Source organism: Diadema antillarum, unplaced genomic scaffold (genome assembly GCF_040938485.1).
Source record: "Diadema antillarum isolate AM-2024a unplaced genomic scaffold, OU_Dant_1.0 seq00000377_RagTag, whole genome shotgun sequence".
Taxonomy (NCBI): domain Eukaryota; kingdom Metazoa; phylum Echinodermata; class Echinoidea; order Diadematoida; family Diadematidae; genus Diadema; species Diadema antillarum.
In genome coordinates this window covers 13,061-85,149 of record NW_027271376.1, presented here as the reverse complement: position 1 = coordinate 85,149, position 72,089 = coordinate 13,061, and the positions used below count along the sequence as shown (strand labels likewise).

The 72,089-nt window shown below is 38.0% G+C and overlaps 6 protein-coding genes across 6 annotated transcripts; 2 read left to right on the top strand and 4 right to left on the bottom strand.

Annotated features, from left to right (window-relative positions):
- The first annotated feature begins 2,483 nt into the window (after positions 1 to 2,483).
- Positions 2,484 to 8,559, top strand: LOC139731532 (sulfotransferase 1B1-like). Its single transcript, XM_071642415.1, has 6 exons — positions 2,484 to 2,637; positions 5,142 to 5,401; positions 6,755 to 6,875; positions 7,488 to 7,585; positions 7,982 to 8,156; positions 8,450 to 8,559. Exons 1-6 carry the CDS (start codon positions 2,484 to 2,486, stop codon positions 8,557 to 8,559), a joined length of 918 nt encoding a protein of 305 aa, XP_071498516.1.
- A 4,865-nt stretch (positions 8,560 to 13,424) lies between these two features.
- Positions 13,425 to 16,901, bottom strand: LOC139731518 (tRNA (adenine(58)-N(1))-methyltransferase catalytic subunit TRMT61A-like). Its single transcript, XM_071642401.1, has 5 exons — positions 16,535 to 16,901; positions 15,601 to 15,767; positions 14,842 to 14,947; positions 13,586 to 13,858; positions 13,425 to 13,537 (listed from the first exon to the last, which is right to left on the bottom strand). The coding sequence occupies exons 1-5, from the start codon at positions 16,863 to 16,865 to the stop codon at positions 13,425 to 13,427; spliced, it is 990 nt and encodes a 329-aa protein (XP_071498502.1). The 5' UTR covers positions 16,866 to 16,901.
- Positions 16,902 to 20,760: 3,859 nt separating this feature from the next.
- Positions 20,761 to 23,323, bottom strand: LOC139731531 (sphingomyelinase C-like). The gene is made up of 3 exons (XM_071642413.1): positions 23,302 to 23,323; positions 22,499 to 22,540; positions 20,761 to 21,986 (listed from the first exon to the last, which is right to left on the bottom strand). Exons 1-3 carry the CDS (start codon positions 23,321 to 23,323, stop codon positions 20,761 to 20,763), a joined length of 1,290 nt encoding a protein of 429 aa, XP_071498514.1.
- A 3,334-nt stretch (positions 23,324 to 26,657) lies between these two features.
- LOC139731530 (sphingomyelinase C-like) lies at positions 26,658 to 29,782 on the bottom strand. The gene is made up of 3 exons (XM_071642412.1): positions 29,701 to 29,782; positions 28,786 to 28,836; positions 26,658 to 27,913 (listed from the first exon to the last, which is right to left on the bottom strand). The coding sequence occupies exons 1-3, from the start codon at positions 29,780 to 29,782 to the stop codon at positions 26,658 to 26,660; spliced, it is 1,389 nt and encodes a 462-aa protein (XP_071498513.1).
- Positions 29,783 to 30,775: 993 nt separating this feature from the next.
- LOC139731543 (sphingomyelinase C-like) lies at positions 30,776 to 31,903 on the bottom strand. Its single transcript, XM_071642428.1, has one exon. The coding sequence runs from the start codon at positions 31,901 to 31,903 to the stop codon at positions 30,776 to 30,778; it is 1,128 nt and encodes a 375-aa protein (XP_071498529.1).
- A 3,390-nt stretch (positions 31,904 to 35,293) lies between these two features.
- Positions 35,294 to 58,121, top strand: LOC139731517 (spastin-like). The gene is made up of 3 exons (XM_071642400.1): positions 35,294 to 35,845; positions 43,707 to 43,790; positions 57,963 to 58,121. The coding sequence occupies exons 1-3, from the start codon at positions 35,386 to 35,388 to the stop codon at positions 58,061 to 58,063; spliced, it is 645 nt and encodes a 214-aa protein (XP_071498501.1). The 5' UTR covers positions 35,294 to 35,385; the 3' UTR covers positions 58,064 to 58,121.
- Positions 58,122 to 72,089: the final 13,968 nt, after the last annotated feature.

Genomic DNA, 72,089 nt, shown 5'->3' with positions numbered 1-72,089 from the left:
TTAGCTTTGCCTTTGACAAATTGTTTGTAAATACCAATGGTTTAGGACAAACGATATTTCTTTGGGTGATTTACAAGATGTTTTAGTTGCCTACTTTTCCCCAAAAGGAAGACTTACTCCAAGTATCAACGTTGCATGTACCTACATAGTCTCATGACCAAACTGCAGGTGAGTTTTTCCACGTTGAGTTCCTAGTAAAACAGTGCTTTTCCATTTCTCCACCACAAAGCTAAGTGTAGATTCCCCTTCAAGTATCTGGTGTGTTCGATTTATTTTGTTTGATGATTTGTTTATCATTTGACATCACAGCGTAACATTGCATTCTATACTGACGAATAAATAAACGATTTACCTTCAAAGGATGCAGTGTTTATGAGTATAATATTCAAATAAGTTTCAGTTTTCAGTGCAGTGACATTATTTCCAGCAAACAATATACATGATGGGGGCGGATCCAGGAATTCTGTAAGGGGGGGGGGCGCAACTAATATTTCTGGTGCCACTTCCGGGTTTCATTTCATTTTTTTCTTTTTATTTCTTTTGTTTTTAACGAAAAATAAAGGGGGCGCCGGGTGCGCCCTCCTCTGGATCCGCCACTGCATAATACAAATAGCAATGCAATCAATTTGAACATGCTGGGGTACATTTCTAGAAGTAGAGATTTGTGGGAAGAAGATCTTTCATTAGAAAGAGTACGTATTGTCAGTCTTATTGATATGACTTCATGCGTTTTGAAATGTGGTTTTATAAATGGAGACGTTGGAAGTCACACGAGTGTGACTGGTGTGACGTTTCTGAAAGGTGTATAGGACATGATTATACGACTAACGATATACAACATGATTATTATGACGTAAATGTCCACATTAAAACACCTGCTCCTTTCACGTTATACAATCTGATAGATACACTGCAGATGTATCAAGAATATCAGAATTTCAATTCGCGGTTGATTTACATAATATCGTAAGACGCAGTTGAGCAGTGCTTCTTCTTTAATTTTCTTAAAAGATGGGGAAAACTGCCAATCATGTGTCAATGACGCGGTGCATTGGGTAGTGAACATTGTGGCACTATAGGGAAAATAATTTTTACTTCTACCTTGGATGATGTTTCACATAATAACCTTTCTGACGGAGCAGATTGAAGTTATTGAGAAGATAGTTTGTTTCCGAAGAATATGTGAATGACGCTCACTCTGCAAAGACGTATAAGAGTCTTGTAATATACGAAATAGATCTTATACGATCATAGCTATTGACTGTTGTTTAGGACTCTGGCTTTAAAACAGACAATGCACGTGTAGTAAGATAGCAGTGATTACTCAGATGTTTATTACAAACTGACTTGTTAAATTTGTTCTGTAGGGATGTCACTGAGCAACTTGTGATGTCTGTGCTTTACAATGATCATGTTTTGTCAGTTTGGCCCCAGCTAAATCCCTCAAAACAAGAATGAAGTAAATAGTTCAAATGGAAACTCGTCTTGATTATAGGAATAACACTTTTTAAGTTTTAAACCTATCTACTGCTTCCCAAAATTACAAGTTCCTTCAGTATTCTCTTCTCAAAATCCCCGAAACAAATCTTCAATTTTATCTCACGCCATATATGTTGATTTATGCAAAGGGAATTAAGGGGATGGGGGCAATCATCTAAAGTATTTACTCAAGAATTTACAATGATTGACTGTTTGCACTGTCAGAGCTGAAACGTGTTCTGTGTTCTTTGAATGCAGGTCGCCTGTCTATATAGGCGCTAACTTTATGATGTAACGTTCATTCTGTACAGTATTTACTTCGTTCATGGAGAAGGCTTGTAAATGTATCCACACATTCAAGTTGATATTCATCAGTTTTGTGGAATCGCTGCTCCCAGTTTGACAAAGTACTCATCGCAGAGCAGCTGACAGCTAGGGAGGTTTGTTACTTGTTGATCTATCAGTTCGATGACTTTGCGTCGTGGTTGGTCCTCTTGTATATAGCCATTTTTTTTTCTGCAGACCATCCCAGCCGGTGTTAATGGTATAAGACAGACGGTTGATATAACTATGAAGCACGTAGTTTCACGCAATCCCTGTCGCTGTTGACAGAGAACGCTATTATTATATTCGCACCTACGTTTGACGATATTCAAAACATAATTGCTTCCGTCATTTACAGTTTTATAAAACGCCATGCATATTTCAGCATTTCGGCATGTGTAATCAGTATGACTGCAAGGGTGTAAGGGGTGTATGGATATAATGTAGGTGTATTTCGTTGTAGGTGTATTACATGTTTTTACCTGTAATGCTATTGATATACTGATATATTTCATGTGTGAGTCTGTGCGTAGATGTGAGTTATTCTACTGCATGTAAAGCAACAAATCATGGCGCTGTCTTAGTCAATCTTTTGATCGACAATTGAAATGTGTAAGTACTGTTTATCATTTTGTATGCCTATCGATTTAATTTTGCCATTTCTTTTCTCAGTTTATGCGATGGCTGACGTCAAGGAAGGTCCATCAACGTCCTACAGACACAACTACCAAGGAATCGTATATCCAAACATATGTCTAGATTCTAGCATCGAGGGCACAAAATCATTGGAAGTACGTCCTGACGATGTTTTCATTATCACTTTCCCAAAATCAGGTAAGGACGGTAATTTTTTTCCATTTTATCACGTGTACAGTTTAGGTCCCATACACCAGTTGATTATTTTTCTGAGGATAAAAACGGGATGTAAATAAATGTGTTTTGTTGTTCGGTATCAAAATAAACTGCCGTGATGTACATTAGCCCTGCAATTTGGCAACACAGATAATTATCTATCTGATGGGAACCAAACAGTATTTGATATAGGCTATTATAGCTCTGACGTTTCCGCTGCAGAAGTGGTTATCATGTCGCTCAGCTATATAGGTTTACCTTTCATGCTGTTAATAAACTAACAACATGTAAAAAAAAACCAAAAGACAAACAATGGTTTCCAGGTTGTTGTTGTTGTTGTTGGTTTTTTTTCCAAAGATTATTAGCTCCACAAAATGCACTCGTATAATTCAAGACCCATGTGATTTTTTTTTTATATTTATTCTTTACACAGTCAGGGAACGAGTTTTCATTAAAAAAAATCTTGTTAAAATGTGTTTTTTTTTTTCAGAGAAACAAACATTTCCTGTAGAGACAAAGATTTTTATGCCTCCGCCACGAAGTGGTGCCGGAGGCATTATGTTTTCGGGTTGTCCGTCCGTCCGTCCGTCCGTCCGTCCGTCCGTCCTTCCGTCCGTCCGTCCGTCCGTCCTTCCGTCCGTCCGTCCGTCCTTCCGTCCGTCCGTAATGAATTTTGTGGACAGGGTAACTACCAAAACCTTTTGAGGTATCCTAATGAAACTTGGCATGTATGTGTATTAGGGGGTGAAGTTGTGCCTATCAACTTTTGGGTGCACATGCTCAAGGTCAAAGGTCAAAAGGTCAAGGTCAAATGCTTAAAATTTTTCTATTTCCCCCATATCTATGCAATGCCAGAAGATATTTTCTTGAAACTTAGTGTATACATGTACTACCCAATTAAGATTCTCTGGTGAAAGTTTGGGGTCATGAGGTCAAAAGGTCAAAGGTCAAAAGGTCAAGTAAAATGTTAAAATTTTACTTTTTTCTCTGTATCTTGGAAATTGTTCAAGGTATCTTCATGGAACATAGTGTATATGCATCTACTGACTGGCAGTGGTTATCTAGGGAATTTAGGGTTCATGGGGTCAAAGGTCAGGGGTCAAAGGTCAAGGGCAATACTTCAAAATCTTACTATTTTCCTTATATTTATGCAATGCCAGCAGGATATTTTTTTTTTAAACTTGATGTATGCATGTCTAACCCAATAGAGATTCTCTGGGATTTTTTTTTTTTTGCCAAGAAGGTCAAAGGTCAAAGATCAAGTGAAAGTGCTGAACTTACTTTTTTCTCCATATCTCGGAAGTGGCTCAAGTTATCTTGAAACTTAGTACATGCTGAATTTATGTATGTTCTGCCTGACAGTGCTTCTCTTATAAATCAAAGGCCAGATGAAAATGATAACAATTTACTGTTCAATACAGAAATTGCGCTTTTTCTCCATACCTTGAAAATTACTCAGTGCATAAACTTATGAAATGGTCAAAGTCAAGTTAAAGTTCTTAAATCCCCAAATACATGCTCTCCTATTCATCCAATTAAACATAGGTCAAGGAAGGTAAACATTCAATACATTTGTGACAAACATGTCATTTTAATATTTTTCCAATTTTGTGAAAATGTAATCACACATTGTCCACCTGTACTATAGACCTATTAGGAGAATCATGCATTATGGCGGAGGCATACCAGTCGCCATAGCGACATTTCTAGTTTGTATGAATTAACTTCATTCCAATTTTATCTAAACGCGGTGATTAAGAGAACTTGGTCAGCCCGTAGTTGTTATTCTGCAACCATTGCATACAATATTACAGTACTCTTGAACACAGCACAATAACTCAAAGTTCAAGATAGAAAAGAAAATGATATAGAGAAAGGATGTATATAGAGAACACACATAGACAATAAAAAAGACAAAATACTGGTAAATCGTAGTTATCTATACCCCATGTCACGATCCACGCGTATAACATAGCGCTCACCAGCAATGACGAAATAAACGGCAGTGAATGGAGTGGTGATAGAACATAATAACGGCATGTGTCACACGGGATAATGAGTTGCCAGAAATGTAATTGACAAACACATAAAGTACAGTTTTAAATAAAATACAAATGAATTCTTTAATTTTTGCGTGAGTTTGCAAATTACTGAACTTTCCTAATCTTATATCGAACTTCAAAGAAAAAGGTGGGTCTTCAAATTTCAGACCAGAGGTTCTGATTGCATAATGAAGAGATGAAAAATTCCCTTCAATATATAGGTTAAAGAGACTCTTATCCAGACCCTCACGGGCTAGTTGAGGGAATTACTATGGGCACTTATCTACGGCGTTTGGATTTAAGAGAAGAATAATGGCACGAGCATTGACACAATTGAGAATTCCCCATCTTCAGAAAAAGCGATGGCTGCATGGTTCTTTTCCTTATTTGTAAATACGATGATTCGACAACGTACAACCTTTTTCCCATGTCTATCGTTTTCAGGAACCCACTGGATGTCGGAGATTGTCGGTCTCATACTCAGCAACGGCTACTCGGAGAAGGTCGACCGTTCGCTGCTATCCTCGGCCATTGAGATGATCGACATGGATGAGAAGCTACCGAAAACCAGAGAAGAAGAGGAACAAAATCCTCCAAAGTTGACGCCGTTCATCGACATCATTCGTAAAGCGCCCTCACCGAGAACTATCTTAAGCCATCTCAGACGGGATCGCTTTCCTCAAGATATGCTGAAGAAAGCCAAGGTTTATATATACATGTAGTCATTCATTGCCCTTTCACGAGAAAAATGGAAACTTGGCAGAATGAGGTCATTGACGCTGGAAATGTTCACCTTATCGGACGCTTTGTTTCACAAGTTTGTTTCTTTGTTTGTTCGTTTTCAAATAGATGTATATAGATTGCTTTCCAATAGACCCAAAGCTATTAAGAGCTTTATACCAGGGCTTTCGTAACATCAAGGACCTAATATACAAGGACATTCATCGTATCATTAAATTATTCATGCACCTGTACATCTCAAAAGCGCCACAAAGACATTTTTAATATGCTTCACTGCTTTGATCCACATGACCGTCACCGCCAGCAAGCCGGGAGAAGAACAAGACGAAGATTCGAGAAATCTAAAACTACATATATGCGCAGAACAAAATAACTCACAAAAATTAAGTAAAGTGAATGTGCAATTGTGGTGTATGTTAGGAAATCATGCGTCAAACAATTTCGCTTGGGAGAAGCAGGCAGTTTTTAAAAGAAAGCTAACATTCTGGCAGAAAGATAGTCATTTGAGATCTCAACATTTCCCTTTTCCGCAGCTTATTCCAGAGCAAAAGGGATGGTAATGGTAGAGAACAGGTATATCTTGCCATGAGGCAAAGTATTATGCGTGTGCGAAAATGTGCGAATCAGCAACTTACTCATCTTTTGACACAAAATTTGTCATGTTCTCAGGTTTTGCTGCTTCCCATCATCTGTATTTATTCAAAGAAATTTCCGTCTGAAAAAGGCACGTCAGCGAAACGAGACTGTAATGAGGGAAACGATTCTTTTGTTAGTGATGATACAATGCATGATCACACAATCGTTATTGTCCAGACACCTGAATGTACTCATCGAGATGCACATACATAATCGTGTGGCGGTGACGATCATTACATCAAAGAAAGACTGCCGTGAACAGTCCATGTATATTAGGTCCATGGTAACATCAAAACAGCTCGAGTTTATAAACATATTACGATATTTCTGATTTTCAAATGCAAAATGGATGTTCAGTAACCAACGGTTTTTGCTTTCTCGGGGTTTCACTTACGAGTATTTCTATGCCATTGAGGGAGATTACTTCTAAACTGATTATACATGTATATTCGCTTTTGTCAAGCGTATGAACGCAGTTTCTTTTCTTTAAAAAAAAAAAATATTTTGTTCACTATTTCATATCAGAAATGAAGAAGAAAGAAAGGTTCATCTCCTTGAACCAAGACTAAACCATTCTATATAATTTGCTACATCGGTATCACTATCGTCGCTTGTACAGCCACGGATTGGTAATGAATAAAGATGTATCAAATTGTTTCTTTTATGTTGTCATATCCTAGGTCATTTATGTTGCCAGAAACCCAAAAGATGTAACATCCTCCTGGTTCAACATGGTGACACTCAACAATAAATCTCTTCCGATAAGTTGGGAAGAAAATTTCCGCGTATTCCTTGAAGGAGGTAGGTGCATTTTCCTGGTGTATGAGGAGTTGGGATTATATGGTTAGGGCAGCGAAAACAATCTCGTGTGCTGATCTTCTCTACAAAACGCGGCTGTTACGCTAGGTTTTAGAAGAAAATGATTGAAATAGGACAATTAATGTACAAGGATCTGTCAAAGTTTGTGAGTTATGGCATTTTGGAAGTACACGGATACGTTTATTTTAGATTAAATCGCCTTTGTGCGTGCAACTGCTGGGCATGCGTAATTTACAAGTGATTGTAATTTTTTCGATAACGTCTTGACACCTGCAATCCCCTCCAACCCCCCCCCCCCCATCTCTCACTGTTATTGATACCTTTTTACGTATAATTCTATGTGATTATTGGTGAAGAGACGATAAAAGAGATTTCAAAAAGGATTTTCTAGACAGACGGTATCATAGTAACAACTTCCACCAATACAGTACATTGTATATCGTCATTTCTTGTTCCATCATATTCCTCACAGGGGCACTATACTACCCATGTTGAAATAATTGCAATCTGCCGCAAATCTTTAACTCGCAATATCAAGATTCAAGTAACTTCGCGATATATTCTTCGTTCACATCTTCCCCATTCTTGTGACAGGAATGGCGTGGGGTTCCTGGCCGGAACACGTTAAGGAATTCTGGGAGATTCGTGGCGAACAAAATCTACTGTTTTTGTTCTACGAGGACCTATTATCGGTATGAGAAATTGCATGTAGGCCTACTGTACGAATTGCTAACATTTGACTCAAACACTATGCTTTCTCTGTGAACTGCCCGTCACATTTTACACTGTATATATTTCTAGTTTTTTTTTTTATTATCAGTAAAGTAAATTGAATAATTCTGTTCGAATCATGAATCATTCAGAGATGTTTCAACCCTCACGTAAACAGTCAGTGTATAAAAACTATTTGGTGTCCCCACGAAATCTGCTATGGACTATCAGAAATGTAATATAACGTTTAAAATTGAAATCATTAAAACGTGTCCTCGTCGTAACTGCTCAGTCCCTTTAATCCACAATGATTAGAGCGCGCCTTTTGCTTACATGTCTTCTCTCTCGTTCTCTCATGTTAACATCCAAACAATCAGGATCCCATTAAACACATCAAACACATTGCGAGCCACATCGGACGCCCTCTGTCGGAAGAGTCTTTGCAACGCGTGGTCGAGAATAGTTCCATCCTGGCTATGAAGAAAACGTACCAGAGAGAATCTGAGAAAAATGGTGGACGTATGGCAACGCACCAGCAGTTTCTTTCCAAAGGTTTGCTTCAATTACTTATGTAACCATACAGTAGACACAATGCGTGAATTATAAAAAATGGTCTAGATTTAGACCATGGTTTTTTTCATCTGCCCCATTCGGGAAATCGTCTTGTGGTTTAAATTGAGAAATTCGTGGCCTAAATCTTTCTAAACCACCTTTGGGAAATAGGGCTAATGCGATTGTAGCAATTTTCAGACCTGTAAGTTTTTAGCTATATCATCATTTGAGCAGTTGAGTCAAAATAGCCTGCATGCATATCAATTCTCCATTGTGAATTGATTTTCTTACAGGTATTGCTGGGGCATGGAAAGAACGCTTCACTGTGGCTCAGAATGAAACATTTGACAGGTGGTATCAACAGCAGATGGCAGGAACAGATATTCCAGTCAAGTTTGAATAGATATTTTCTTACAGTTTATATCACTTTATTCCAAGATATGTGTGTCAGTCACATAGTCTAAATGAGAAATGGAATTTCACATTCTTGATTGGGGATTTTAAAAAAAATACCTCTATCATGTCAGAGGCTAGCATGATGTGTCAAAAACTCTTCAAACTACAAGGTCTGGGAAAGGGTCAGTTCAAGGAATGGCAAATGAAATTAGGACATTAAACTGCTAAAATCATGAATTCACACTTGCTGTGAGTAAAGTTCAAGACAAAATGCATATGTGATGACCACAACATACATGTGGTAATCTTAAAGGACAAGTCCACCTTCACATACATAAGGATTGAGAGAATGCAGCAATATTAGTAGAACACATCAGTGAAAGTTTGAGGAAAATTGGACAATTCCTTCAAAAGTTACAGTTGTACGAATATTCTAAGTATCTGCGCAGTCACTGCTGGAAGAGAAGACTACTACAGTGACTGATGTCATATGCGAACAACTATATAAGGAAAATAAAAAGAGAATTTCACAAAACTTTGTTTTTTCGATAAAGTGCACATTTCTTCAACTTGCTACTGACGTATGTTAAGGGTAATATTATTCCCCCTGCCTTCTGAAAGAGAGAAGTCGAGTGTTCTTTTGTTATGTGAGAAAAATGGAAATATGTTGAATTTTCTTATTCTTTCTTTTTTATCGTTGTACTCATGTGACATCACAAGCTACAATGTATAGTAATCTTTTCATCCAGCCGTGACTAAGCAGAAACTTCAAAAATTCATAACTTTTTAATGGATTGTCTGATTTTGCTCAAACTCTCATTGATGTGTTCTATTAATATTGCTGCATTCATTCAACCCACATGTCTATGAAGGTGAACTTGTCCTTTAAAGAGTATTGGTAGCCATATAATGATAATATAATAATAGTAACAATAATAATGATAATGATAATAATAATAACAAAAATTTCAATTTATAAGCTGCGAAACCCATGTACATATATTCTTTTGCACTGCAAAAATTTCTGATATGCTTGACAATAATGCACAGTTAGGCGAAAAACAAAATGTGTCTCAAGTCTCGATTTAAAAATGGCAACAGTTAAGGTTTTGTTGCTGTTTTTTACTTCTAATAGTAAGTCATTCCATAGTTTGGGAGCTGCACAGGCAAATGCTTGTTTATATACATGTACAGTGTATCTCACTATGAAATCTTGACTGTATGAAACCTTGAAATTTGCCATTTGTACAACTTTGGAATGTCATGTTCATAATAAAATTTGTAAGCACGCAAGTGTGTATTCATATATCACATCAGATGGGGTTAAGTTTTCATCCTCGACTTTGTATTCCAAATCATTTTCTTTCTTTCTTTTTAAATCTGTCAGCCTTCTGGCTTGTATTGCTCTGTATTTAATCAAACTTAGGTAAAGAGTTATCTGGTGATCATGACATGTGTGCAGTATAAAACTGGATCTGGGGACAGCCAATTATGAGTACATTGTAGCTGCAGCAGCCACTAGGCAGGTTGCAAAAACACCCTGTAGGGCTGTGTCTACATTAAATTCTGGAAATGCATTTTCAGTAATCACTGCAAGCATGCAAAGAATACAAAATGACAGCAATTCATATCATTTTTTAGCATAAGAAATGGACAAGCTATGTGAGTGAAAGTCAGTTTCTAAACTAGAAATGTTGCATGATTCTCCTAATAGGTCTAGATAGTACATGTGGACAATGTGTGATTACATTTTCACAAAATTGGCAAAAAATGACAAGTTTGTCACAAATGTGTTGAATGTTCACCTTCCTTGACCTAGGTTTAATTGGATGAATAGGAGAGCATGTATTTGGGGATTTAAGGACTTTAACTTGACTTTGACCCATTCATACATTTATGTATTGAGTAATTTTCAAGGTATGGAGAAAAAGTGCAATTTCTGTATTGAATAGTAAATTGTTACCATTTTCATCTGGCCTTTGACCCTAAAATTCATAAGATAATCACTTTCAGGTAGAACATGCATGAATATGTAGTAAGTTTCAAGATAACTTGAGCCACTTCCGAGATATGGAGGAAAAAGTTAGTTCAGCGCTTTCATTTGATCTTTGACCTTCGACCTTTGAGGCAAAAAAAGAAAAAGAAAAAGAACAAAAAACTTTCTAGAGAATTTCTATTAGGTTACACATGCATACACCAAGTGTAAAAAAAAATAATCCTGCTGGCATTGCACAAACATGAGAAAAATAGTAAAATTTTGAAGTGTTGCACTTGACCTTTGACCCTTGACCTTTGACCCCATAAACCCTACATTCTCTAGATAATCACTGCCAGTCAGTACATGTATATACTATGTTCCATGAAGATACCTTGAACAATTTTCCAAGGTACGGAGAAAAAAAAAAGTGTTAATATTTTTACTTGACCTTTTGACCTTTAAAGGACAAGTCCACCTTCATATACATAAGGATTGAGAGAATGCAGCAATATTAGTAGAACACATCAGTGAAAGTTTGAGGAAAATTGGACAATCCGTTCAAAAGTTACGAATATTTTAAGTATCTGCGCAGTCACTGCTGGAAGAGAAGACTACTACAGTGTATGATGTCACATGCGTACAACTATATAAGGAAAATAAAAAGAGAATTTCACAAAACTTTACTTTTTGAATAAACTGCACATTTCTTCGACTTACTACTGACGTATGTTAAGGGTAATATTATTCTCCCTGCCTTCTGAAAGAGAGAAGCATAGTGTTCTTTTGTTATGCGAGAAAAATAGAAATATGTTGAATTTTCTTTATTCTTTCTTTATATCGTTGTACTCATGTGACATCACAAGCTATAGTAGTCTTTTCATCCAGCCGTGACGGAGCAGAAACTTCAAAAATTCATAACTTTTTAACGAATTGTCCGATTTTGCTCAAACTCTCACTGATGTGTTCTACTAATATTGCTGCATTCACTCAACCCACATGTCTATGAAGGTGAACTTGTCCTTTAAAGGGCTAGTACAGTTTTGGTGGAGATGAGAATTGGGCTTTTAACTTTTTGCGAGATACCAAGAAAACACTTATGATAAACTACAGAACATACCATTTTGAGAGGAATTCAAAGTTTATTTGACGAAAATCGGGTTTGGAATAACTGAAACATCAAAAAAACAAAGTAAAACAAAGCGATCGTAATAAAGTGTGGGTCCCACACTTTATTAGAATCGCTCTTTTTTGATATCTCAGCCATTTCAAAGCCAATTTTCATCAAATAAACGTTGAATTCCTCATAGAACTACATGCTCTTTCACAATTTATAAGAGGTTTCTCATCATTTCACCAAAAAATGTTAGAAACCTGGAATTAGGTCTCAACTATAACTGTACGATCCCTTTAACCTTTGACCTCATGACCCAAACTTTCACCAGAGAATTTTAATTGGGTAATACACGTATACAATAAGTTTCAAGGAAATATCTTCAGGCATTGCATAGATATGGTGGAAATAGTGAAATTTTATGTATTTGACCTTGACCTTTTGACCTTGAGCATGTGCACCCAAAAGTTGATAGGCACAACTTCACCCTTAATACACATACATGCCAAGTTTCATTAGGATACCTCAACAGGTTTTGATAGTTACCTTGTCCACAAAATTCATTACAGACGGACGGAAGGACAGACGGACGGACAACCCGAAAACATAATGCCTCCGGCACCACTTCGTGGCGGAGGCATAAAAATGCCCTCTCCTCTCAAGTCATCATTTTGTGTGTACCAGTAGACTATTGAAACTTTTTATGTCATATTACAGACAAAATAAACACACACAACTTGGCCAGGACTGTGTTTGCACACAAAACAGATACACGTAGTTCAATAAGATTTTCCCCTAAACTTTGCAATCAAGAATAACATGATATTGGCTTCACTCACAACTGGAATACATTTTAGGTGTCTGACGTCCACTTGATCACTGGGAATCATAAAGACACAGAAAATGGAGAGAATGAAAGTGAGAGAAAAAGAAGAAAGTGAGGACATTGAGTATTACCGTGTATGACCATGAATGCATGAACAGTTTTCCCTGCACACTGTATGAATTGAAAAAAAAAAAAATGTCTTAGTATTGTTTAACAGGCTCTGACAAAGCCTAAAAATATCTCACATCCTGTGTTGGGCTTGCATACATATGTATGCTGCCTGAAGATCAAGGCATATACAATCGTGTACACTGTATGTATATTTCATTGTCCAGTTGTAGCTAAGGCACGCAGGACGTCTCACGTTTGACATAGATATCATGATTCTTATAGTGTCTTTGGCCTGACAGCACTCACTTACAAGAGAGTGATTGACTGCAAGACAACCGTCATCTCATCATCAGCCATGTAAAAAGATGTTTTGCCACTTTTGGGAGGATTGGACAGTGGGATGTACTGTCATGATTTGAATGAGAGGAGACCGAGTGTAGAAACTTTGATGCAGTTTAGCACAAAATCATACTAGCACCCACAGCAATACCTCACTGTCCATATTTCATCACAGGAATTACCAAAGTAGACTTGCATTAACAAGGCTTGTGGTGTTACTCCTTTATCTGTCCAAAAATATATCAATTTCTCAGTGTGTTTCAAGAACAAAAGTTAGTGTATATTACTGTAACACATAAGATCTTCTGTATGTCGATGAAACATTCTATGACCCAAGTTTCCAGTGAACAAAAATCACAATTTGCAGTTGAATTGAGCAACATGTTTGTAGCTGTGATTGAGTAGCAGAGGAACATGACTGAGCCATGTTGAGAGGTCATATCTGGATTGCTACAATATATTCCTCGGCAGTCTTCCCATCATTCCTGCATTCATGTTACCACCATGCTATGTGTACAACGAGGCAAATGTCAGAAATCCGGTGTGCCCTGGCATTTCTCTCTGTGGGACAGCACACTTCCTGGTATAATTTGACTCCTTGCCACCATCCTCCACTTGACCTTTGCCCTTTCTCCTCATCTCCTTTGACCCTTCACTCGTATCATCACTGCCACTGTCCACCTTAGGAACCTTTGTACCATTATCCTCTGTCCTTGCTCGTTTCTCAGCTGGTTCCCCAGAGCCCGTATGGCTACTCTTAGAATCCTCCTCCAAACTCCTTGGCTCTCCAATGTTTGGGAGGGGCAGATTTATCGTCTTCACATCATAGTTACGGATTAGGCACTCCACAGTCTTGATGTCGGTGAACCCAAGGGCATCCAATTCCACACAGGCTCTCTGAACTTGTTCAATGCAAGGAGAAAATGAGCATATCCTCCCACCTGAAAATATAATATTGAAACACAATAAATATGACTTCCATACATCCAATACAATAACAATCTAATATCAAGCAATCATACCATATTTAGATATATCACAACAAGATTTTGATGTGTGTCTGGGTGAAAACAATGCATGACTGAGAAACAATTCTGCAAACAAAATCTAGACAACAATCACTGTAATCTTACAAGCAATGCAAGCATGTACTGTATTTCTTCCTTTTTGATAGACAATGCAGTTCAAAATAGCAGTTATTCTGGCAATCATAATCAGAACTGAAAATTCCAATCATGTTTAAAGCAACATTCAAAAGGACCATAATCTTATTCCAAGAGCACTTTGGCACTTGAGCAAATATGTGAAATATGTATAACATTTTTTCAAACTTCATGAGCAGTATTAATCCCTGACCAAGTCATCTTATATCATCAGAAATCCAGGGAACACTAAACCCTTTTGCAATGTGACATCTTAGGTTTTGATTGTGAATGCCATTCAAGAAAGAAATCTGTACCATACGTGTTAAACTGTATACATTTTGCAAGTTTATAATACAGTATATTTCTCAAATTGGGACTTGTAAGAAACTTTTGGGTGTGGGTGAATTTAACAGAGATAACAACAGTGACTGAATGAGACATTCTATTAGTATTATCTCTTTTCAGAAGAAAAATTAAGTGATATCCCACTGTGAAAAAGATATATACAGCACATTTGTGGTACCCAAAACAACATTTTAGTGAGTTGTTATTTTGAAAATATCAATCAGCTCACAAACTCACAATAATAAAACCACTGAAATCCACTGTACATATACACTTATATACTGCATGTTCAGTATACCTCACAACTTGCACACATGGGTTGCTATTATCTATCAACCTTGATGATTTTCAGTTCCTCTGATGCTACGAGAGGAGACACATACTCCATGCAACCCGGATAGCCCTCCTATATTACTTTACAAAGAGGTATTCACCACGTGTCTTCAGAACTTTCTTGGCATGTGGTATGACGTTCCATGGTGAGGGAAGATCCAGAAAGACAGCATCAGCCTTGTAGTCCACATCTAGCAGGAAACCGTCCTGTGAAGGGAAGTCAGAACAAGTGGTGAGCACATGAATGCATGACAACCACGCTATCCTTCATAATTTTTCCAGTACCTATAGCATGGAGACTTAGACTTCCAAGAACATTCATCAGAACAATGATTTTAAATCTAATGGAATTATTCACATGGTAACCTATTGCATTCATATTCAACTTTCCCACCAAGTACTGTGGCTTTAAATGATCATAGGTTAACGACATCCAAATGAAAATCACATATTGCTCAGAATCAAACGAATAGTATCAAGTATTTATATAGTACAATAAAAAAGGCTATACATATAGAATACAGTCTCAAAAGTGACAACTGGGATAAAAAGACACAGAAACAACTCACACACATAAATAAACATAAATGCAGCGATGCCAAGAACAAGCAGTTATCTTAAACATGAAATGTTTCACTGTGAAAATTGTAATTATTTCTTCATTCCGGTAAAATGCACTGACAAACAATGAAATTGCTTGTTGACAATGCCACTGATGTATGCATCTCCATAAAATTGAACATCTCAAACTTTCCATGCAAATCGCTAAATTTGGCTTTTAAGAAGCAACTTCAACGAGTTGAAGTTTCAACCATTCCAGGAACTTACAGGTCTACAATATACAGTAATAGAATTCTTACCGTACTGACGTCACGGTGAGTCACAGTCACAATGTCCGAGAGGTTGTGCTCCACAAATTCTTCTGAGGCTTTCTCAGCACGCTGCTCATGGAACTCAAATGTGTACAGGTGACCTGAGGGTGCTATGGTCCTTGCAATGGAATGTGACACAGAGCCACTGCCAGTTCCTGTTGGCAGCAACAGAGGGTGGCAGAGATAGAAAGAAATATGCAAGAAGAGGAAGAGGAAATGAAAAAGTAGTGGGGAAGAGAACTCAAATTTATCAAAACATGAAAACATGTCACAGAATAAAAATCTTGGTGAGAAGAATCCTCTGAGAAGATGAAAATAAGAGAAAGCATTTTGTACGAAAGCAAGATAAACTGAAGTAAGGCAAGGTTGACTGATCAAAAGAAAATGAAAAGAGGAGAAATCACTGTCAGGGACTTGTTGAAGAGAGCAAAATTATGCTCTTTGCAAATTATCTCATAGAAAGAGATGAATCACTGCATCTGTGAGCCGGGATTGCTAAACAAACAAAAATATATTTACAAGTAGGATCTTCATCTAGATTCTGTAAGATAGATCACACGCCGTCATATAATGGCCATGATGGCATCTGCACAAGTCATAAACTTGTTTTGTTTTCTGTGTGCAGAAAAAGGGGAAAAGATGTCTATCAATATCAAACCAAGAATACAAGATATTATTAAACCACCCCTTTCCTAATTATACTGCACTGATTACAGTGATTGCATTGCTAACGAGGGCATTATTTGGCAATTGCGCACTTTATTCATCTACTCATAACACATCTATTCGCAGCGCTGATTGATACTGATAGCTACATTACCGTACAGAATCAAACGCAACTCCCCCTCCGTGGCATGGCGTGGCCTCCCAGCTTTCTTAAGGCAAACTCAAAAATACATATACGGGACTACAAGAATCTTACCAGCTTCCACAACGATGCTTCCCGGCTTTAATTCCAGTTCGAAGGTAAGTAAGCTAATATCTGGAAAATAAAGCACCTGCGTTCGATGTGGAAGATTGACTGTCCACAGTTCTGGTGTTGGGTGGAGCACGTAGACCCAGCCTTTGCCACCTAATGTGGATACTTTTGATCCATACCGCTTGCCAATGAGCTCGGAATGCCTCAGAGCTCCATACCGAGTTTGGGTGGTGTTTCCAAGCACCATTTTCAGTGGCATCATGGACTCGTGGCCGAGGAAGACAATGATGGTGTCTCCATCTTCAATGACGTCTTTATACCCCAGAAAACTCATCTTTCTTTGCTATGCGTGAGTCCACGAATAATTTTTTAGAGTGGTGCGGTGTCGAGTAGCTGAATTACAGAAGCGTAGATTCAAAACGTGTGTTTATGTACGTACGTACATACATGTGCACGACGTGTTTTGAAACTATGGATAGCCATCTGTGACTCGCGCTACATTTCTTTGGAGAGAAGCTTTAGAAGTTATGGAAAGCCATCTAAGACGTTAGTTCTGCTGACTGCCAATTTCGAAGAATCAAGGTATAAAAATCATGATACAAAAGTAACGATGTATGTGAACACCTAAAAAACTAACTGAAGATCAATTGAAAACAAATAAAAGCGCACAGTAGGACCTATCATTACTGAGGATTCAAAAATGCAAGATATTAATGATCAGGTTAGTCATGTAAAGGGGAATGATATATAAACCAAGGATCCCACGAAGATTGAGAGAATGCAGCAATAGGCCTATATTATTTATCAGGGACTGAGGAGTGTTTTTATAGGATAGGGTGAGCTGGGGATCAAGAGTAAACCATACCCCGCCGTCGTTGGAAGAGAAGACTTCAGCATTTTTAACAAAATACATAGATGATACTAGGTGTTACAAAAAAAAAAATCCCACTTTTGATCCTTAATAGTTTGAAAACTATATATCAGATAACATTATCATTGATATGAGTAATAGCTGGGTAATGTGCAATATAGTTGAAGGTGATTTGAATATGAAAGCATGAATCAGTTTCATTTAATCCATGATTGATTTCATTGTGAGAGCATAATATCATAAACCAGCTGATTTGAATATTCATATAGCGTCTGGTCAATTGAGAAGTGTTTTACGAAAACTTGAAATTTCAGAATGTCATAACTTTCTTATCATATTTTGATCATTAATTGCACTGTTCTGCTGCCATGGATTTGTTTTTCTTTCTCTCCTATGAAACTGATAAAATTTTAGAGTGGATTTCTTCTTTAAGTGGTGTGAAACAGTATGTAGGGTACCACAGAGCAGAGTGAGTGTTCTGAAGTGTTTGCGGGTAATTGATGATAATACTGTTTATCCATACATTTTCTACTTCTCATCGTGATCTTATACCGCACAATGCACAGCTTCTAAAACCACGTTGTTTCTGTATTTGGTCTCCGTCTTTTCAGTCACGAATAGTCTTTCCTTCTTTCTCTGTATATCTCTCTTTCTATCAATATCTATCTATCTATCTGCCTGTCTGTCTATTTATCTAGTGTAGCTAGCTAACTTCATCGAAATGGTCGCAATTATCAAACTTTGTGAGATCGTTTGGTTTTTGTTCGTCATTTGTTCGTGAGGAGGATTGCGGTGTGAGCCACGGGGTGTGCGCACGGGTGCGCGTCATGAGACCGACACCCATGAGTCATACAAGAGTTCACGAGTCATACAGCTTATGAGTTATACAGCTCACGAGTCATGCAGTCCATGAGTTCGACACTAAGCTATAACAAGGCCCACGAGACCGACACATTAAGCCCCGTGTTGTATCTGTCGCACTCGTGGGCTGTTTTTTGATACCTGGTATCGAATTCATAGGCTTTATTTGCCTATAGTGTCGAACTTATGGGTTGTGTGACTCGTGAGCTGTATGACTCATGGATCTCAACTCGTGGGCTGTTTATATGACTCGTGGGTGTGGGTCTTGTGGGATGACCCCGTGCACACTCCGTCCACAAACAAGGTCATCATTAACACTAACACGTTAATCACCTCTAAGAAGGTCCACTGAAATCAAACAAGGTTTTACTCGTATTCCACCATTTTGCCCTATTACGTGCTGTTTTTGTTATTAGACTTTACCATCTCTGAATACATCTCATTTATGTACTTCCGAATAATCTTCAACAACAAGTTTCCGTCCCACATATACTTTGCCAATTTATTGATCATCCGCTATTTCGTTACCTTTTCCGTATATGTGATTTATAGACAAGGTGAGATAATTGCTTTGAAATTTTATGTGAATTAAAACAAAACAGATACCCATCAACGTCTACCACCTTTGCACAACGCCATTATGTTTCTTCTTTCCTTTTAAGCACTCGCACAATCAATATAAAAATAGAATTAAATCATTAGTCTTATTCTGATAGTATGCCCTTGAATTCAAATAAAGCCAATTTTTTAGATTTTTATAGAAATTACCACAACTCAAATATCACATATCAAATACTACATTTTAGGTACAATTATTTTTTTTTCAGCTAAAATGGAACGACGTATTATATCTTGTATATAAAGATTCCTAACGTATGATTAAGGAACATCAGTTATGCTTGTATTCTCGAAGATTTGATAAAATCATTTGTGAATGAACCCTGGACATTCTGTACAATAAGTAATTTTATCACTCTGTCTTATATAGTATTCAAATATTGTGTGGGAAATTACTGAAGGAAATGCATGTTAATACTAAAGTAAACCGGTCGTTATTATTTCAGAAATGTGTCATTTGCATATTATTAATGCTATATAGATTACATTGTTATTCTTCTCAAAACTATAATGCGGAGCCCTTATCTTATCTCTTAGACACATATGGTATTCACATTCTTCAAACAGGCATATAATATTCCTATAAGTATAAAGATACGCAAAAAACTTAACTCATTGTTGCACAACATACTTATATCCACACATATCAAGTTCGACAGATCATCACCTTGTGAACCTCAAAACTGTTTTAGCCTAAATCAATATAGACATTATACTGACAAGACGTCTGGAACATATCCGCTGCTCAACTAAAGCAGAATGTTCCATGCACTATTTTCCTTTAAAGCACATCTAAAGAAGTATCTGTTATCGAACTATTACCCAGCTAACACCAGTTATATTCCTCGAAATACATATATATATATATATATATATATATATATATATATATACAAGTGTATATATATAAAAAGATATATATATGTATACATATAATATACACACATATATATATATATATATATATATATATATATATAATATGTATATATATTTTTTTTTTCTTCAGGTTTAGGTCAATCTTGAATCATAATTAAAATCTTCCTCATTTTATTTTCATAATGGTTATCAAAAATCAACTGTTTGCATATTCTCCCGCACATGCACATAAAATTATATATTACCGTCACCTATATGACATATACACATATTAGAATTCACTGATCTTGCACTGTTGCACAACACACACACACATACACAAACACAGCCAGACAGACCATTCCGGATTGCTCTGCCAATACGGCAGTCTACGGATGACGCCGGATGTTTTTGATCTCTAAAAACTGCCGTGTTGGCCTCCTGGACGTCCAAGGATGTCCAAGGCGTCTACACGGATCTCTCCCCGGATCACCCGTGATCAGATCCGGCGTGATCCGGCTTATATGTGACTGGGGCTTTAGATAACTTATCATCATGAATGGCAAAGTAATGTTACAATAATGTGATAGGGCCTCATCTTTGCCAAGCTCTGCTTATGATGACGTTCCCTGCATTTATTTCTGCCTTGTTCACGTATGATTATAGGATGCTTTATCAATGTTGCTATTTTGATGTTTTTAGGACACAGTGTTGATACGAAATTGACCATTCCTATATTGATTTTTATGTTTTACTTTTTGTTTTGCATATTTTTTATCAATTTGTATTGATTTGTGACGTACCGTTCACATGGAGGAGAAAATTAGAAATAAAACCTAACCAAGCCAATCATTTCGGACACCGAAACTTGAAAAATGTTAAGAAAAAGGACGAGTACAGAATGAAAAGATAGTAAAGATTGGAAAGCAGATTTAGTTAACGGTATATCGCATTGACGTTGACGTTGTATACGCTGTCTTGAAGAAGACTTAGATGCTAGCAGGCCTTATCGTCCACGTTCTTAGACTGATATCAATGCAAGGAAATATGTTAAAGCTATAAGTAGATGTCCAGAAGAAATGACAAAACCGGAGTCTGTAGTGAAGTCAGGGGCGTCGGTTGTAACGTCCGTAACACCAGGGGTGGAAGCACTGGAACTAACTTCTTCAAAGTCAAAGACTCCAAGGACGGCATAGTGATCGGCCAGATCCCAGGTCGATATCTCCAGAAGGCAGCTTTCGGAAAACGGGTAGGTGGGAAAGGGTGAGAGGGACAGCATGCAGACATCGAAGGGTTGGGAAGACATGGGGCGCACAACCTCCAGAGTGGCGTAGACTGGCTGAAGATGGGACGTGCTGTAAAGGACGTAATCTATCCACGACTGACCCGTAGAGTTAAGCAGAGTGTTCTCCACCCCGTCGTAGGTGTAGATTCTTTCTCCGACGATATCGGGGACCTCACTGTGGAGGGCGCTGATGACGTCATGTCCATGCTGGGTGCCATTCCTCGCGTTGAGATCTCCAGCGTAAATTACAGGTTCACCTGCAGGGATGTTCTGTTTCCGCATCAACTCGTACATCTGGGTTGCCTGAGCAACGCGAACCGCGTCAGCATTTGCTCGCTGCGTAGCTTGTAGATGGGTACCGAGAACGTGGTACGTCTTGCTCTCTCCTCCTACAGACTTCTCGATCTGGACGTACACGGCTCCTTTCCCCGATATGTCGTCCGCCGTTAAGGGAACCGATTCATTATACACGAAGCTGTCTTCCCTGAGAATGGGCCAACGAGAGGCGATGAAGACCCCTCCATTCTCGAGCTTCCGAGGCGGCTGAGGAGGACTCCCGACAGTCTCTGTGTAGTGAATGAAGCCATATTGATCGAGGATGTCTCGTATGGTGAGTTCGCTCTCCTCCATGCTCTCGTTGTACACGGAGAAACAACCACCCATGAACACCTCGTTAAACACGATGACGTCGACGTCAGGATGCAACCGAAAGAGTTCCCGGGGAATCCTGCAGGTGCGCTCCCGTTGTCCCGTCTGGTAGTATAGATATCTCAGTTCCCACACATTGTAAGCTATGACCTTCAAAGTCGTAGCTGCGGTGGGATCACTGAGTGGCAGTGGTTCGGGCGAGGCGCAGAGGACGTCATTCTCATTGGGACAAGACCCGGTGGCGTTCTCACAAACGAAGTCGAGACCGAAATGTCCACAGTGCGTCCAGTTCCCTTGGCAATCCAGCTCATCACCTTGAATATCAACATAAAGTCTTATCTTTTAAAAGGTTATAAACATAAATGTAATAAAATGTACAAAATTCTCTGAGGTCACGATCGCTCAAACAGCAGAGATTTTATGTAACCTTAAATGAGGACTGACCTGGTAAAAAGAAACCCTGATATGTATAAGTAAACTTGTGTAGAAAAAAAATCTTAATTTCCCATAAAGATTTAAGTGAATAAAATGTACTGCTTTCAAGATTTGATTTAGATATTAGGTTCTGTCAACGGATGTGTCATGCTCATGTCGATGAACATTTATCATCACAAATATAATGGGCGTCAAGTTTGTTTAAGCAAAGCATCTCAGTTTGGAGAGGTTCATCAATGTTCACCTTCATGTTAACACGCGTATTGGCTTTACAGCACGCAGAATATCACTTGGCCTTTGACAACACTCACTTCAAATGCATGGCTATTATCCTGTATGGGCGTGGTTTATTATAAAGAACACAACTTGGATCGCCCAGCTATGTACCTACCTAACCAAACAGTCGGAGTGTTGTCATCTACGTCACAGGAACCTGGAAGAGAAAGAAGTAAATAGTGTGTACTCTTCGGCTTGATTGCTATACCCAAATTATGCACATGATATCAGGTTAAATCGAGTACCCCTCCCTGACAAGACATAGTTGTACAAGTCTCGATTTGAAGTTTGTGTGTTGCTATTCTTGTGCCCCAGTTTGAACATTCAAGGTGTGTCGCCATGGAACATGGATTCATGTGGGGTGTGGTGTGATGTCTTAAACCTGCTCGACTTTAGACCCTTTTATCTTATCAATACATTATATCTCGTATTTCAAAAAAACAAAACATAACATGACGGGAGTTCGTCGGGAGATAAGCTAGACGTTTACTCACTTCTCCATACTGGACTCATCTGTATAGGGAGTATACGGATGAGTAATTTAGATTTATTTTCATTTTTCGACAAAATAAAACACAAACAAACCGTGACGTACAGTTTATTTTGTAACAGAGAGTGAGGACTAGGTAAACAAGACGGTGTGAATTAAAAACAATAGTGAACCCTTACAGTCATGACACATTGTAATGAATAAGCCTACTGAAATATTCAAAGTGAGTAAACAACATAGAATTTTTGACTGATACATCGATAACAACTGAATTAAACCAACCGTGACAATATTTACTTGATTAGTTATAGGTTCAACAGTCTTTACGATATATCCACGAAGAGCGCCATTTAATTGTCGCCATGTCTTTGCAAGTGTATGAGGACTATACAGTGGTGCCCAAATAAACAACGATGAACTTAACTAACTGTAGGATGAGAAAGACGACATCTTGTCCTTCTGTGTTCTGTTCGATGCAGTGCAAGGTAAGTACGATGAATTATGTGAAATCCTAATATCAAAAGAAGATTGCTACAATAGTCTCACCTTTTACTCCTGCAGTACAAAGCAGTAACGAAACCCAAAGAAGGATGTTATGTGACGTCATCATGATGTCAGTGGTCGTGGATATGTTACAATCCTGCGCAGAGCACAATAAATGTATATTTTCAAATGATCTGGTAATCGACAACGAATGTGTTCTTGGTGTGTGTTGTTCCAGTTGTCTGCGCCCGAGTATGTGTATGCAATGCTTCCAAGATAACTTGAAACTGTTAATCAATGATTAGGACCTTGGACCCTCCATGCTGATTTCTGAAGGCAGATTAACTTGATTAAGTGCACGAATTAAATGCAATTACAAAGAACAACGGCAAGAAAACAGAGATTTGTAGGGGATTTTTTTAAAACTTTGTGTCAAATTTGGAAGCACCAGCAAAATTATGATGAATTTTTAATCATTTGTGCATGAATGCTCAGCCCAAATACTTTCCCCTACCTATTTCATAGGAAATAACGATGGAAAGAGGTAAATCTTTATGAAATCTTGTTTTTATTCTCTCCTTCTTCTTCTTCTTCTTCTTCTTCAGTCTTATGCATAAAGTTACAGCTGCATGGAGGATAAGGCCATAGCAGCGAACCTTTTTCACTACATGCAATGTCATAAATGTACTCTGTCCGGGACTTTAGCAGTGAGTAATGTGCTGAATGATTATAATATAAATATATACAGTGTGCGTGTGTGTGTGTGTGTGTGTGCACATTTTTTTTTTTTTTTTTTTTGTAATTCCGCTTTATTTTTCTTGCTCTGTGCCCCCACCATTTTCTCTTTATCTTTATTATTCTCTCCTATAGAAGAATATCTGCAACCTATGCGAGTGCCGGTATGGCCAAGCTGACATGAAATAAATGTGACGGATACACGAAAAAATACGCTTTCATCTGCTCACACATACCCAGACACAAAGAGAAATATAATTGTATGTTATGTTATGTTTCGGTGACCTAGTCGGGCAGATATATATATATATATATATATAATAGGTATGACATAAGTGAAGTGGGACCAATCATATGCACTTTTTGATGCCAATTGCATCATGTTTATTTTTGTTTTTGATCACACGTGATAACGCACTGACACTCAGAGTTATCATAGGATATACATAAATACATGTAGATAGTGAAATCATGTCCAAGAAAATACCAAATACAGAATGGAAAGGTTGACAAACTTCTGGTGAGCGTTGTGATTAGAATATTAATCACAGAGAAGTACGAAGGTTGTAACCAATTTGTGAAACATTATCTCCAAGCAGCCTGGTCTGTCAAGTTAGTTGTCTTCAGATATTGACTGCTTATCACTTGTAGCCCCTTCACCTGCGTTGATATACCACTTGAGAGTCTGCTGGTGGAGTACCAATTAACCTTTTCTTGCGAGGAGGTTTGCAAAGTGTGAGAAACACGGTTTATTGAAAGCAATAGATTATTAAGCAGAGGAGTGATATCCCAACCGGTTTATTGTTGAGGGTTCTCGTTTTTACCGTCTACGGATTTTGGTCGAAGTGTTTGCCAATGCATGTTTCCGAGTTTGATTTTGTCATGACAATAATCTAAATTAGATATTGAAGAAAAAATCCCATTGCATTTCATAAAATTGATGCGTAGAAGAAAGCACAATGAATCCATGCATATTTTGCACATAATCTCCAAGCAATATCTTTGATCATATGAATTGTTGAAACAAATAATGGAAAACAGATAACTGCAAATTGATAACAGTTATATACACAATCAAAAATTTGAAAGGGGGTGAGAGACTAATTTTTCCCACTTAATCCTAAACTAGTAGGGGTCTACCTACGGCCTTACGGCTGAAAGTTTCATGGAGTACTTGCACTCGTATTTCACTCGTATTAAGGAAATGTATACAATTATCATAAAATATTTTTACATCCATTGTGTTTACAACATATGTAATTACAACATAGTAATGATTGCGAGCGCAATAAATCAATACTGTGTACATGGTATATGACAGCATTTCAAGTTAAATCGTCGGTGAAAGCTGGTTAAAGGAACCCAGAACCAATTAATATAAGTGGGGATTGTGTGAAAGCAGCAAGAGTAGAACACCTCAGTGAAAGTTTGAAGAAAATCGGACAATCGATTTAAAAGTTATGAATCTTTAAAAATGTTGTGCCCTCATTGCTCGATGAGTATGCTACTACAGTGCATGACGTCGCTATGACAACAATATATCGAAAATATACTGAAAATTCAACATATATTCACTTTTGTAGCATAAGAAAGAGCACTTGACCTATACATACCTCTTTCTGAAAGCGGGGGGGGGGGGGATATTGCCAACCTTAACATATTTGAAATGTATACTTTTCACGAAAATTACATTTTGTGGAATTTCCTTTATTTTCTGTATAAAATTGTAATAATGTCATGAACTGTAGTCTCTTCATGCATGATGCAAAGATGATGGCACCGAAACGTTAAAATTTTTTAACTTTTTAACCGAACTAAAACTTTCAAACCTCAAACTTTCACTGATGTTTTGTGCTATAACATTGCTGCTTCACTCAATCCACGTTTATGTTGGGGTTTTGGTTTCCTTTAAGTACGAAGAAGCACAAGTTTAGTGAACGCAAAATGTGATGCCATGGAAATAAGTAGCTCCATGGTGATACCATACTTTAAACACCACGTCAATTAACTCGTAGCAAATTTACCTACACGATTTACTTTAAAAACGGTCATCATGGATATCGCACAGAAGGAGTGCACATACTCTGCTTTGGGAAGCATTTATTTAAATGCGTTCAAACAAAACATACGTACAATGTATATTACTCAAACTTACATGTATTCGTGAATTCGTAAACTCATATTTAGTAAACATTCATAGAAAACATAAAAAGAGCTGTCAATGAAATTACCTCTGTAGATCTGTAACTAAGACTATTTTTGGTCTGATGTGAGGTTTGTCAAAACATCAAAGCTAAAATGCCACGTAAACGTGTTATGGAGAAACAACAAACAAAATAACAAAAATTAAAATCATTCAATGCAATAATTAGAGAGAAATATAATCTTTATTTCTCAAAACGACGAAACTGAAATTTGCGAGGGCCATGATGACCTGATTTCATAAGCAATATATTTTGAGCGATGAGTGGCAAATACGTCTGCAAAAAGGGTCAAATCATGAGACTGCTGTAAACATTGGCATCACTGACTATATTATCATCGCACTAAGTCTCAAACCTGAATGTTACCACTGTTGCAAAATCACTGTGAGGATTACAAACACGGCAGCAGACCAGCCACCCAGACACCGGAGAGCGTTTGTAGAGTCGGTAGTGAAGGGTTGAAGGGTTGAAGGGTGTCGTGAAGGGTTGAAGGGTGTCGTGAACAAGACGTCGTCATGGTCAAAGTCAAACGTTCCCAGGACAGCGTAGTGGTCTGAGAGGTCAGTGATGACTCTGGTGTCTCTGCATGCGTCCATTCCTGGATAAGCTGGAAAAGGTGAGATGGCTCTCCAGCACACCTCCAGTGGATCCATCCGGGGTCGAACAACCTGCAAGGTGGCAGTCGTGGGCTGGAGATGCGACGAACTGTACATGACGTAGTCAAGCCACGTGCTATTCTCGGTTGTGTTTTCGTTGAACATGTCGTTGTTCTGGTGGTCATAAGTAACGTAGAGGTCGCCGACAAGTCGAGGGACGGTTGCGTCAAACGCCTCGATGACGTCGTCCCCGTTTGTTGTGTTCATCTTAGCATTGAGGTCTCCGGCATAAATGACTGGTTCGCTGGTTGGAATGTTCTGCTCGAGCATGAAGTTCCGGATGATATTTGCCTGAGTGACCCTCACCCCATCTGCATCTGGTGTACCAAATGCTTGCATATGAGTGCCAAAAACATGATATATTTGACTTTCTCCGTTAACTGTCTTGTTGATCTCAGTGTACATGACACCCTTTGCTGTGACGGCGTATGTTTCAGTAACGTTAAATACCCTCGATGCATTCTTCAGGATGGGCCATCGAGATGCCACAAAGATGCCGCTATTTTCGAGGAGCGGGAAAGGTTCACCAGGTCCCTCGGCGACGGTGTAAGTGTAGTAATTAAAACCGTACTGATCCAGCATGTCCCGAATGGTCAGCGTGCTCGTTTCGATGGAGTCGTCGAAAGGCGCGAAGCAACCTCCCATGAACACCTCGTTGAAGACGATGACGTCGAGATCGGGATGCATGGTGAAGACGAGTCGAGGGATTCGGCACGTTCGCTCCTGCTGACCACTCTGGAAGTAGAGATATCGAATCTCGTACACGTTGTACGCCAAGACTCGCAGGGTCGTAGCGGGAGTAGGATCGGCCATTTGTACTGCTGGAGATGCGCACATCACTTTCGTTCCGTTTTCGCAGGGTTCAAGTGAGCCACCGTCCGGGTCTTCGCAGACGTAGTCCAGACCAAAGTGAGAGCAGTGGGTGAGATTTCCCTTGCAGTAAAAGTCATCATCTACGTCTCCTAGAGTGCAGAATATGAACAGTGCAAACTATCGGTTTTTATCTAATCGCAACTCTTTGAGCAATAATAATCAGTGAATGCCCAAATGTCACATCTTATACCGGAAGGAATATCATAAAGACGGTCAAACCTTTCACCTATTATAAATTTCTTTATGTAAAGTCGAAATGTGCATTATGAGTAATCACACATTTTCTACCTCTCGTGAGCATTTCAACTTCCGCACATTTTAAAGTTTTGACAGAAGACGCTACTATCAAGACTATGACAGTATAGACCCTATTTGTAAAGTACTGTATTCATAGTTTTATATTGATTTTTTTTTCTTGTAACACGGACAAGGCTTCCACACGTACGAGCATCATACTGGAAATCACGTCACGTGACTAATGAAAGGTCGAATCCATGACGTACAATAATAAAGAATTATCGTATCACATCAGTTAATGCGGAACTGTGGTGAGTAAGAACGTCTTGGTGTTGAGTTTTACACACATGAAATAACGGTCCGTCTGCACACACGAATACTATACATCTTCGAAAATTTTAAATATAGCAATAAAACGTCTATACTTTAACAGACATTCATGTCACCTTATCATAACCACTGAGAAGATAAACGACTTTACAGCATACATTCCAAAAACACCTCCTATCGATGCTATATGCTATTGCGTTTGTATAATTATTTTGTCGCAAATTTTAGAAGGATGCAATAATAGTTACCACCAACAGATAGCTCTTAGAGCTGCCCTTTCTGCATAAATTCTATTAATGTAAGGTTTAAACAACAATCATCTTTTTTTTTTGCGGCGAGAAACTAAAGCCCGAAAAAAAAAGCTGTGAAGATGATCCTTCGCTAACTAGCTTACCCAGCCAAACTGTTGGTGTATTCTCGTCAACATCGCAGTTTTGTCCTGAAATGAAAAGAGAAAATATATATTGTTATCAAAATTCGACATAATTTTATAATGGTACTTCAGGGACCCCACCAAATGATTAGGTCTTAGTTGTATCTTGCTATGATAATCATCCGTTTGCAAGAAAACAAACATAAATGTAACCCATACTGATTGATATTCAATATCCCATTTCGTAGTTAACCAGCATGCACAAGATGTGAAAGGCTGTGACGACCATGATAGTCATTGAAGTTACTCATTGAAGTCACGTTAATATGTTTATTGCATGCAACGTATCACTGATTCCATTTCATTACGCTCGCAAAGCAACTTACAAAATACGTTGTCTCTTAACAAGACTTAAGTTAAAACTCTGCTACAGTGTGGTTAAAGGGAACCCTAAAAATGTGTGGGTATATACTTTTCAACAAAACCTTTCAAGGAATTTTTCACTGCAAGATGCAAGACACGACCATGCCGCACATGGGATTAAAGATGATCTAACAACATTATGCTTGAATGATATTTTACATAAGACATGTGCGAGTAATCTTGCCTTTTCTATCAAAATCCTAAAGGAAACTTATTCGAGTTACTGAGCTCAGATCAGGAGGCCGTTGACGTTTCATTTTGTCTTTTCATGTTTGGGGCAATTCCAACTGTTAAATTATTGATATTATGATTTTGAAGTCCTATGCATTGTGGCATTTCGTCTGTCGTTACGATATATTACAAATGGATGGTCAATACGTTCATTTAATAAGATATGGCTGGCCTCACACGCTGGGTTTTCTGCAATTTGTGCAATTATCTCACACACTTGTCTATCATACACTGTGCAGTTAGACTTAATAACGTAGTACATTGTATATCAATATCGTTTACCTTGGACGCAGGAGATGACTGCAAAGATGGTCATCAAAAGCAATCCAACCAAATGGTGTTGATGATAGTTGCGGAAAGCCATTTTGCTCTTCTTTCGCCGAAATGTGTATCTTTCTTTTCTTGAACCCGATCCCAGACTCGTCTTAAATAGCTCAGGCACTTGGCGACTCAGTCTCGTATATCCTTATCGTCTGACGGTTAACAGGTAGTTAATGAGAGCAAAGTCGGCGAGTAATCAATGTCTTATCAAGATATTTATGTTCTTCCCCGTCCGTCATGAGAGGAATTTGTTTGCTTTTGTTCTAGTTGCTTTTGGTAAAACACTGCAATATATAGGCTCTTTTGTCAGCCGTTATGATTATCGAATAATCAATGAATCAATCATGAATCACTGACGGAACGTGTACAAAGATATATTTTCCAATTCAAGAGAGACACCAATAATCCTTTAATGCAGTAGTTCTGTGTGAACATTTCTCGAGCGAGAGTCATGAAATAGAAGATACACGCATATACACACCATGCACACAGGGCAAAGGCACACTAGTCTTTTGACGCAAATAATTTTCACATGTTCATGATTGCACTGCACAGATTTTTTTTCCCTCGCATATTCATTTTTTTTTCCAATTGTGTTTTTTATTTTCATCAAACAGAAATGTAATACAAATACAAAGCAAACACTAATATATCATTTATTGTAAGCAATTTTATAGCAACAGAGATCACAGATTTTTGTAAGCGATATAAAGAACGAACGAATAGAAACAATGCGTAAACTTTGCAAAAGTGACAAAAAGTTAATATTTCGACGGAAAAGAGTGATCTACCGAAAAGCGGATCTTGTACAACGCAGATCACTCTAAAAATTTTGCACATGATCATATACCCATATCCAAGATCATCAATTCTATGATGCGAACTAACAAATAAAGAGCTTTGGAGATATGATATTGTATTCGGAAGAGCTTGTTGTTGTTATTCGAAATTATTTTTTTTTCAAGTTTACTTCAGTTATTGTTAACCATGATGAAGCCAAGTGGGGAAAAGAACCTGTGTTTAGTCCCTTAGCTACTCACAATAATGGAGGAGCAAGAGTAAGCAAAACACCAGCAATTACAACCAAAACCATGCACAAGTCTTGAACAAGGCGCCCAGCTTCTGAGTCAGTAGAGGTTGGTGCCTGGTCAGTTGTGCTGAACATCCGGTCGTCGAAGTCAAGAACACCGATCACGGCGAAATGGTCGGAGAGATCGGTAATGTTTTGTCTTTTCCGACATCGCGGTGAGTGTGGGTAGGAGGGATAGGGGGAGAATGCTTGCATGCAGACTTCGAAGAATTCAGAAGCGCGAGGGCGCAGGATCTCCTGCGTGGCGGTGGTTGGATTGAGGTGGTGTTGATTGTAGATGACGTAGTCCTTGAACGATTTGCTGTCGCCATCTCTCGCATCGTTTTCGAGACCATCCGTGGTGTAGTTATACACGCCAATTATTGGCGGTACGACGGCTTCCAGCGCCTCGAAGATATCGGCTGCGTTGGACGGCGCATCCGTGTAGAAATTCACGTTGAGATCTCCAGCATAGATGACAGGCTCGTCGGAGGGTAGGTTTAGCCCCTGGGCAAAGTCGTACATCTGACTCGCTTGCTTGACCCGGACGTTGTCTGCGACGGCACCCTTTGACGCCTGGAGATGAGTGCCAAAAATGTGGTATATTCTACTATCTCCATCGACTGTCTTCACTACGCGAGCATACTTGGCCCCCTTGGCAGACAAGGCATCCGAAGTAGTGTTGACAGCAGCGTTGTAGATGGTCTCGTCTTCTGCTTCAATGGGCCACCTCGTGGCTATGAAGACACCGCCGTTCTCGAATTTCGGCAATTCGCGCTCCTCCCCAATCGTTCTGGTGAAGAAATTGAACCCGTACTGCACCAGGATGTCGCGGATAGTCAGAGTATTCGCACTGGTGGTCGAGTTCACGCTCGAGAAGCAACCTCCCATGAAGGCCTCGTTGAAGACAATAACGTCAATATCTTGCCTCAGTCGGAAGAGCTCCTTCAGCTGCCGGCAAGTTCGCTCTCTCTGACCATTCTGTTGGTACAGATAGCGCAGTTCCCAAATGTTGTAGGCCACTATGTTTATCTGGGTGGCTGGGGATGGCTCCGAGAGAGGGATGGCTGGGGGCGAGGAACACAAGACCCTCATACCGCCCTCACACGGCACTTCGCACACCAGATCGAGACCAAAGTGGGAACATTGCAACGGTTCAATTATGCAGGTTTCGTTCTCTCCGTCGTCATCTGAGGAAAGATGATATGACACCACATTTTCCACGGATCGTCTATAATCGCAAAAGCATTCGATCAACTGTACTTTACTTCTCTGGAAATTTCGACATCTGCAAGAAGACTATTGATCATATCAAAATTAGATAATAATGCGGTCACACGCGGCTCGGGATTACATTATTAGATTTTGTACCGGCTGTATAAACTTCGTCACTCTCTTGCGTAATCATTGTATGTTGGTATTGGTTCACATGAAAGTAACCTTAGGTCATATAGAATTGTACAGATTATTGTACATTGATATCTGAAGCATCATACACAATAATATGGTTTCTTGATCATCTTATATAAAATTATGCAATGATAAAGAAACGATATTGTGCATGAAGTAAGTATCCTACCTAAGAAGACATTTTGTAGTCACAAGCAATATAATGAGACTGTGAATACGCAAGCTACACCAAGCGTTTGAAGAACTTACCGAGCCAGACAGTAGGAATTCCGGGGTCAACGCTGCAGTTCTGACCTTTAGAAACACAAACATTTCACATAAGTCAGAAAATGTTATTTTCATTTATCAATTACAGCGGCTCATATTCTGTTTGGTCATGAACATAAAATAACTATTTTTAAATGAAGAAATTTTCCAAGTTCGAATATTGTTCCTTGAAAAACGGCAAACATTTTCGAAAGCAAAGATTTGAACTGTTAAACTGTTAAACTATAAGCTATCATGTGTTATTTTACGAAATCCATACAATCTAGTCATGCAAGTTCTGATCAGACAATATTAACCACATGGACCTCCCGGCAGTTGTAAAGGCGCCTTCATAATGCAGGTACTAATGGTCATTCAATCTGACGTATTCTAAACGTGTGGTATGGTATATAATTATGATATAGTAAACAATGACGGCAATTTCGCCTACGTAACTATATGCAAAAGTTTTCTTGAGCTAAAGAATGGGCTCTCAGCTGCTCTTTATCTCTTCAAGTAGGCCTACGCGGCATACTTAAATACACATGAAAGGAACATTATCAATCACATACCTGCATTAGCTAATGTCGTCTGCAGCAACGATGCAAAGAAAATGCACTCCAACAATATCCCAAATACCTCCATTATTTTGATAGAATTGTAAGACTATTCGTCAACACTATGTATACTCTGGATCGCAATCGACGTCCTTGGCCTTATCAGCGTACTTTGAAGTTTGGAAGGAGCTGCGAAACAAACCCAGGAGTGGGTCACCTTCATCCCCTCCCTCCTTCCCCACCCCCCCCCCCCCCGAGTGGCTCGAGTGGAACGAATTATATTTGTGCTGGTTTGTTTTAACCTAACTGAAAATCATGATGACACTCACAATGTAAGGCGAATAAAGAGGATATCATTACACATAATGCATGATAATTTGCCAAGGGAAAACCTGTAGAATTAAGAGACAAGATTTCTCGAAGACTCGATAAGATAAAAGTTGCATCTCCGGAAAATCTCTGCTGCTGCAGGCCATGGGTCTTCGGATAAGTCATAAGAGTGCGCCGGTATAAACAACATTGTTGAGTTACTTCTTTCCAAATAAACTCCAAAGTGATCCAGACTCATTGGATAAACGATTTGACAAGTGCCATGGTCTTGAATGCTCTTAAGTTTTCTAGAAAATTCCACAGAATCATGCCCCTGTACTCCATAGTAGTGCAATATTCAATTCATTTGCAGGCAAACATGAACGTAAAATGATAAAAGTTCTTCCTAGAAAGATTACAGAGGCCCTTTTTTTCAAAATCGTTAATTTGTTAGATTTTAAGAGATTTCTAATGTTTTTTTAGATTAACTTCTGTTGTATGATTCTTCACAAATAACCCAACGACCACCAAAAGTTTTCTATGGACACCCAACAACACAGACACCCGAAGACATAACTATTACCCGGGAATCCTCAATGGACAATCGATTTGGAAATACCCTTTACACTAATACAAGCTTATTGGACTGAATTTGTGAGTTTGTGGTTGCCGCCCTCTCTAGGTGATAACTCTATAACAATTTGTGCTATCTCGACCACTTCGGCAGGAAACGATACAAACAAGCTATAAAAATGAAATTTCAGCATAATTTATTCTAGAGTATTACAAGAATATGTTATCTCCACCGGATAACATGGAAAATGAGATGTTGCCTTTATATAGATCTCATTAGATCAAGGGAAATGTGTAACCCAGTTTTTCATAATAAATGAAGATTCTTGGGAAATTCCTACCATATTTCCTTTATAAAAAACAAGCCTTCAGGTATGTTCTATTACTCAGTCATTTTTAATTCTAAAATTGCCCTCTATTAAAGACACTTCATTGAATTACATAAAAGTTTAAAAAAAAAGAAGAAAAAACAGTTTGTAAGAACTTCCTTAAACTTCGGTGAGTGTGGCACTAACCGTCGCGGATTCACTTTATAATAATGCTTATAACAAATAAAATTCAGATTCGCCAACCAGAAACTTGCCTTTTGCAAGTAGTTGAGTTAGTGGGTGTCTCTTTAAAAAAAAAAAAAATAGTATTACTATGAAAATTTGGTGATCCCAAACCAGGAAGGAGAAAAGTGAAAAACCAACAGCAACCTGAAAAACTTTTGGAGGAAAAGTGGCATGAAGCCAATTGATAGCACAGTGTATAGGACAAAAATCGTAATCTCGATATTTGACGCATACATGCAGTTTGATCAGACTTTGTAATAAATCATTCATCTGAGCAGTGATGCAGTAATTGATTACTAGTATTCAGATCACAAAGTAATCATAACATTGATTTTCCCCGATTTAGCAATAACGATCGTAGGCCTACGTGTTATCGCGAGGAAGGGGAATATTTTACGACGTTTTTCTTGACAAAAACACAAGTCATCACAAAACCGTCCTCAGGAATATGAAGATAAAACTCCGTAGACAGGAATGTTAGTATGGTTTTCGACTTTTTTATTTTTTTAATCTCTGTTATTATTTCTTATTATTTTTTTAACCCTTTCTCTGACTTTTAGGTGCAATATTTTGTACTGAGATGACTTGCGATTGATGATGCGCGCGCGCGTGGGTGCGGCCGTTAAGATTTGGGGGATATCCCCTGTTGTTTCGTCGAGGCGATGAAAACGAGAATTGCACTTGAGCGAGGTACTAGTACATCGGCGGCGCAGGCCAGGTTCACGACGGGGGCCTCTCTCTTGCTGGGTCCGTGTCAGGGACGCGCGACTGCCATGTAAACAAACTTGGCATGCATTCGGGCAGCGCTGCGCGACAGGCTTGGTCGTGTTCGTAGCAGCTGTTATGTGTTGCGTGAACGAGGCAATACAACTGTGCTAAATGAGGAAAGTAACATCATCGACGTGCACGTGATAGTGAATAGGCTTGGATGGTTTGCACGGAAAAAGGGCAACGGTTTCGGCCGCCGATGCCCCGGAAAACTCGCCCAAAAACTCCCGGCGATAAAAAGGAGCCCAAACTGGACGGTACACCATCCGTCCATAGGAGAAATCTCAGGTGGGCAAGCTACCCAGTTTTGCTGCTTTTCAGCCTTCTGCGATTTATTGTGTTCCAGCTGTGGATGCTGATATCGGAAGCGGTTTCTCGAGTCAGCTCACGGGAAAGCTTCGCGATGGTGGACACCAGGAAATCGGGGTATGACCCCCTGAAAAACGATTTGGAAGCTAATGGGAACCCTATGACTGGAGTATCAATAAACCCATCATCGTCTTCCACCGCATCCACTACAGGACCAAAGCTGGACCCCCAACTGTCAAAGCAGAAACAACATCACAAAAGAGCCTTTGAATACTTGACAAAAGCCCTCAAAATAGATGAAGAGGAAAAAGGTTTGTTGTGTTACTGAGTTAATTTATTTCATTTACAAAACTTTAGCCTGTTTAGCTTTGAGTAGGTTCTAAGTTCTAATCTGTTTGAACAGTTTTTCTGTTTCACTTGCATGTAATGAGCCAAGGTCATTCAAATGTGTACAATACACTATGACTAAGTATGTACTCGGACTGATTGCCAATTATTACTAGGTTGCACAGATCCAGGACCATGGAAAAGCATGTGAATGTTTGTGATGTGTTGTCATCAAAAGCTACAAACCATGGGATGGCCCTGCTACTGTTCAATTGATGTGAAAAGGTTGAGATCAGGGGGCATGGCGCAGGGGTTATTTCATCAAGCGTTCTGTCTTTTTTTTTCCTGACAAACTTGCTCTCAGACTCAACCAATCAGATGCAAGAATTTTAGTAGCTTACAGTTTGTTTAAAAAAAAAAAATTCAGACAAAATGTTTGATGAAATGCCAAACATAAGCCAAAATATCAAGCATGTAGCTTCAAAGTCAGATGCCTTTAGTGTCTGAATATTCAATTCTGATTGGCTATTGACTTACGTGTATGTTTGATTAATACTTCAAGATTCAAGGTTCAAGGATTCTTTGACTTAGACTATGATTGATTGCATCGTTTTGTAACACTAGGGCCCAATACGTACAATGCTAAATCACATCTGCTTGCATGAGGCAGATCAGCTTTTTCTGTTCTTTTGAGTATCCCATAACCTTTGGATAGTCAACAATTGGTCCCGTGTGTCATAGATGTACAGTAGTAAACCCAAATGTGAATGGTGTTCACACACATGTCAAATAGTCAGGATGATGCAGTAGATGTTCAATAATGACATTTTATATTCTAGTTTTACTTGTATCACTTGTAAGTCATTCTGTCATTCTTAGTACCGGTACGTCAACCATGACCATCACCCTCAAGCGTAAACCAATGACATGTTCCTACATCATGCATGGGCAAGAGGTACCACAGACAAAATCCTACAAATACCTAGGTGTCACAATTACCAATGACCTGAGTTGGGGTGTACACACACAGAAAACCCAGGCTAAGGCCTCCAGAACCCTTGGCATCATTCGGAGAACCCTAGACAAATGTGACAAGAAGGTGAAGGTAGCTGCATACAACCAACTCGTCAGACCTCAGCTTGAGTACGCAACATGCACCTGGAACCCACATACCCAGAAAGACAGCCAGATGTTAGAAAACATCCAGCGCCAAGCAGCCAGGTTCGTGTTCCATGATTACTCAAGGGAATCCAGTGTCACCTCTATGCTCTCTTCTCTCTGCTGGGATACACTACAGCATCGTCGCATCCTCCATCAAAGCGAGATGTTGTACAAGATCCACTATGGTTTTGTCAACATAGCCATGCCAGAAGAAATCAGGATAGCACAAAATAACACAAAGAACCACAACCTGTCATACCTCCAACCATACTCCAGAGTCAACTGCCACCTCTACAGTTTTTACCCCAGAGCCATAAGAATTTGGAACACTCTCCCTGCCAAAGTAGTAACATCAGGTACTTTGATGACCTTTAGGAGTGCAGCCCTCCCTGTCATTAGACAGATGGCGCCGCCCCCTACTCTTAAGATGCTGTAATGAGAGGCACACCCGCACGGAGCACCTGCACCTGTATATAGATGCACCTGAGCTCACGTCACCACAGGCACATGCTACAGCACACCGCACAGCACAGCCCTCTCCAGGACAGCATCTTCGCTTTTGGGAGAGTACTCATTCAAGGTTCAAGGTTCAACCCATGGTTAGGATACGGTGTACAGGTACTTTTTGCTATTCACCAGTAGTGTACCACGATCACATTTCATCTACTGCAAAATATAGTACGATAAAAGCCATACATTTTTGAAAGTATAATAATTTGCAAATTTGGACTTAAAGACAATAAGAAAGAGTATAAAAGCCAATTTAGCAATGAAAACCACAGCAACAGTTTGACAAATAAGCATTTTCGTGAATCAAGACAAGAGCAAGATTGCAATTTTCCACCCTAAAGATGAAATACTTTGTATTTCAGTCATGGGAGACAATTATAAGTTAAAAACTGATTTCAGGAATGCTACAGGACTTACAAAATTCGTACACAACAAAAACGCTGCAGTATGTACTTCTGTATGCAACATGTGTACATGTGTGATACTGTGTAGCACAGTACCAGTATTTGTGCACTTTAAGCAGTGCTTGGCTAATGAAACACAATTATTAAATACACACAGAGATGGTATGACATGGCAGCATGGTTTATTCAAAAGTAGGGAGAGATGGACAATTACCGAGTATTTGTGATAGGTATGATATCATCTATCACTGTCCATCATACCTTACCATTTCTCTGCACAACTTTTAATACCTCCTGGTACCACCTCAGTAGGTACTTTCTTTCAACCACTTTTAATTTTTTTACTTATTTAAATGTTAGCAGTTCATTGCAAAATTTCAACACCGCGAAAATTTCCACTTTTACAGTACATGGTTGTATGTATACGTACATGTATTCATGACAAGCTTATTGTTAAATATCCTGTAGAATGGTAACTCAAAAGAAATGATTTAAGTAAATTATTGAATAAATTATGAATTACAAGTACCAGCCAGATGACTTAAGGCGACAGTTATGATGCAATCACGACTACATCAGATTCAGGAAATGATGTGATGTGGCAACTTTTTGGCACCCTAAAATAGCCCTGTATGTCACCTACACTGTACATGTACTCGCACCTTATCTATAAATTGTATTTGAAGTCCTCTTGCATAAAACTCACTCCCTGTGTGTGCCATACATGCAATGTCTCGTTATGCAGGAAGCATGGGTATTAAAGATACAATTGTACATGGTACAGTGTACTGATATTGCAATACATTGAACACAACTGTCATTCGATACATTACATAAACACAGGAAGACACACATTACTGCTGTATGCAGAGATTGTCATTCTGCTTTTTGTGTACATCATTACATTTATACACAGACCATTTATGCTGCGTGCATGGTACATGGGCAGTGTATATCAGATGTGTGACTGCTTTATGATGTAATAAGCCAAACCCGGTGAGAGTCTGAATTGACGTCACTAGAGATATTTTCTGATACCTGTTAGATATCCAATAGATCCATACAACCATAGATATACACCCATGCTTTTAAAACACTAGAAGAGTGATTATGATAATTTCTGTCCTTAAGCCGGTAGCTTTCTTTCAGGGGTCAATGCTTTAAATATTGTCATATAAAGAGATATTTTTAGAGATATTTTGATAAAAATGGCAGCGATGAAAGGTCAAAAGTAAGGGTAAAAGTTCACTATTCTTTTGTTTGAAAAATAAGAAAAAAATATACCAGTACTCCATACATGTATACCACAGGGTAAAGTCTAGTAACAATGTTATATGCTGTAATAGAGTCTAGATAGAAATTGATTGAAAAATATTCCTCTGTGCAGATACAGTTAAAAGTAAATCCTTTGAGTGTGAGATTGTACAATGTACCACTATGCTTTGTCTCACAAATTTGCGAGGATCATAAGTCAAGAAGTTCAGTGCATGGAGGGCAGGAGAAAGTGATTCTTATTGAGGTTGACGCACACAAACATCACATTATTGGAATATCAGTGAGTGTATTCATTGCTCCCAGGGTATGGGGCAAAAACAAATTTGTCACAAAATGAAATTTCCCTGCACAATGCAGCAAGTTTCTCTATTGCCCCTTTGCAATCAATCTAGCCTGATATGAGATATGTGTTTATCATAACAACCAGCTTTTGGTTTGTGTCATTGTTTGTTCTGCTATGTTGTTTTGCAGTTGCAGTAGCTCAAGGAACTTTTGCAGGCAGCATTTTTATTTTTCACCTAAAGTATAGATTTTGCATTTCAAAGTAATCTGATTACTAAGCACAAAGATAAACAGAATGATAGAACAATTTGTTAAGGCAGAATTCATTAGGGGCTTATGTGACAGCCGGCATACTGGTGCCAGTTTGATGGAATATCAAAGTCTTTCATGGGACAATAGATCAGTGTTGTGTTGTTGTCGATGCTTTTTTTTTTTCTTTGTAGTTCAGAGCAGATTTTATACCAGAATGAGATAAAATCAGTCTGAGAATATGATATCATTCCTGACAGAAGGTGATAAGTGCGTGTAAAGTCAAACAGTCTCAGCTTTGTTTGCCAGAATATGTCGCTGCATATGAAAGAGCAGAGCAAAGAAGGGGGAAAGATGAGAGTATTGCAAACTTTGTGTACAATGATATATTTGCATGTATTATATATCAAGGATTGCATCTCTGCCAAGAAAAGGAAATGAGTATTGCAAACTTTGTTTACAATATTTGCATGTATTATGTCAAGGATTGCATCTGTGCCCCCCCCCCAAAAAAAAAATGCAAAAAAAAAAAAAAAAGTGAGCCAATGAGATTAATTTTATTAGAACCCCTGACCTTACATACTCCATAGAAACTTTATTTGCCACATTTTTCTCAGGAGAAAAAAAAAAGAGTTCTCTGTTTTTCTTGTAGCAATACAAATATGTAGAAATTAAGTGCTCACCTTTTCATTTATGGAATTTCTGTCATTTTGGAATACCGCTAAGAATTCTCCAATCCATAGGCATCAAGGATGAGTAAGTTTGGATTGAAAAATATGAGATATATTTTTTGTTGTTGGTAAAGTTCCGTATAATGCTCCCTTTTGAATAGAAGAAAGGACTTCCTAATTGCTTAATTCAAACAATTCTTGCATGATTTGATACAGATGAAATGTGATGTTTGTTCAAGTTACTGCACACATAATGCCAAATGTTCCTTGTGCTATATTGCATTTCATTACTGTATACGCCAAATATTTTGCGAGGTTTTTATTTTCGCGAATTTCGCGAGTCAGGTGCTATTCACAAAATTAAAGACACAAGATAATATTGACTTTGATCCTGATGTGGATGTGACATGCGTGTGTACATTTTTCCGTTCATTACAGGACTCCACCATCGTGAAATTGTCAGGAATTCCCGATTCGCGAAATTTAGACTCGCGAAATATATGGCGTATACAATATGTGTACAAGCCTGTGCTGATGTCCATGTCATAAAGCTGATTTGCCTCATTGTAATACGGACAACATGAGAGAAAATGTGCAATCAAGCAGAGGCCTGTGTTGTCTTCTGTGTTCAAGTCATATACAATGTATGTTCAATTACTCTCACATCTCTCACCTCAGAACATCCTGTGGGACATACAATGTACATACACTCTAAACAGTGATGAATTCTTGTGACTTTACATACAAACAAATCCTCATAGTGTCCAGACTCTTGAAGCATTTGAATCACAGTCATTCATAACCCTGTTGCATAAAAAGATGCAATCAAACATAAGTAAGATTTAATCAAACATAAGTCAGGTATCAGCCAATCAGAATTGAGTATTCAGAGACTTATGTTTGATTTTGTGACTTATGTTTGATCAGAACTTTTATGCAACAGGCCCCTGAATATGATTTTAAAACTGATTACTGATACTATACATAGGCCTACAAGTGTAGATGTTGTATTGCCAAGCACTGATTGTAATAATAGACTCCTCTTTCTGGATGCCTGGTAGACATTTAATAATCAATGCAAAATATTTATGTTTTGATACTAGATAACATGCGTGATATGTTTTAGATATGAGCTGGAATTAGTTACAGATATATAGATCTGTATGTGGCATGTATGTGAAGTAGAGGATGAACACTACCTATATAATGTACAGTATTAATACTATTATGAAGATCCAGTGATCTGTAAATAACTTTACCATATCATAACATGAATGACATATACTGTGACATTCTGTGCAGAGACTAGCATGGATCCCCAGTCATTGTCACCCTTCACACATTTAATCTTGTTGTAGTTGTTAGGCCTCTAGATCTCGTTCTGTACATATAAATTAGAGGCAGCCGTGTTTAACCAAATTGAATTTGTTATGGATATTATCCTGTCCCGACCTTGTGTATATTAGGCTACCCATGTAGATAATCAATAGCATTTGAGCAAGGACATGCTCTAACAAATGGATGTTGAGATGGCAACCTGCAATGTAAAGTCACATAAGATAAATATCCTGAAAGTAGAGAGTTGTTGTAGTTTTGTTTTTTTATTTCACCCTTGACTGGGATTCTCTCAAATGATACATGTTATTGTATTACGCACCTGGGATTTCTAATGTGGCATCTTTCTAGCAGCTTCCTGTGTGCATACTACACTGAGGGAGGTACTAGGAAGATACATAACACATTACAGATAGCAGTGGTGGATCCAGAGGGGATGCACCAGGCGCACGCCCCCTCTTTATTTGTTGTTAAAACAAAAGGAATAAATAGAAAAAATGAGATGAAACCTGGAAGTAGCACCAGAAATATTGTTTGCGCCCCCCCCCTTTATGGAATTCCTGGATCCGCCCCTGAATAGGGCTACATCAAAGAAAGATGTTGTTCTTCAAAGCAGAACTGTGTGAAATTATGTTTGTTGAGGGTATACAGTGTAATTGGTTGTGATAAATGTCACACAGCAAATCAAGTAAACAAACAAATAATCGACACACAAACTATTGTTCTGAAATCATGGCTATTTTAGCTATAATTGCACTGTGTTTCTCAATCTGTTCATTTTAGTGGGGCAGGTATCATAGCAAAAATTGGTCGAGATGCTCACATCCGGCGGAAAGTATGAAATTTTGCTTATAGGGGTATTTTGGGGCGCTGATTTCAAAAATTGCCGGATCCAAGAGATCTGACCACGGGGTCGGCCGCCATTTTGAATTCCAATATGGCTGCCATCACAAATCTCTATCTTCAGTTCTAAATGGCCTGTGGCACCAAAATTTGGTAAACAAGAGCGTTTTGACATGTTGAATTTGATGACAGAGTAATTTGACGTGTCTGACAAACATCGAATGGCCGCCATGTATGGTAACCTCAACGAAATGTTCAAAATCCCTATCTCGAGTTCTAAGTGGTGAGTGATGCTGAAATTAGGTGCAAACAGGTATTTTAACTTGCTGAGTTAAAAAATGGAATAATGTGATGTGTCTAACAAACGCAATGCCCGCTATTCTGAATTCCAATATGGCTGCCAAGACAAACATCACGACTAGCATTCACAGGCATGCCAAAACGTGCAGCAAAAATAAAGCATAATGCACCTTTCACTGACGTCACAATGTAAATACAGCAGCGCGCACTCAAAACACGCGCTCATTGTAGCCTTTAGAATTTACAAACCCGAGATAGAGATTTTTAACACTCTAATGTGGCAACTATGTAAGAAAATTCAAATTGGCTGCCATGCAGCTTGTCAGACATATCAAATAAGTCTGTGAATGAAGTCATCATATCACCATGCTTTTATGTATCAAATGTCAATGGCCTATGTCCTATGGCCTATGCGCTTAGAAACATCAGTATTAAGCGCTATATCAATGTTATTCATTATCATTATTATTATGTTATTCAGAACTGAAGATAGGGATCTTTAAATGTTTTGCGATGGCGGCCATATTAGAATTCAAAATGGTGGCCCACCCAGTGGTCAGATCTCTTGGATCCGGCAATTTTTGAAATCAGCGCCCCAAAATACCCCTTTATGCAAAATTTCATACTTTCCGCCGGATGTGAGCATCTTTTTCACATATCTGCCCCACTATTTTATTCATCCAAAAGATGCAGGATTTGTTATGTGGATGTGTGACATTTTTGTTTTATTTTCTGAAGAAAAAAACATGGTCAATGACATCATGAACTCATTTCTCAGCAGGTCAAATCTATCTTCTCTTTCATGCAACTTGCAGGCAGCAAACGGCAGGCTATTGAGTACTATCGTAAAGGGGTAGATGAACTGGAGAAAGGCATAGCAGTGGACTGTGATAAACCAGGTAAGCATTATGATGAGCAACCCTACAGGCATACAATGTACAGTGCACTCCTGTTATAATGAACATGGTTATAACGAAATTCCGGTGACAACGGAGTAAAAATTCAGGCTGCAACATTATCCGCTCTATGTATTTTTATTGTTTATTTGTTTCGTTATAATGAAATTTCTATATACCAAAAGAAAGCTGCCAGTCCTGAGGACTTTGTTATAACGGGAATACACCGTATACTGTTGCCAAGAAGCTCTGAAGATTTTTCACTGTTAGCATGCTGTACTTTCAGGTATTGTCCATATAGTTGATGTTACAGTTTAATACGGGAGTGTTTTTTTACCTGTCTATTGCCTTTATTGATCGGGGTGAATAGGGTAAAAATTAAAACAAAAATGCATTCTCTCTCTTCGTGCCCTGTGTTAATCTGCACCAGATGCATTGTGGCTAATTACTCTGTTGTTGGGCCTATAAGCTTACAGTCCTTGTCATTGCATAGAATCCAATTTACCAAAATTTACATGTATCTACTTTGCAGATTTTCTTTTATCTCTTTTCATATTTTATCATGTATGATACAATGTATGGAATTCTGGTCAAAGTCATCTAACTCAAGTGAGTGTGGCTTATTTCTCATGAATGGATTCTTTCAAAAATGCGTTGGAAATTGACATTTAACTGATCTTAAAAACAACAGCAACAATCATTTACATGTGCCAATGATTTTCTAAACATAACTGATTACATAAGAATGAATGAGATACAAGTTAATAATCTGTGAACCACAGTTCATTAGTTGATTTATGTATTCAAAAGATGAGATTGATGCACATAAACTATAAAATTCATCAAGGACTGATCTTTTTTTAAATAATTTTTTAGATTAACATAGGGCAAATAAATCCAGGAAGCTGTTTGGCAGAAAGTCATAAGAAGATGCCTGTGATAATTGATGCATTCAATAAAATAAAAACAACAACAACAAAGTGTTGAGCTGCATTGTAGCCAGCAGCACACAGGAAAAGACTGCAGTGCTAATTGAGGCCCACACTCATTCATCCCAGTGGCCGTCAGTAGTCATGCATGTACCTTATACAATTTGTATAACCAGGAATAGAATTGAGCACAGGCAGAAAATGGCACACTCTGACCTTTCAGCAAACAGATCTCTCACACTCTGTACGCTTACAGAATAACATCAGCGAATGGGGAATTGTAGGAGTCCCAGCTAGCTTCACAAAGCACGAAATATCAGCTCCTCTGGAGAGGATGACTTGTAGAGGAAATAACAAGGGTTACATGCTTAGATTGTGTGCGTAATATGCTGTCTATAAGTGTGAAGGCGTACATGTACCATACATCATATATGCTAGTTTTAGCTAGCTGTGAGGTATTATAGTCCCTTGCATTGTATACGTACATGGCTTGATGCCTGCATCACATCCTAATAGCCAGCTGATTATGATGTAAACTGTTGAGCTCAACAGAGACCCAAGAAATGGGCAAAACAGACACTATGGATGTTGTAAGTCATCCTTGCTATTGTAAACTTTGCTTTTAGTTCTATCTCAGTATCTCTCAGAAAAGTGTCAAACAAATTAATCATTTATGATCACTCCTGTGAAATTAAAAAATGACACACACACACACAAACCAAATAAAAAAAAACCAACAACAACAATAGATTAAGTGGTAGGATTTCTTTGCATTCAGTTTTTAGTCAAAGTATCAGCAGTAAAAGATATCCAAATATTGATAAAATTAATGAGTTAATTCAGAAGCAAACAAAATCATTACATGCTCTATCTTCTCAATATTGAGATTCCTTAGAAATATTCCAAGAATGTACAATATCCATAGTCATCTTTTGTCTCAACATCAAATTAATAAAGCCACCCCATTTCTGTCTTTTAACATAAACCTTGCTCATCTCACAGTGTTTCACAGTGGGCATTTGTATGAGAAAAAGGGGGAAAATGGAGAAAAAAAATCAGAGCTAAAATGTCATCAAGTAGAGTACATCTGAATTTATCCTAAAGAGTCCGATATCGAGGGTATTTGCCCCCTCTGCGAGTGACTCCAATAAGTCACTGCACTTTCCTGCTTGTGCATGATAACATCTTGTTCTGCCATGTTCCAAATTCTCCACAATCCATTCTGAAGTCAGGCATGCAGGCTTGAGGAGAATGCCCTTTGGCATGTATTTTTTGTGCTTTAAATGTTGTTTTTGGGGAGGGCATTTTCTTGTGTTGCTGACCACTGCATAAAACTTTTTTTTAAAGCAGTGGTACGTGTGCATATACACACACATTTGTTTTGTTTTAAGACTTGAAGATGCTGTACAATTTACATAATTTCTTAAACTGCAAGATGATTCAGCTAAGAATATGAATTCTGTGACAGAATATCTTGTAGTGCATCAAATTTGAGCCTAAAAGCCTGTGCCTACACTGTTTGTTTCTTGCCATCATATTGGACCACACATTTATAATGAGAATTGTAATATAAAATTATATACCTTGTTTAATCGATATTCTGATTAAAAGACCACGGGTTGTAAGATATATACCTTTATTGTGATAGGATGTCTCCTTCCAATTAACCATTGTTACCTTAAAAAAAGAATGGATAAACTAGTAGTATCTGGGGGTCGAACTTTCAAACTCCACTTCACCTTTAATTAGAGATTCTTGTACCATGTCCCTCCGTGGGCCTATTTTGGCACTTTGCTTTGCATAAATGGCAGTGACTTCTAGGTGTGTTTTTCTTTGAGGGAGGAGGTTGAAGGAAGGGATGTTCGGGGGGAAAGCACCGCGTACGTAATCATCCAGAAATGATGAGACAGTTGGGGATGAGCGGTCGTCAGTCAATACGAGATGGGAAGTAATCTTGGCTGAGAAGCTTCGCACAAGTGTGTGGTTAATGGAACATGAGTAAATGATAGAAGACGTGGCTCAAAAAACCACCGGAGTGAGTCGAACACATGAAGCTGTTCGCATTGTGGTTCTCTCTGTGAATGAACTCGGCATGCTCTCACATGATAGGGGTTTGTCATTTTTGTTTGTGTGTCAAGAGTTTGAGGAAAGATGTCATGTGATTGAAGTATGACATGAGTTTTTGCAATCAGAAGTCACACTTTAATTTGAGGTGTGATGATAACTGTGTCCTTAAAGGGAACGCAAACCCAAAGAGCAATGTGGATTGAGTGAAAGCAGCAACTTTAGTAGAACACATCAGTGAAAGTTTGAAGAAAATCGGACAATCGATGCAAAAGTTATGAATTTTTAAAGTTTTGGTGTTGGAACCACTGGATGAGGAGACTACAAGAGGTTTGATATGACGTGTGAGTGGACAACAATACAAAGAAAATATAAAGAAAATCCAACAAAAAGTCACTTTCCTAGCATTATGAAAGAGCACTTGACTAATCGCTTTCAGAAGGCAGGGAGAATAATTGCTACCCTTAACATATGTCAGTATCAAGTTGATGGAATTTGTAATTTTCATGAAAAATGAATTTTTGTGAAATTTTCTTTATTATTTCTTTATATTATACTACGTCATAACCTTTAGTAGTCTCCTCATCCAGCGGTTCCAACACCAAAACTTTAAAAATTCATAACTTTTGCATCAATTGTCCGATTTTCTTCAAACTTTTACTGATGTGTTCTACTAATATTGCTGCTTTCACTCAATCCACATTGCTTTTTGGGTTTGCGTTCCCTTTAAATACAAGTTTGGTCAAGTCCTTGCATTCAATAATGTACTTTATTCAGAACATGTAAAGCCTCTCGTAGTAAATTCCTGGACTTTCTGCTGTAAACCTAAATGTGCTTACACAGTCATCATGGAAAGATGCAAGGGAGGATTAAAATTTTCAAGCCGTCACAGTTTGCACGATAACCTCATAGGTTTTAGATGGATTGCATGTGAGCATGGAATTGTCATGTCTGTTTTTGTCGTAGAATACGTTATGCCCAAGGTGCAGTTTACCTGCATTTTTCACATTATGGGACTCAATACTGTTTCAGTGTAGTCTAATATTTGTTATAGTGACAAATGTTACCTCAGCTGTACAACCTGTATATAGTGTGATCATTACTCTGAAATTCATATCATTTATGGATAGAATAATAGTGTCAAATGACAATGAGCAGAAAAGGAATTCCCTTTAATTACCATTTTCACGTGGCAAGAAGTTAAAGCCACCATGTTTGGATGTTGTAGAAGAATATTCATCATCAACTTTCAGCCAAACTGATATCAGTCTAAATTTTTGCGAATTGAGAATTCCCGACGATTTTGTGAGTGGCTAGATTTGTGATCGTGGAGTCCTGTACGGAACGGAGAAGTTTACACACGTACGTCACATTCACATCGGGATCAGAGTCAATATTTTCGCGTGTCTTTAATTTTGCAAATAGCACCTGACTCGCATAATTCGAGAAAATAAAAACCTTGCGAAATATTCAGCATATGCAGTATCTGACCACAGAGACCTCACTGTGAAAGATATTACATATTCTGTCCACACAACCACTTTGGCTTCGATTGATCCAGAGGGCCATCCCTGCTGATTGACCACAATCACCCGGTCAGCAGGGAATATGAATCCATCACACTGACATGAGAATTCTCACCCACGATGCACTGAATTATTAAACAAGTGGTGCTTCATACGCCTAGTGGTCACACCTTGTATTCAAAGGTCTACCTCATGATTATTAATGGAGATGAAAATGACCTCCAATATAACTACATTTTTGCAATTCAGGCCAATTACAAAAAAGTGTATTCTACTATTCAATTTGTCATCTTATTACACTAAGTTTTATGTCTTATATTACCAAACTTCAAAAGATACAGCCTTTTTTTTCTTCTTTAGCTTTTCAACAGTACATTTATGGGGTGCTATATAATTTCAGCATGCAGCCACCATGGTTACTACTACAGTAAGTATGCACACACAGGTCTGTCATCCTAGTGTAGAGTTAAATCATTTCAACCATATATGCCTGCTTTTGAAAGCTCTTTCAGGGGAGAAATTTTTCCTTTAAATTTTCTCAAACTGCATGTTGGTAAATATCCATGGAAATATCCACATCATTCAGCAAATTTTTTAGCTGTTTTGCATACATGTAGTCTGCAAGAAGTGAATCAGCCCAGCTTAGACTTTGACCATGCCAAATACTGTAAAACCAGAAATTTATGCATGCATGAAACTTTTGCAAGGAGCCAGGATTTGCGAAAGTAAAATGCACAAGAAAGATTTTGTCTACACAATGCATAGAATTCCATTGGTAGTTTGCAAAAGTTTCATGCAGCGAAAAAGGCTGTCAGCTCCAAATGTGAAAGTTTATGCCCGAGTGTTTTTAGTTTGACAGTATACACTCAGTTCAGGGGAGGTTTCTGCCATGAATCAGTCCTCAGCTCCTACTGTATACCTGAATGGTATACCTGTAAGACTTACTTTCAGACTGATTTCCTGCAAGTCTGCTGCAAACTATATATAAGGTCATCATGCGTGATTGAGTATGAAGCACAAATCCTTTTCCTCTGTCATGTTTTGATGTTGCTGCTGTCCTTATGCTACACCATGTTGTGGAAACACATGTACTACAGCTGATGGTTCAGGTTGCACAAAGAGTCATTACTGCGGTGATATGTGTGGCAGCTGTTGCACAATTGCACTTTTTAAATCTTTTTATTGAGCTTTTTAAGCATGGTCAGTGTGCATTTTCTTGACTGTATGACGTATGTATACCAAAATGAGCATTAAAAAGGGGTATCTGGGCCCTGTTTCATAAAGTTGTTCGTAAAGTTACGAACAACTTACGAGCGACTGGTGATCAGTTCTGATGTGCTATACTTATCAGAATTTCCATAATTCAGCATAAGAACTGATCACCAGTCGCTCGGAAGTCGGTCGTAACTTTACGAACAGCTTTATGAAACACCTTCCAGGTACCCAATTATCACCCTTGTTGTACCAGTAGAGGATTGCCCACTGTAGTGCCATCATGAACAAGGGTGTACTCACTCACTCTCATAGTTCCGTGTTCTCTACAAGTGTAGTGTTAATCCTCCATAGAGATACTGATGCAGGGCTGCCTTATTTTCATTTTCATTATAGGTAAGATTAGATTAATGACCAATCATTTTACAGTTTTAAGAGATGCATTCACTTGTATATCATTGACAAACTATCAGAATGCTGAAAATAATTTGATGGTAGCCTCAGTATTTGTAAACAATTGAAGAGTTTGTTTGCAAAAAACCGATAAGTCCATATTTGTCAAATGGAGATATTTGCGATTAAAGGTCAAGAAAAATAAAGAGAATAATAAGAAAATTTTTGCTTCTATTGACCATAACTTCAAGAATATACCTTTATATGTAGTGACCAATATATTATTTAAAAGGTATTATTTTGTACTTTATGACAGAGACCGTACTTCAAAATCTTCAAAAATGGACTTATCGGTTTTTGCAAACAAACTCTTCAATTGGTTGGTCAGACTCTTCTCCATATAATTATGTTCTGCATCTTTAATACTGTAAAAGTGGAAATTTTTGCGCATTTTGTTTAACCAGAAACTAGCGCAAAAATAAAAGCACATGAATATAATGCTTGCCATACATTCCAGTGGTTGACGTTTTGAATTTGCAGAATTAAAAACACGTGAAACTCTTTTTACCAGGTCGAGCACAAAAAATTACCGGTAGTCGTGCAAAAATATCCACTTTTACAGTATGCAGCTGTGCTGTGCTCAAACCCTGACACTTTTCATCATATATGTGTTTTCCTTAGTTCATGTGAGTGTACTAGTTCAAATTTGTACTCTGTATTTACAATTTTGTAGACCTACACACATACAAAACATATTGACAGAATGACTCAAGCCAAACATGTCTAGTCAGTATGAATTCTCCAGCAGGATGCATTCTATATGCATGGTTTAGTAGGGCATTGATTTTTATTTTTAGAAACTGCTCTTTGTGCTGCATTCTGTGTGTGCATGACTATAAAGCAAGTGTGTGGTTGTTTGTGTGCATGTGTGTGTGTGTGTGTGTGTGTGTGTGTTTGTGTGCACACATTCAGAGATGGCCAAAGTGATAATGTCCATGTCCAATGCAGTTTTACAGGGGGCCGAAGTGGACACATCATTTGCAGGGGTGATGCGTGGTCCTGAGAGAAATCCTCATGAGATTGCCATGCAGCTGACGAGTGCTGAGCAAATAACCAAAGTGGACAGAGGGAGGGTAGTTAAGCTGGTGGCGTGGGTACCATTCCTGTCACCCAGGTCCGTCATTACCCCAGGGGGTTGGAGGTTCTCTGGGAGTGGTCTTCAAGAAGGGGTTGCCTCTTATCTAAGGAAGATATTGATTGATTCCTGGTGTACTGGCTTCTAACAAGAGGCAGGGACAGAATAGGCTGATGGTATGTGATGTGACAAGTTTGTGCTGGGTTGTGGGAAGTATGCTAGTAGTGTGCCAGTCAAGGGAAATCTGCATGCCAGTTACAAAATGGTTTTGGGATTTTTTTTTTTTTTCAGAGTTAAAACTTTAAGCAATCATATTCTTCTGTATAAGGGCAATTCCGCAGTTAGGTGGACATGACATGGATAAAAGAAATGTGCCTCTTTATCTTACTCTTTAATCTAGGTATCAACTAATGTCATGGATGTTCACCAATCATTAAGGTCTTTCAAATTCAGTAGATTTTATCTTTCGTATTGATTGATTTCGCGAGATCTAAAACCATCATTTAAAATGTACATGTGGGACTGGGGATGCTGAAATTCACTTAAATGCAAATTACAGTGGGTTCCTTTGAAATTTTTTCCTCAAAGTTTTGCTAAAGGGTAAAAGATAAATACATTTAAATACTCCAGAAGTCATGTGACATTTTGTCAATTACAAAAGGGTGAAATGACCTGCGGAATTACTCCGGACAAATGTAACGTTACTAACCGTAACGTTACTAACCGTGCTTTTGGGGGTCTAGCTAAGAAATTATTGGTCGCACTGCTAAAAAACATTGTGTGAACATTTGTCATGATGCAATAATTGAAATAAATGCAACACTTTGTTTGAAGTAACTTGAATTTTTGCACACTTTTCGTTACAAGACATTGATTTTTTTGTCATGTCCTTTTTTCGTAACGTTACTAACCAGCCCTTTAAGTTGCCATAGCAATGCTATTATTTCTTGGATTGTATTCATTCTTTTCTGTTTCATAAACCTGGGAATGATGAACATGTTTTTGACATAATTTTGGCTTGAAATGAATAAATGGTAATTTAGTAGTAAAAACAAATATCTAAATTTGTTCAAATGTAACGTTACTAACCGCGGAATTGCCCATAAGCATTGCTTAGAGTTTGAAGCTCTGCAAAGTATTTAGAATAGTGATGTAATGATGTGCAACAATTTAATGCTGGAATTACAGGGGCTGATCCAGGAATTCTGTAAGGGGGGGGGGGCAGGGCGCCTTTACAAAATTAAAGGGAGTGCGTTCATGCTACCCTCTGTTTCTGTTTATTCTTTAGTTTTAACAAAAACTAAAGGAGGGGCACGTGCACGGTGTGCCCCCTCCTAGATCCGCCACTGAATTAACATTTGATACTACCCAGTGACTTTAATGAAATATATGTCATTACATGTATATGCTAGTATATGATATGATAGCACTACCTGTCTGTAATCAGCTTTGTGAAGCTAGATTCTTAAAAACCTTAGAGATGAGATATGCACAAGATTTTGTTTCATTAATTATGTGAATCCATTGCTGTTGTCCCTCAATTAAAAAAACATCAATAGCTTGAGCAACAATTTTGTCACGATAGTAGTTTTGATAGTTGTTTTAAAGAGTTAAGGAAGCAGAGGGTTTACCTGTATCTAAAGCTGAAGCATTAGCTTCATGTTCCTGCAGCTCCCTATACCAAGGAGGTACTAGGCTAGTACCTCCTTGCCTATACTTAAAAAAAGGATAAAATCATAGATTTGACTCTTGCAACCAAACAAGAACAGCATCAAAATCATCACAGTATTCTCTCAAGAGAAGAGAAAGAGGAAAAAAAGAGAAAATGATGAATATAAAAGAATTTGACATTCTCTTTACTTATTGTGTTTTTCCTAAGAAGAAAGCTATCGCTAAGAGATCGCAGTAAGAGGGGTACATCAAACTTACACAGCTTTCAGTATTCAGTGTGCATTTTATAATCACTAAGACCTGATAAGTGTGACGCTTCTAAATAAGACTTCGTAGCCATCCTGATTGAATGACACCAGCAGACCCCAAAACGTGATTGAGATGGAAATTCCGAGGCTCATCTCTTTAAGCTATGCTGGGACGGTTAAGCACTCGTCACACTCCGCAATCATTAATGATGCCTCCTTACCCCCCGGAATCTGTCGTTCAAAGCCAACATTGATTGCTGGACGTGAGCATGAATCCAATTGACTGATGTAGGCGTCTGAGCCCGAGAAAGCACGACTCATGACGTTGGTATGACAAGGGAGTGAAGTAAGTGTTCACATAGTCCCAAAGCCATCTACAGCTTGTACAGAGATTAATGGGCTGATCAAAGTGACAGTATGCTAAAACATTTTTCCAAGCAAAATATCCTGCTGATTTTATATCTATAGTATAATAGCAAAATATCCTGCTGATTTTATATCTATAGGCAGTCTCAATTTTTGCCTAATGGGTGCCCCTATTTTGTGAAGCAGCAGGTTGTTTGGTATCATAGCATGGCATTACTGACAACAAAAGTTAATGGTTTTGATGTGTCGCTCCCAGGCAGATTTAATGGCTGTCACATGTTCATTCTTGCTGGTGGAGCAAGGGTGATGTACTTTCAATAATGCACCGTATGTGTTGAAAGATCAATGATAGAGTGTCATTGGGTGATGTACTATCTCAGAAATGGAGAAAGGATGAGTACTGATGAGGTAGAAATTAAACTATTCATGCTTAAATTTGCTTGATGTACATTTTGGTAAAGAAGCTTGGAATGAGGGTATCAAGACAAAACAAGTAACTGATTAGGTGTTTCTACCAAAAAAAATTGTATGCCATTAGTTTCATGAAATAGCAGATGATCATATATATTGAATGAATTGATTTACCCTGTACATAGAATGCAGCTCATCAACATGCTAGTGATGAAAGACTCAGACTCAGAATACAAATGGAATTTAGGTTTTTATGTTTGAAAACACACACACACACACACACACACACACACACACACACACACACACACACTCACACACAAATATCTGCAGATTTAATGGGTAAACATCACACTTCTCAAGAGGTAAATCTGAGGGATGAATATAAACACAATTCAATGAAAGTACACCAAATGCTTTGACGTAGGGTACAGATTAACTTCAAGTTGCATCATACGTTCATGATAATCACTTACAGACTTTGCAAACTGATGCATCATCATTCAGAGTGCATTGTCCCTTACTCTGGAATAGCACATTTAACCATGAATATTCATGACGGCAACCTAACCACACATGTGCACATGCACAGCAACCACAATGGCATTACAGCTTCTTCACTCAAACTCTTTTAACAGTCCCCATTACACCCCCTCCCCATGGTCTACTCATGAATCCACTAGGGCACACTGAATGGTTTTCATTAATATTTCTCATGTTTATCATTCCTGAAAGCAACAACAGCATAATCCCAACCCGGTACAAATCACTGTGGATGTATCCTTTCAATAAAAATGACCTTAAATACATTTGAGAGCTGATATTTGGGCTTATCTTCAATATAGTTTGGTAAGTGTTATATTACACATTGCAATGTGAATACAATTTGCTAGCAAATTTTTGATTACCCATCATGCAACTTTTTCTCAAATGCACACTAAATAATTGCTAATTATTTCATGCATGCGATCCAGTAGCTGTAAGTTGCAGTAGAGAAGTATATGAATTAGTAAAGAAGAAAGGAAAGTGCCAAAGCAACAAAGACCGATTCAGAAAAATGTGAGCTCCTTTCCTTAAGGGAGAAAGAAAAGGAGGGTTGGGGGAAGGATATTGTGTCAGTATTACAGGAACATAAATTATTAGTAGTAGTATTTGGCATGTGCAAGACAATACAAGTGAAAACAGATAAACATACAAAACATGCAAAATACAGGAATACAAAGTGTCAGGCTTTCCCTAATGAGCTTCCCTAAGTTACCAGGTTGGAAAAAAGCAATCAAAATCACTATGACCCATGGGCCTCTCCAACCAACTTAAAGGAAGCACATCAGGGAGAAGGTGAACACACATGCCCAAAAAATATAAATTAATACAAATAATTTCAAATTGAGCATGCACACCAGGTGAATTATTGTACATACAAACTATAAATATCATTGTGGTGAATGTTATACATCCCTCCCCCCCCCCCCCATAAAGAAAAAAAAATTATCCAGTGTACAAAAAAAGTGTTATCAGAGTAATAAAATGGGAAGGGAGAGAAAAGAGTGATGAAGGAGATGAGAATAGCAAATGAATGAAAGCAGAGGAGAAAAGGGAATTTCTTGTCATAGAATTTGGATGATAAAAGGCGAAGATAAGACGTTCTTATTCATTTGTTCATCATCGTGAAATGATACCAGACCTGTGGAATGCAGAAATAGCTACAGCTGTGGAATACTCACGAATTTAACATGCATTTTATCTGAGGAATTTATGAAGGACGGCGATAGCCGCCATGACTTTGCGACAAGCTCAAACAGGCCAAAAGGCACGCTAGAGTAATTTGAAGTTGGTGAATTAATGAATCATGAGGGAATAGGAGAGAAAAAAAAAGACTGACTAGCGCATATTAGATTTCACATTAATTTGGCCGCATATGCAGGTCTTAGCATCTTCCTTCTCTTCTTGGCCTTGATGCTATAAACATGTGTTACGCTGCGTGCGAGCATACGCAGTGATGGCCTAAATATTGATTGTTGAGGCAGGGTGTGACAAACCGCAAAGGTGCAATCAGTGAAGCTGAGGGAAATATCAATTCGACCGGAATTGATGCTTCCAGTGATTCAGATGTTTCTGTATTTCTGTGCTAGATCAGAGTGCCACACACGCTCCAGGATATTCAGTTTTTAACTTGTTGGGTCCCAAAAACCACATCTTACTGGTTTGGTGCTCTATCTTTCTGTGATAACTTGAGCTATTCAAAATTTGTGTTTCATTAAGGTAGTGTGAAGCAGATCTTTCCTTTGAGCCCATTGGTGTTAAAAAATGAAAATGGAAAAAAACTGAAAATTGAAAAAAAAAAATTCTGCAACTGAATTAAAATGTATAAATATATGTATTTATATCAGTTGCAGAATTTTCAACAGCTTATTGATTGTACATTTATGAATTATCCTTGAGTTGACAGCATACTGTAGAAGAACAATTTTTTTTTTCTCTCTAAAAGTGGTGAAGATTATAAATTTTAGTGTGTTTTTTGTGCAAATCTAATGAATTTATCAAGTTCTATTTAGTCTCTCTCCAGCATAAGATGTGCAGTGAGATTCAGAAGTGTCAATTTGTGGAGACAAGATGGCAGTCTCTGAGGTAAAAATTTCTCAGAATTTGATCAGTTAAAAGCTAAGACTTTGTGATACTTCACCATACATCTCTGGTTCTGAGAAGTGTCGGTGACCGTAAATGAGACCATCTGAACTCAGCAATGCAGTTGACAGATTTTGTATATATACACACAATGTAACAGAATTTGTTTTCATACACATGGAGTGACAAGATCAATGCGATGTCAGTTAAATTCATTATAAACTATGGTCAAAGCAGAATACTGTAGAACTCAGGCATGTGTTCACGGGATATGTGTTCACCATATGTTTGTATTTTCTCTTCATCAGAAGTTCTTTGCTTTCTTTCTTTCGTTTAATGCGGTAATTTGATCTTGCGACAAGAAACTCAGTACCCCAACCACCTTTCACGGACTCTAGATGATAATCTTACTAGATGAGAAAATGCAAAATGCGAAATGCAAATACTAGTGCACTGTAGAATTGCTCAGCAGCATATATTGGTGTCTGCATGCTTGTAAAAAAATGAGAAAAACAGTGGATCAAGGAGAAGTAACCAAATCCTACAGGTGTGCACCGATGGAGCAATCCCCAGTGATCTCCTCATCCAACCACATCGGCGCCACCACCTCTCATCTCCTGCTTTCCTCCCAGAGAGAGAGCCCAGTTTGCGCAGAATGACTCACTCGAAGCCCAAGCCCACGTGAATATTCATGGCAAACAAACAACAAAGCCAATAGGTGTGCAAGAAAAGAGCGAGAGAAGGAGAGAATGGAGGATTGAGGGAGGAGAGATTTGGTAGAGAACGTTCCACTGGACTGCATCTCTGGTACATGCATCTCCAGATCCGATACACTGGCGGGATTTTTCCGCTTTTGCCTCGGGCTGTGTATGGATTGAGACATCGCTGTTTTCACTGTTTGTTAAGTTCTGCAAATTATGTTTTGAATTATTTGCAGCCTGAGAAGTGAATCTTTGGATCCTCCAAATGATTATTACATGAAAGGAACTTGATCTAGATGACTTGTGTCTACGTGCATGTGGGGATGATCATGAAACACTGCCTCTAGGCTGAAAATATGCTTTGTTGTGGTGGAATTTTAAAGAAGGAACATGATAACTCGTGCATAATACAAGGAAGATTAATTCTACACATTTTCTGATATTCCGACAATGTTCTAGTCACTGTTTTGACAATGGTTTCAAATTTTGATGTGTTTCACTGTGTGCACGTTTTGCTTAGGATAGAAAACATGCTTTGACATCAGATCAAGTCCTGTAACTCCGTTTTAAATTCTTATCGTCCTCCTTATTGGCATTAAATTATAAGCAAGGGATGGGAAATATACTGTTTTTCACAGGTAGAAAATGTAATTTTCAATTTTCTGCAGAAATGCGAATGTCAGCTTTGAAATTTGTTTTAAATTTAATTGCACTTTAGCTTTAGGCTTGTTGATCATATGTGTACCAAGTGTCACTGTGACAAGATCTCTCCATTTTGTTTGTACTGTGTTACATATTTTTCATCTGTCAGTATTTCTATAAATGGAAAAACTGTGAAAATATTTTTTAGATTTAATATTTTTTCCATTTTCCATCTTTTCTTATCAATGACAGGTCCAGAATGGGAGAAAGCAAGGAAGATACAGGACAAGATGAAGAAGAATCTGTCTATGGCCAAAGAAAGATTGGACATCTTGATGAGTGAGTATCAGTGAGTGTGCTTGTGTGTGTGTGTGTGTGTGTGTGTGTGTGTGTGTGTGTGTGTGTGTGTGTGTCGTTTGTCTGTTTTATCTGCATATTTTTCTCCTTCTGTATGTTCCAAACTATTGCATACTACTACCATTTTTGTTATGAATTTATATTGTAGAAAATGAAGTGTAATATGTGGTTTTGAGATTGTTTTGGTTTTGAGTTATTTGCATGATATCAGATGAAGATTTCAGATCCCCCCCTACCCCCGGCTGAAAAAAAGATGAGAGGCATTGTGAGGTATTAAACATTGGTAATAACTTCTTGACATGTAAATGTGTGTGCATGAACAAAGTACCTTGGAGCATCAGGAGGGGCTGACAGTCAGTTGTTAAGGGGATGATGACACTATTACTGCTTGCTGCCGTGAGTGCTCGCCAAAGTGGCAATTAACCATCGTCAAAGCAACAATGTTATTACGACAGAGATGCCAAGCCGGCAGCATCAGAGAGCGCCAGCCTCAAAATTTCATCAGGCACACATCTCAAGTAGATGAGAAGTAATTAGCATCTGTTGGAAAGCTGTACATTAGCTGCACTTTGTGTGGCATTGCAGATGATAGAAAAAGAAAATGGTGTCTTTACCCACGCTCATTTACAATTCGGATGCTTTGATAAGCACTTGAAGACATGGACTTTTTATCTCTTTTTGAATAATGGCAGCTACCTTATGAAATGATTTTGAATGGTCTTTGATTTAACTAGAATCTCTACACGTATAGCAAACTGTGATAATCATATGCAAGTTGTTGTACCACTGCATTCAATTCTTTTCATAGAATATCATCTTTGTCTGAAGATACAGCTCGAAGATTGTATAAGTGTTGAAATAAAGCAGACCAGATTTCAAGACATACTTTCTAACCAAAACCCACCAGCATATTGATATTAGATAAGAATCGTTCTAACTTTCAGATGAGCTCTGTTGATGAAATCTAGTGGAAAATGGACATGTCATTTACAAGAGCTTCTACTTTTACAATGATGTGAATGCTGTGAATATCTATTCTTCAAGAACAAGCAAGAAATGGTCTTGTCATTTCCTTCAGTTGATACCCACAATCAAATGATTTCATTGCTTGGGCATTTAGATTTAGAGATGAAGCTACATGTAATTCCCATTTGGTAGCATCCATTTGTTCAGGTAGAATATATGTCCCCTTAATCCTTTTCAATCAAACATCTTATTTTTCTTATATTTTTTTTTTCCGAGGTATTGTCAAAAATCATCATGCAAGAGGACAATGCAAAGGAATATAATTTTGCCACTTTTATCTCTATGTTGGAAAGTGGCTTACATGATATGAAATATCTGTTTAATATGATAAATGAACACAACAGGGCTGTTTACCCGTATCTCTCACCAACCTGTTCATTACAATGAATGACAGGCACATGCTCTGTCTCTGTGCAGCTCCGAGACAGTGAATGTCCTGCTCTGATTTAATTGGGAAATAGTTTCAAAGAATTGGCAGATGACAAGATACTTTCTCTGAATGCAGAGATAAAATTCCCCCAGCTCCTGCTTAGTCACTTGTGATCGGTATTGAGTATGCGTGTGATAGGCAGCGCTTGTGTGTGCTGTAAACAAAGCACTCTGGCAGTTGTATGCTCAAACGTCTGTCTGAAGGCATTGACAGTTGTCAAATAAGAGGCAAAAAGCCATTCATTCTATCTGAAGTCAAGGGAATTTATGTCCTCTGGCTTCCAACCTAATGTTACATCCTAGTGCTTTACTCATGGTAACTATGTGCTCAAGTTTACAACAAGTAGGTATGTAATAGAATATTAAGAACAGTTTCTAACTATGGTCTAAATTTCCCTTTGTTCACTTTTGTGCCTTCATTTCAAGATAAATGTTTTGATAGAAATTGATTTTATGAGAATCATGACACAAAAAATCAATTGGAATATTGGTAAATGTTAACTTTCATAACATGACAAGTCTTGTCTCAGAAGCTTTGGTGTCAGAAGTAGCAAAAAGTCTTTCTTAAGGTATGACATCATTTCCAATAACAAATGACAAGTAGTACATTTCTGGTCAGTGAATATAAGCCTTTTTTTTTTATTTTGAGATCCAGTGAATCATCCAGTCGTTTCTTAAGTATGGGCCATGTTACATCAATTGAAGAATGCTTTGGCGCCTGCAGGTAAAGATCATATTTACATGTACTCTCTGCAACATTAAGTCAGGGAAATGCACCAAAAATGAAATTTTTCTTTGTTGTTTAATGAGATTAAGTGCACAAAGTCTCACAGTCCCTCTGATCATCTCTTCTGTTGGTGGGAAAAAGTTCTGACAAACATGAAGTATCTCAGGTGCGAGATTAGTGTGAATGATCTGTTGCATCGTATCATGAAGGTTTGGTTCTCTCTTTTTAGCCGTCTTTTTGGGTAAATTTCCCTCAGGAGTTTTCACAGCTTTTCATCAACAGATGGCATTTTGGAACGATCATCCTAGGTAACACGTTCAGATCATTATGCCCGTAGGTTCTGGAATAAAGAATGTGAATTATGTTTCATTTTGTGGAGTGCTCAATACACTTTGTACTTATAGTCAAATATCATGAAATGCAGAAGATAGTTGGATGTACAATGACAGAATCACAATACAAGAAGCAATGGAGGAAATGACACTACAAATTCGCTTCTTTTGTCAAACAAATCTATAGTCTAATCAGTCAACATCAGCAAACTCCTCTAATAAACTTTGTATGATTTTGCACTGCATATATGTTTTAAAAAAAAATACAACAGTATGGAATCACAAGGATTGAATACCATTTTGAACATGATGTGCAAAGAGGCAGTTGCAGATCAAAACTTTAGGCAGATGCAGTAAGATACGCCCATCGCACCGATATCTTCTGCCCACATTACGGTACTGGCCAATAAGGTATGAATTTCATATTTAATCAATGTGAGCATCAGTGCAGTAGTGGCCTGAGTTAGTGCTACTGAGATATGATATGTATGGGAGACTGCTCCCAGACAGAATCAAGGCCACGCGATGTATCCAAGCATTGCAAAACCTTTCCATCTGCTGCTCAGATGCAGATGGAGTATCGTTTCCATGGTCACACAGTGATATTCCCAGGGTGTCTGAGGTAAAGGGTGATTGAAAAGCACAAGGCAGAGAAGTTGGCGTGTCCAATCAGACGTGGATGAGTTAAATTGGTGGACAAAAAAGGTGATGTGATCATTCTGTGAGTATGACATCAAGAGAATGAGAGAGAGGAAGAAGGGGAACAATGGAGGGAGAGAGATAACTCTGGAGTATCCATGAATCATCACTGGCGATCTTTGTCTGCCATCACGCATCTCCATGGCAACCTGTCTGTCATACCTTGACTGAGAATACAGTGGGTATACTGGTGTCTAGTTTATTCAAAGTGTCCTGCATCTTGTTTTGTACAAGAATACATCTCTGTTATCATCACAGACTTCAATATTTTACCATACCAGAATATGGAGGTGTGATTCAAGTACATGTATGACTCAGAACCCAGTGCTGTTGGCATTCATAGTGATGCCTTGCATCTTTGCTATCTGTGCTATATGTATATAACTTTGAAACAAAATTACACAGCGTATTTTTGTTTTTCGTTTTTTAGAGGTTGATGTGATGGAATGTTCTGGCAATATGTATATATGTCACAGCTATCATCTTATGAAATATACACACATTGTAGCAACATAGAATGCAGAGGGATAACTGGCTTTATCTATTCCTCAGCTTTCACACAAGAATGCATCACTCTTCTTTTTCCCATCCATTTCATTCAAGATGTTTTTCTGTCTTTTTGTTTTTCCCTCCAAGACATTAAAGGGAAAGCTAACCCAAAGAGCAATGTGGATTGAGTGAAAGCAGCAACAGTAGTAGAACACATCAGTGAAAGTTTGAGGAAAATCGGACAATCGATGCAAAAGTTATGAATTTTTAAAATTTTGGTGTTGGCACCGCTGGATGAGGAGACTACTAGAGGTTATGACGTATGAGTGGACAACAATACAAAGAAAATATAAAGAAAATTCAACAAAAATTCGCTTTTCTAGCATTATGAAAGAGCGCTTGACTAACCGCTTTCAGAAAGCAGGGGGAATAATTGCTACCCTTAACATATGTCAGTATCAAGTTGGTGGAATTTGTAATTTTCATGAAAAATTAATTTTTGTGGATTTTTCTTTATATTTTCTTTATATTGTTGTCCACTGATACGTCATAACCTCTAGTAGTCTCCTCATCCAGCGGTTCCAACACCAACACTTTAAAAATTCGTAACTATTGCATCGATTGTCCAATTTTCCTCAAACTTTCACTGATATGTTCTACTAATGTTGCTGCTTTCACTCAATCCACATTGCTATTTGGGTTTGCGTTCCCTTTAAAGGACAAGTCCACCTTCATATACATGTGGATTGATTGAATGCAACAATATTATTAGAACACATCAGTGGAAGTTCGGGGAAAATTGGACAATCCATTCAAAAGTTATGAATTGTTAAAGTATCTGCACAGTCACTGCTGGATGACTACTGCTGTGTATGATGTTATGTGCGTGCAACGACATAAAGAAAATTAAAAGGGAATTTCACAAAACGTCACTTTTTGAATAAAGTACGCATTTCTTCAACTTGTTAGTGACATATGTTAAGGGTAATATTATTCCCCCTGCCTTCTGAAAGAGAGAAGTTAAGTGTTCTTTTGTTATGCTAGAAAAGTGAAAATATATTGAATTTTCTTTATTCTTTCTTTATATCGTTGTACGCATTGTGATATCACAAGCTATAGTAGACTTCTCATCCAGCCTTAAGTGAGCAGAAACTTCAAAAATGCATAACGTTTGAACAGATTGTCCAATTTTCCTCAAACTCTTACTGATGTGTTCTACTATATATTTGCTGCATTCATTCAGCCCACATGTTTATGAAGGTGAACTCGTCCTTTAACTGCAGAAGGACTGAACTAGGGCTGTTAGCATGAAGTAATTGATTGCTGCGGCAAAGAGATGGGATATTTTACATGATCTTCATAAAGATGAAATCTCAGACTCACTGTTACGCCCACAAGCCAGTGCTATTATAGGCTGACTGCACCAGGCAAATGCAAATGGTGGCTGCAGTGAAAATGCCGTATAAATATTGGTGCAAAAAATTATGTGCACCCGCGTAGGGCACCATGATCCCCGACTCGATTGTCACGCTTCTTCCATTATCATGCAAACAGACCAGGATTGATGCAGAGGGAAATATATCCCTGTCGCTTTTACCTCTGCAATCAGATCACTTTCTGCCGATGGAAGCAGAGTGGACAAAGACAAAATGGAACAATAAGTTGTAAAATTGGTGGATGGTATCATGACAAAATGGAATTGTGCTTTGAGTGTATCGACACGCGCAAGGAGGAATATATTATGATCAGACTTGACTAGCACATGGGCATCCAGAGACAAAACTGAGGTGTCTTTTTTTTTGTGAAGACATCAACAGAGAAATTTGATCATCTGAACTTCTCTACAACAGATTTCTAGACAAAGTGATTTTCTAACCAAAAAAAAGTGAAATACGTATATGTATTATACTTGTTTCAGTGACTTTTTGCAGCCTCTCTCATTGTTAGCCAGACATGTCATAACATAAAGCAAGTAATCAGAATAGAATGCACCAATTTCTAATTAGGTGATATGCTATCAGGGTATCACCTACAGTGTACTACCTACTAAGTTTGTTGAGGTTCATTCTTCCTTCTATATTCTTCCTTTCTGCCGAATTTTGTGAACGCATTATCTCAAAATTGTCATCACCCATTCAAATGAGATTTGCCATGATCACATCTCATGTCAAGATCTAGCCATTGAAAGTTTTTTTTTAATCGTTTTGTTTAAATCCAACCTACGATACCATTCTAGATCCAACGGAACCTAGGATTAACAGTATAAATCCCTGTAATTTAGAATGTAAATAGCCACAATAACACCATTTCTGTTTGGCAAAGAAGTGGTAACCTCCATTGGGGGGTGGGGGGGGGGGGAGGGAATAGGAGGAAGTGAGAAAGGGGTACACCATGTAGAGTTGTGGGGTGGAGATGAGCTTTTAAGCTTTCCTAATACATTCAGCATTATCATGAAAATACAACCAACTTCAAAAGTTTAAGCAAGTGTGAGGAAGATCATTTGAATCCCGCTTCCAAATCTCTAAGAAGTTGGCGGCAGGAGATAGGAGATTGTTTTAGTGCAGGCGCAGGAAACATCCAGATCCGTTTGATCTCTGCAGATTGACGCTGGCACATGATCAGGCTGCAGGCTGCACGTAAGCTTATAAATGCAATGCTCAAAGATGCACTCCTTACTTCCAGGATCAGATTCTAAACAAGAGCAAAACATTTTAAACTTGCTGCTCTCCAGTTTAGATCAGAAGGAAAAGAATAGATTGAATGTAATCTTGTTTTGATTACACCTTTATATCAACACAAAGATTCTGGTCAATCTGTGAACAACGTGTTTGTAGAGTAATCAGGTACAATGTAATTGTGATCTATGTCATGATCAAAACATGCATGGCCATAAAGTATCTGATTACACAATGCCATGTTAGCTGGTCTGGTGTGCTATTAAGATCACATGAACTTTTATGTTATGTATTATTTTTTTGAAGTTGTTAACATTTGTCTCTATTAGTTTTTGTTATCTCAAGTGATGCTTTGGACTTAATAATATGAAATTAGGTTGAAAACATCTGTGCATTCTCATCATGCTGTCTAAACCACAGTACAAAGAGTTGCCATGCCTACTGACTTGAGTATAAGCCAAATTGTTCAGCCTTGAGAATCTGAATTAAACTAATTGATATCTATTTCTTTAAAGCAAAAGACTTAGCCACAAGCTTACCTCTGTAAATATCCTTTAATCCCACTGCATGAGAAGGTTTTTTCATTGTTCTTGTACTTCCAGCTATCTTTATAATCAACTTCTGCAAATTTCAAACTAAAAGTGATGACATCAGCAAACAAGCACAACAGACTTTGAGTTCAAAGTCCAGGCAGGGGCCATTTTTTTAAACTAATGCTGTATGTCTGTGATCTTTTCAGTGCCAGCGTTTTATAGAGAGCAGGAATCAAAATACGATGCCTTCACTCAGACCAAAGGTGTATGATTGGTGCAGTCAATCAATAATGCTATTAAGAATATTATGTGATACCTAGTCGTATAAAGCTTGTGAGATATTATTCCATAGGAATGTAAATATTCTATATCTGGTAAGCGTTGTGTCTTTTTTAAATCAATTCTACACAAGTGGTTATTTCGAACAAGGCAAAGTCAGTCCATGTTTCATTAAATTGCAATTTTGATACTGCAGGTATATATTTTGCACTTAATGTATATTCCTATGTCCATTGTAACCTTGTAAAAGCAGTCAATAACCGCCAGTGATATAAATAATTTCAGAAGTGCGGTATTAGCCTTGATTAAGCCACTTAAGTCATATTGATTGCTCCAGTTTATGGATATGCGCTGAATTCTGTAGCTTCGCCATGCCTCAATGTCATTAAACTGTAGTCTATGTACATATTTGGCCCACTTCTCGTAAATCATGGGATGGTGCATGCATTGTCTATGCAGGAAACACATCTGATGGTGGAATCAGAGTGAACATAGCATGCATGGCATATCTATAATTTCTCCTGTATTGTTAAGTGATTGTTTTCGTAGTTAGGGCTGTGTGTATGTGTGTGTGTATGTGTGTGTGAGAGAAAGAGAGGGAGGGAGATTGAAGAAATATCTCTCCCCCGTGTGTGTGCCAACTCTATAGATGAGTAAATATGATGGTTTGGGATCCAGTCACTAATGAAATAAATGTCATCATTGTTTGTTGACATACCTCTGAAGCACTCCCAAATGAACCAGCACAGCCTGCTAAATGCATCCGCCCCCTAAATGCACTCAATACTACCTTTTCATATTCAGTTAGGATTTATTCATACATCTGTCTGCTGCAAAATTCACTTCCACAGTCCCTTTTTTTTTGTGTGTAAGCTACTCCTCTAAAAGCCTCTTTCTTTGTGATCCATTTTGTAATTTGTGCATGAACCATCCGTCTATTTTCAAATCATGCTGTTTCTCTGTTCCCTTACTGCTTTCTTTTTGTTATTTGTCTGGTAAGTTATGAATCATCATTGACCATGTAGTGAATGTATGGACTGTGGGGTTACATTGCTTTGTGTCTTGTGGCAGCAGAAGCCGTATGGAATATGCTGATTATGTGATGTCGAAACTGGTATGGTCATACATTTTTGTAACACTAATTGAAGGAAAAGCTTGTAAAAACCATACAGCATTTTATGACAGCTTTAAGAATTCAGTGAGAAAGAGATTTTATAAATATATTTTTATAATTTCTTCTTGCAACCATGTACAGAAGTGTACCTAGCAGTATCATCCCCCTTAGATCACTTCTCGTTTTCTTTTGAAATCTCTGTGTTTTTCTTAAAGTATCTTCACATCCTGTATCATGAGTTTAAGAGAAGGAAATGACATTACCAATGCCTTGAAATGGTTCAAACATGTTTTTTTTTTCTCTTAACCTGTGGATACATATTTCGTCTGTGCTCAACTTTAAATTATAGTCAGACAGCTGATATACTATCACTTTCCAGATTTCTGTTGCTTATAACCAGAATATGTTTGCTGAAGAAAATATAGAAATACAATGAAATCTTAACTCAAAAATTGTTGGAAAACTGTCTCCATCTCACATAGTATAGATTGTCAGATGCTATATGTCAAGCATGTACATGGTAACCTCTGAAAGATTAACCGAGATCTCATTCTGTCACACACATTGGCAGATAACTGAATGTATCTAACTTTAGGCTTCATGACCATAAGCCTTCTTTCTAATCTGTCTGCTCCTTCTCAAACCATTCCCTACTCAGTCTGTATCCAACATACTCTATGTCATGTACTGCCATCCTCTACCCCCTCTCATATTCTCTATCTGTCTGTCTTTCTGTCAGTCTGTCTGTCTGTCACCTCTGTCTTTCCCCCTAGCCATTAAATGACTTTCCTCTCTTCTGACTTGGATGGTCCTTCTGTCCCTATGAGTCAATCCAGCCATTTCCCATTGACCAGTGGAGCCACACAGCTACCGGAGCCAGGGGGGTTGTTCGTTTTCATTAGCATATGAATTATTTAATCAGGTCAGTCACCGGTGTCAATTAGCATAGAGACAACTATATCATGGGTCAATTATTGCCATGGGGATGGATGCTGGATGAGGGATGAGGGGAGCAAACTGGTAGAGCCATGAAAGATGACAGGGCTTGTCATTCTTAGAGAGCATTACTGTGATAGTCTAGTGGACTAGGCATGACATTATTTAAATATTTGTCACTATGGGATTTTGACCCCTGAAGAGCTTAAAATTATCAGCAACAACTTCCGTTCATAAGTACTGATTTGGGCAAGTCCAAGATAACACGCGCGTTACGTATGGGACATTCAGAGACTTTTATGACCTGAAAAATAGTGTTAATGGCTTTTGATGATATTAAACTTTATCATGGTGATTGATATCTAGGAGAAGTATAATAATGCAAAAAATGGAGAAAAATGACCTTCACAATTATATTCTAGAGGAGAAAATAAGTGCCGTTACGTATGGGACCAGAAAAATTTTGTTTTTTTGAACATTTTTTTCAACCTCAAAACTCTCTGAAAGTATTTCATTCTACAACTTGTAACTCACTGTGATGAAAGTCACAACACTCAAGATTATCACAGGTAAGTTTCGTGTCATTAGGTAAAAAGCTCTAATTACAGGTTCTAATTAAAGACAGACATGACGTGTTACGTATGGGACAGTTACGTATGGGACAGTTTGTCCCCCATTCATTTAGTGTGTGAAGAACCATGTTTATGGGTATTTTGCATAATTATTGAAGTAAAATCAGTTGAAACTACTCAAATACTGATCCAGATTGTCAAGGAAACAATATTCCCCAAATATTCACCATCCTAATCATATTCAATCATATTTTTATATTTTTATGACCAACCTAAGTATGCATGCCCTTTGTCCCCCATTCGTTTAGTGTGTGGAGAGACATGTTTATGGGTATTTTGCAAAATAATTTTGCAAAATACCCATATAAATTTTTTTTGCATAATTATTGAAATGGAATCAGTTGAAACTACTCAAATACTGATTCAGATTGACAAGGGAACAATATTCCCCAAATATTTACCATCATAATCATATTTAATCATATTCTATATTTTTATGACCAACCGGAGTATGTACACGTGTATGCCCTATTTCTATCAGGATAGTTACTACTGAAAAATTGGATAGTTTAAAGTGTTTACTTCCATTGATGATGGGCAGTTTGCCATTTCGTTTCAATAAGAAACAACTTGACACAAGAAATATTAATTTTTATAAATAAGCAATACCTGCTGCGTGGAACCTCAGTGATCCAGTAGATATATGATGTCTGTCTAGCAGTCAGGTCATTAATTCGAGTCACACCTCAGTATGTATACCCATGAATTTTGTCGTGGCTATTACTGAAACCTGAATAAGGACAATTTTTGTATCACTTGCAATAAAAAAAAAATTTTACTTTATTTTTTTTTTAATATTTATATCACAACCATTTCAAATTGGATCTCCATCACTAAACTTTGAATTCCTCTTGTCTTAGGATTGTATGCTCTTTAGTAATTCATATAATTGGTTTCCAGTCATCTCATTAAATGTTGAAAACTGAATCCCCGTTTCTACAAAAAACTATACCATCCCTTTAATGCTGATTTTTCATTGTGTATTTTGCCATTTTCCACTCTCCCTTTCTGAAAATTGTTCAGTCAAGTACATGTATTGTCTAAAGTGTCTATAACTCAAAAAGTAGTTACAATGTTGGGATGCTTTCTTCAGGATGATTGACCATTTGTGTACTGAGAGACCTTCCCAGCTAGCTACATGCATTCACATGCATTATGTATGAGGATGTCCCATACGTAACGCATTTGTCCCATACGTAACATTATTTCAATGCCTCATAAAAAATATTCCTTTTGCTGTTTTTTCTTTTTTCTATGGTATTTAATTTCTCTAAACAATAAATTAGAACTTTCCAAAAGGGCATTAATATAACCTTAGCAATTTCAGAAAAAACCTAAAAAAATGACCTCAATTTGTTACGTATGGGACATCTCATGATAGGACACGAGCTAATTTGCATAATCATTTGCATAATCCCTAAATTTTCATACAAAGTTAAACTATTTGATGAACTTCTTATGTCCACATATTAATCAAATATCATTTGCTTTCCTTTGAATTAATATGAATTTTTGTAAATGTCCCATACGTAACGCTGTGTTTCACAATTATGCAAATGAAGCCCTTGAAATTTGCATAAATTTACGTAATATAATTTTTTCCTCCATGGAAATCAAAACTTCAACTCATAAGCTTCAAAATGATACCAAACATGTCAAAATAGAGCAAAGATGAATTTTTGCCTTCTGAGGGGACCTTATCTTGGACTTGCCCATTTACAAACATCAACGCAGGTTGTCTTTTCCTAATGTCAAAGTTGTCCTTTGCATGGCACAAGTAAGCATGAAAAAATATGGAATTAATCAGAGTCTGCATTTGCCTAGACTAAAGAGTAATGGAGCATGCCCATATTAGATTGTGCCAGTTTGTGTTTATTCATGGAGAATTGCATATTTTTGTCTGCATGAATAACTGCGATCCCCGTGACTGACGTGTTTACTTAACCGGATTATTGCACTCTTAGGTAATCTGTTAGCCGTAGTCTAAAGTAATATTAGTGTATTTCCAGGGAATGCTCCAATATTTTGTTAGGACGTGTCACCAATTAATTACTCTGCAAGATTTATGCTAAGATATTTTATGTCTTCTCCCGGTTGTTAGTTTGGTAGTGATAGGTAAAATCATGGATATCTATCAGAGGTATGCATTCCACATGTGATTAGGTATTAGAAGGCACCTTCCACTGGTCAGTGTTCAGGCATGCAACTCAGTTGTGTGAATGAATATGTTGATGTTTGATTTGATTCTTCTATTTTTTTTTAATAACCTTTACCTGACTACATTATGAGCTGTCCAGGAACAATCTGAAGGGTGTAGCGATGATGCACATTAGTGTTCAAGCTTCCAGTTGAACAAGTAGCCCAATGTTTAAAGTGTTACATTGTGAGATATAGGCAGGGGCTGAGTGATACCATTGTGTCTGTATTTGGTCTCTGCATCCAGTGGAGATATGAAGGAAGTTTAGGGATACAAGTACATGTATTACCACTCCTGGCGATGCAGTCATGCTGAAATGTTTCTTCCTATATAAGAATATCTTCATTTAATGTTGCTAATTGCTGAGATTTGTCTACCTTCTTTTCAGATATTTTATGACATGCAAGGAAAACATTAAAAAATAGAATTGGCATAATGCATATCTTGGGGAGCCAAAAATTGTTCCATCAGGAAAGGGAAGTGAAATATATTGAACCCTAGACCTATTTATGAAATATGTATTAAAATAACAATCATTAAAATGAAAAATTCTGACCATTAGAGCATTGTCCAACTGATGGGAGTATCCTTGTTTCGCATTCATAATTCTGGGATTCAGAGTTGCAGGATGCATTTTAAACAGTACCACTGAGAGTATGAATGAATTTGGGAGGGGGATGTTTACCATCGCCAGCGGCAATATCTCGTAGGATTGTCTCAAGCCCAGCCCTCGAACGTACCGGCAGGTAAATAGAATTCTGCTGGAGAAGGCAGGTTGTACTTCACTTGGATGCGACCATCACCGAAGAACAGCGATACACTCAGCCAACACCACTTATGAGAGAGATGGAAGGAGAGAGAGGGAGTGAGTGATAGAGGACTGGAGAAACAGAATATGAGATTTTGTCCATAAGTAGGTCAGCCTCTGACACTGCTGTCCACTCTGCAACACTACACAGCTTGAAAAAAAAAAAGAGAAAAAGAAAAAAAGAACTCATGAAATGGGACTGCCAGGATCGTGGCAGGGCAGGTGCTTGTGGTCAGAAAGCGTAAGACATGCATGTACACAAGCATATTGTGATATTTGGTTGGAAAATTGTGCCAAAACACATGAATTCTTCATAGGAATCTTGTGGGCTGACAGGACAGCTATTGAGGGATTCAGAATTAGTCATTTTTGAAGATATACAACAGATGCCATATTGCAGGTTGCTTACTTTAGAGAACGATCTTGAGAAGTATCAAAAACTCGGACTCTTCAAATTGTAGCATGCTGGAGTAGCATTTAGAGTTGTTTAGATCTGCTCACCTATTTGTGCTGCACTGTAGCTGTAATCACCCACTTGAGTGGGCTCAAGATATATTTTCTTGCTGTGATCTCATTTTGGATAAAGAAAAAATGATAGTTGCTCTAAGTATCACCATACTGGAGAATATCCTCATCCCACATGCCTGTTGTCTGTAGATGCTTTTTGTGGGCATTGATTTTGTGTAGATGCTATGACACACCAAATGATATGCGATATTCCTTACTTCGTCTTGATATAATATTGCTGTCGTGAAGATGACGATACTGTTACATTTATTGCCGGGCCATTAGTTGCTAGGACACAAGATTTAAAAGCACTGCAAGTCAGCCACAATCTGATTTGTGATTCATCAGCTGGCATGTTCTTGCCTTCCTCCATAAACAAGAAATTGATTGGTCATATCAGGGGGAAAAAATAGAATTCTTCCGTGAGGTCCAGCTCGCCACCACTGAGGTGGCTGCTGCCTCCTTTTCATCTTTTGTTTCTTCCACCTTGTCCCATCATGATATTTCTTACTCCCATTTTTGGTATATTGTCAGCTTAGAACCAGAAGGGTGCTTATCGCATTCTAAGATTTAATTGTTTTGGATATAAACTCCAAATTTTATTGTCCAAGAATGGAAATTCTTTTTGCCCAATTGATC

Bases quoted from the DNA above. Each gene is read 5' to 3' on its own strand.
- LOC139731532 (XM_071642415.1), top strand. From the start codon at position 2,484: ATGGCTGACGTCAAGGAAGGTCCATCAACGTCCTACAGACACAACTAC. The intron at 5,402-6,754 runs GTTTATATATAC...GTCATATCCTAG, and splicing joins ATATGCTGAAGAAAGCCAAG to GTCATTTATGTTGCCAGAAA. The intron at 8,157-8,449 runs GTTTGCTTCAAT...ATTTTCTTACAG, and splicing joins CCAGCAGTTTCTTTCCAAAG to GTATTGCTGGGGCATGGAAA.
- LOC139731518 (XM_071642401.1), bottom strand. From the start codon at position 16,865: ATGAGTTTTCTGGGGTATAAAGACGTCATTGAAGATGGAGACACCATC. The intron at 15,768-16,534 runs GTAAGATTCTTG...TGCTGCCAACAG, and splicing joins AAGCATCGTTGTGGAAGCTG to GAACTGGCAGTGGCTCTGTG. The intron at 13,538-13,585 runs GTGATGATACGA...GAAAGGGCAAAG, and splicing joins TCCTAAGGTGGACAGTGGCA to GTCAAGTGGAGGATGGTGGC.
- LOC139731531 (XM_071642413.1), bottom strand. From the start codon at position 23,323: ATGTCGTCTTTCTCATCCTACA. The intron at 22,541-23,301 runs GTTAGTTAAGTT...TTTCTCTTCCAG, and splicing joins GTCGTCTTTCTCATCCTACA to GTTCCTGTGACGTAGATGAC. The intron at 21,987-22,498 runs GTAGGTACATAG...TTGATATTCAAG, and splicing joins CACTCCGACTGTTTGGTTAG to GTGATGAGCTGGATTGCCAA.
- LOC139731530 (XM_071642412.1), bottom strand. From the start codon at position 29,782: ATGGCTTTCCGCAACTATCATCAACACCATTTGGTTGGATTGCTTTTG. The intron at 28,837-29,700 runs GTAAACGATATT...TTTCTCTTTTCA, and splicing joins AGTCATCTCCTGCGTCCAAG to TTTCAGGACAAAACTGCGAT. The intron at 27,914-28,785 runs GTAAGCTAGTTA...TCTGCACTCTAG, and splicing joins TACACCAACAGTTTGGCTGG to GAGACGTAGATGATGACTTT.
- LOC139731543 (XM_071642428.1), bottom strand. From the start codon at position 31,903: ATGAGGGTCTTGTGTTCCTCGCCCCCAGCCATCCCTCTCTCGGAGCCA.
- LOC139731517 (XM_071642400.1), top strand. From the start codon at position 35,386: ATGGTTTGCACGGAAAAAGGGCAACGGTTTCGGCCGCCGATGCCCCGG. The intron at 35,846-43,706 runs GTTTGTTGTGTT...TGCAACTTGCAG, and splicing joins AATAGATGAAGAGGAAAAAG to GCAGCAAACGGCAGGCTATT. The intron at 43,791-57,962 runs GTAAGCATTATG...TATCAATGACAG, and splicing joins AGTGGACTGTGATAAACCAG to GTCCAGAATGGGAGAAAGCA.